General features: G+C 43.4%; 1 protein-coding gene and 2 long non-coding RNA genes across 4 annotated transcripts; 1 reads left to right on the top strand and 2 right to left on the bottom strand.

Moving 5' to 3' along the window:
- Positions 1–6,523: 6,523 nt before the first annotated feature.
- LOC125969623 (general transcription factor II-I repeat domain-containing protein 2-like) lies at positions 6,524–8,888 on the bottom strand. Its single transcript, XM_049721898.2, has one exon. It carries the CDS (start codon positions 8,600–8,602, stop codon positions 6,758–6,760), a length of 1,845 nt encoding a protein of 614 aa, XP_049577855.1. The 5' UTR covers positions 8,603–8,888; the 3' UTR covers positions 6,524–6,757.
- A 21,947-nt stretch (positions 8,889–30,835) lies between these two features.
- LOC125969624 (uncharacterized) lies at positions 30,836–33,714 on the top strand. Its single transcript, XR_011086854.1, has 2 exons — positions 30,836–31,059; positions 31,644–33,714. It is a non-coding gene; the product is annotated as an uncharacterized lncRNA (long non-coding RNA).
- An 8,164-nt stretch (positions 33,715–41,878) lies between these two features.
- On the bottom strand, positions 41,879–52,134 carry LOC125969630 (uncharacterized). 2 transcript variants are annotated; one of them, XR_011086853.1, is made up of 3 exons: positions 51,926–52,093; positions 46,997–51,103; positions 41,879–46,810 (listed from the first exon to the last, which is right to left on the bottom strand). It is a non-coding gene; the product is annotated as an uncharacterized lncRNA (long non-coding RNA). The 2 variants fall into 2 exon arrangements; XR_011086852.1 differs by having other exon boundaries at positions 41,879–51,103; positions 51,926–52,134.
- Positions 52,135–72,089: the final 19,955 nt, after the last annotated feature.

The following is a 72,089-nucleotide window of genomic DNA, read 5'->3' as shown; positions in this document are numbered from 1 at the left end:
GGATGGGACAAGGTAGGTTATTTATTACCGGTTGCATTCCAACATAATCATACAATAAGGATAATCTGAAAAACCCTAACATCTCCCTCCTGTTTTATCATATGATTATGCCACCCCAAACAACAAAGACAAGTAAAAAACATATATACATGTATAATGAAGAAAGAAGAAAAGTAAAAATAAAAACAACAAACAATGATAGCAACACTTTCCAGTGAAGATGAGGCATTACCTCAATACCCCAAGATCAAACTTATTGTGTAAGCGAAAAACCTGCCGGCCAGATGTTATTAGCAGGAAAATTCTTACACGGTCCCTTTGCCTAAGACGACCAGAATGCTATCAATAAAAAACGAAACAAAAACACAGAAACAGTACATCATTGTATCCATCACTTGCGAAGCATTTTCGATGGTCAAATCATCAAGTTTCTGTAAAACATGCTCAACAGAACAGCATCTACGCAATCCATGTTTCATTATCGTCATCACATCCGTCATCTCTAAGAAGTTGTATATGTGCTCGTGTTTTCGTCAGCTGATGATGTTCTAGTCTGTAGGTGTGGTCTGTCACACACACTGGCGCACACACTCGTGTCCAGTTGCCAGGCAGCATCGGACAACTCTTGTGACCATAAAACCATGATCTGTTCTGAACAGACACGTGCACTCATAGGATGCAGGTGAGGCAGTGCTTCCGAACTTCTGGACGAAGTAGGTCCCGTCCGATGGTGCAGCCATGTTGGTAGTAGAGCCCTTACACCTTGAAAACGGCTCTCTCATCCTGGCACACAGCGGCGATGTCCAAAGCTCTCATCCAGTCTCCTCTCTAGCTGGTCTCTCTGTGTAGGCCACTTGCGGTATTGTTCATCCTCTAACAGTCACATTGAGATTTTCCCAGAATAGCTGATCACAGGCACTGTCTGCAAGTCCAGGGCGGTAAGGGTCGGCATCTTTGACTGTGACAGCACGGTGTTGATATCCAACTCCTGGATGCCGTGTCCCTGTAAAACAATGCTCTATCTAGACTTTCTTGCTACGTTTCACACAATAATAATGATGAGTAAATCATCAGATACCTCTCGTGCATACACCCCAACAAACGTTAAGTAGATGTGAGATAACTTGCATGAAGTCTACTTAACTAAACATTGAGTAAATATGGGATAACTTAAAAACTGTCCCGGTCAACAACAATTCATAAATCGAAACTACAAGGTATAATAGATAAAGAACTTCTCTTTAGCTAGACAAAGAACAAAAGTGTTCTGTTCATAAATAGTGAGGGCCTCTCACAGATAAGACAAGGAAGGGAGTATAAGAACTCCCTAAAACCTGGCAGATGTGTTGGCCTTGAGCGAAGGTGTGAGACCTCCGGTTCAGGCCGGCCAGCGCTTCTACAAAACTAATTATCCTGACATTTCCCCACTGTTTATCACATATTTGCTCAAATTCAAACATCACCGTAAACAACCCCTTTTCTCGACTCTCAGTCGTCGGATCACATTCATGAGGACAAATATGTTTACACCAAAGGATAAATGTTGTGATGTCATCATTCAGAATCCCATGGATCTGGGAAAAGTCTGGTAACACAGATGCAGGAATTTTGCCATCAACATCATCATGTTGCCGCTCAGACATTAGGTATATCTGAGCAATCTCGTCCTCCATGGGCGATATTACTGTAGTGGCGAGACAATTAAACAGAGCACGAAGACACGGTATGCAACATCCATACAAGGTGAGCATAGCAGCAATACTGCAACTGATGGTAAAATTGAGGACACAATGGCGTTATACTTCCCAAAAGCATTCATCCACTTGTAGTGCTCTTTCATCCTCGTTTTGAGGGATCGCAGGCCTGCAATCCGTCAGGCTCCCATCAGGGGCGGTGTTGTTGGGGATGAAGGTGCAGCATTGTTCTCCAAACATTGCGCAGACGCCTCCTTTCTCAGACCACAACATATCATGAGCATTGTGGTTCTGGATCGACATTAGGGAAGGCGTGGCTAGCTGTTCATGCCCTGCCTCGAGCCCCGCTTGTGTCCGTTTGCCCAATTTCTGCATGTTGTAATGGATGTAATTTATCCTGTCTACGCTCTTGTTCATCGCTCACCAGTAGCAAATGGAGGACTCCCATCCCGCTGCAATTTGGTCATTTAATTCTTATTAATAAGGAACTCCTCTAGGGACTCCAATTGCATCAATTTCGGTCAGATCATCGTCGCCTCTGAAATTTAAAGATATTTTGGTTTTTACCAGCTTTTTCCCCAGATCTTGGCATGTTGATGTATATACAATTTCGCTTGACTACATTCTCTGAAAGCAATGGCTTCTTTTTTTTCTTTTTTCTCTCAATGGATATTATATAGACTGCTCTGTCACACACTTCACAATCCAGTAGACGTGACAGATTTCACACAATCTTTGGTCAATGGCAACGGTACAACATAAATAATCGGTCGCAAATCCATACATATGACATATTCAATTTTTTTCTGTCTTTGCAGCTTGTTTTGCCATAAGCAATCAATTGTTTCTTTTTTTCAGTTACTCTTATAGTTAGTTACCTGAAACTAATTGTCCACATTCATTCTAGATATTCATCCCATTCTTTAACATCTACAGAGGTTGTTGACAAAGTACACATATAAACATCATACTTTCATGGCAGTCCAGATCCGACACAGCAGATCATCCTGCAAAGGTCAAATTGATCTTTTAAATTGGAGGCATTCAGTGTTTTTGTTTTTGTTGAAACAAGCTCTACAAAAAAAAAATGTTTTGTTTTGAAAATGTTTTGAATATGAATCAAATCCATATGTTGTATAAAGCTGACTGACCTGCCCCACTATTCCTCCTCTTGAGCCATGTGACACGCACCATGGCTCAATATTGCTCACCATTAGCATAGGTTCTTTGGTGGGGTAGGTCATTTATAGATGCCATTCTCTAATCTTGCCCCTCTTTTCGTCCATAATTGAATTTCACTCTATGGACTTTGTCGCTGCACATCTTTAAAAATGTTTCAGTGATCTAATCTGCTTCTTGTGTGTATAAAATTTGAAGTGTCTTTTGCGCTGCAGCTTTGTGGTTCTGTCTGCAAGCTTGTTACCTCTTGACACCTTATCAGTCTCGTGTGTGTGTGTGTACTGCACACGTGCACATAGCTACTTTTCGTGGCAATTGGACTGTTTTGACAACTAGCTTAGCAAGTAAATGGATGCCCTCCCCGAATGGGGAGTGACTCAGCTAGCAAATGATTAGACATTTTCACTTTCTTGTAGTTTCTTTAGTTACTTTTCAATCGTTTTCTCATTGTTTATCACAAGAATCTTAGAAGTTTGATCAAAACATATGTTTTATTTTACTCAATTGTATGATTTAGAGAATCCATATGTAGTAAAGTGTTGTATTACTACATATGATTTCATCATCTTTTAATTTGACTTTCTTTCCAAAACGCTTCTTAATTTCTCAGTTCACACATCTTCCACATGTGTTACTGGTTCTCCAGTTTTTTCTCTAGTTAACTATCAATCCAAAAGCTACGTTTTTCTTTTTAGCATTCAACCTGCTCAAAATCACTCTTTCATCAAAGTCGCTCTACTAATTTTCTATAGCAGTCGCCAACGACTTCAACCATTCAACCTTTCATTCCGGCAATCATTCATCAATTCTTATCATATGCATCTCACACAGTCTCCAAAAAGGAGTCTTCTTATCACATTGGTCCCATTTCATCCAAGATCACCACACACCATTCATATATCATTTTCAACTCAAGTTTCCTGGTAGAACAATCCACCAATCAAAAAAATTAACTAAAACAAACAACTGGCAAATTAATCAGATTTTTTTTTTCTTTGTTTTTAAATTTGAAGAACTCAAACTGTCAGATTTAGCTTGCATTTAGAATTTTGCATAATCTTATAACACAACCAATCAATTATTCCTATTAAATGTAGCATTGCAAAATCTTAAATTCACAATTTAGCTTCTCCCAATTCCTGAAAGCATGTTCTGTTGTTTTGTTTACTCCGAATTTCTCATGAGGGCTTGACACTAACATGCACTAGTGTGGATTAGTTTCTGCTCGCAAACAGATTTCTCTCTTTTTTCTTTCATTTTATCTGTCAAAATTGTTTCTGTTCTGCGGTGTAAATTGAATAGACAACAGTCTAGCAAATTTCTTTATACTAAAAGTTTAGCCAATCTTCATCAACTTAACACATACGCACACACATGCACAGCTCTCGCGTGCGGAAGGTAGGTCTCAGCAACAATGATTCGTCACAGGCTGGCCATTTCCTGTGGTCGATCATGAGCTGGTCCCTCCCATGCACACGAGAACAGCACATTCTAATTTTATTTATCTATCTTCTAGAAGCAAGCTGCATTTCTTTACCACTTGATTTGCATATTTTAACTTTAGTGTAACACAATTAGATCTCTAGTCATTTGTAATTTGCCACCTCAAAAATATTATTATTATTATTATTATTAAACTCCTCTCGCCCCTCGCTTGAGCCGCGGCTTGAGCTGCGGCCTTGCACCTGCTCACAGGGGCCTTATTGTGTCCTGGTCTGACAAACACTTATGACCTCATCAGTTTTCATCTTTCTAGCTTTTATCTCTTGAATTCGTTCTCATCTCTTTGTGAAGATTTCAACCACACTCTAGCACTTCTACCACTTCCTTGTACTCCATACATTTTCTTCCACTTCAGCATATATTGCATACAATTAAGAAATCTACTTGCCACGAACTTCTCATTTCAAAGAAGAGCAGAGCAAGAGATTTACCGTTCTTATTTCCCATCTTAATTTTAGTAGTTTAAGGTTTTACAATTTTTTTTCAATTTTTTTTTCTTTGAGGATCCTCAATGCAGGTTTAAATTGACCTTTCAACAGATTACTAGCCTGTTTTATTGCCGTGGATCAACGCTAGAACTGCTTTTTAGTCACTTTATCCTACTAGTCACACACTCAATCACACACACTCCAGCGCTTTTTTTTTTTTTTTAGGCCTCATAGCTCGGACAAACCAAAGCCGTATCTCCTAGCTTGGACAAACCAAAGCCGTATCTCATAGCTCGGACAAACCAAAGCCGTATCTCATAGCTCGGACAAACCAAAGCCGTATCTCTCGTGCACCTGTGTTTTTTTTTTTACGCGTTTCACAAACAACAACACAATCACACAACTTCAGGCCTTTAACTTACTTGTCTCCTGGTTCGTTGCACTACCGGGTCCCGTCAATCCACCTCTGTCAGACGAAGTCAGACCTAAGATGCTGGCCCAGCGAAGAATTCTCTTCCCAGGACTTTCTTTTCCAGGTCCTCCAAATGGACGCTGGCTTGTCGACAATGCAGCACGTCCTTCTTCGTCAGACAGATAGCGGGTATGAGGGGTCCCGGGTTTCGGCACCAAAATGTTAGACATTTGCTCACTCCAACTTATTTTGCAAGAACCACACGGTAGACAAGCAAGTTCTTTTAGACACCTGCAGGTGGAGAGTTCACTCGTTGAAGGAATGAAGTCTAAAAACTCTCCCTCCTGCAAGGGCATATTTATTAAGAGAAACAGAGTGGGGGTAAAAGTAGGTTGAATAGGAAGCCCTTGTGCTCTAGTCAAAACATATCAGGGGATGTTTTACGACCTTGTGGAGGATGGGACAAGGTAGGTTATTTATTACCGGTTGCATTCCAACATAATCATACGATAAGGATAATCTGAAAAACCCTAACAAAAAGGTTCATGGGAGGTCGGATTATGTGAAATTTCATACATCAACTCAATTTCTGACGTTCCTGAGAAAAAACGGAATTTCTATCTCAAACAGCCGAAGTTTTCTGCTCACAGAGGCGACGTATTCCAAGATGATTCAGAAGTTCGACATATGCTGAAAGTTCGAGGAGGCGTTTACAACGATCATGAGTCATTGGCTTCGGAAATTCAAACTCTATTAACTAAAGTGAGTAAGAAAAAGATTGATGTGCAATTTGATCAACATAAGCAGAGGTTCTTGTTTTCGGGCGAAGAAGGTTTGAGAATTATGTTCAAGAGCCCTCTAGCGTACATTGTTGGATTGAACCCTGAACATTGGCTCTCGCTCAGACCGGAAGGCGTAAACGGACAGCATCCGGCCGACAGACGAGCCGGATCATATTTCATATTCGTCTAGAGCAGGCATGTCAAACTCAGTTTGGCTCTGGGGCCGGATCCAGACTTTCTGTTCTCAGGTGGGCCGGATCAGTAAAAGAATGTCAACTCCAAATGTTTTGCTTTGTTTTTCAGTACTATGTTTTATCATTCAGCCTACATTTGTAGCCTACCCTACATATTACCGGATGACAAGGATTTTTTTCTAAGCACAACACATTTTTTCCACAAACAATGAAAAAAAATGATTTCATGGTTCACTGGTTTATTTTAACAATGAAGTGAACGCAGTTTTACACCTGAACCAACTCACCACACTTAACAAACTCAAGTGGGAGCTATGAAAAAAAAATATTCTCGCCTTAATTGTCGTACTGCTTTGAAATAAATAAAAAAAGAAATACAAAATAAAAGTTATAGCAGTGCATGCTTATACTACATCCGATCAAATTACTAGGCTGGGCCTACTGAAGCTGAGAATATACTGCACAATATTAACTGTCTTTAATATGAAACCAGTTTAATCTTATTTTTAATGATCTGTATTAATGAGTGCAAACTAATTTCGTGTCATCACACTTTTTTTCTCTTTCACTGCACTCCTGCAGTCTCCTTGCTGCTGCTGGCTCCTGAAACTTGGGATCTTTTTGCCTTCACAAGTGTATCAATATTGGGTGTCAAATCCTGAGTAGCAGCACATTTAACAATATCGTTCAAGTGTTTATTTGTTAACCTTGAGCGCTGCTTTGTTTTAGTATTGTTCATTACGGAAAAAACCTGTTCACAAAGATAAGTAGTCCCAAACATGGATAGAACGTTTGCAGCCATGGCTGTTAATTTGGGGTAACCTGGCACGAGATATTGATAAAACGTATCCAATCCCACGGACCCAAATTTATCCTTCATAGCGGAATCGCACTGCAAGTCAATAAGCTCGAGTTGAATGTCAGCTGGCATATCAGAAGGCTTCACTGTAAATGGCGAGCGAAAAAAGCCAAATTTGTTCTCAAGTTCACTGAATACCTGAAACCTCTGCTCAAACTCTCGCAGCAAATCTGTTATGTTGTCTTTATATTTTTTCAAATCATTATCGGGACAGTCCGGTGCTTCCAGACGAACAGCTGTGAGACAAGAGAAATGTGCAGAGTCACCGCTGGATATCTGCGTCTCCCACAGTGACAGTTTCATCTTGAACGCACTTATGCTGTCGTAATATTGAGTGACAACTCTGTTTCGGCCCTGCAATGTAGTGTTAAGTGTGTTCAAGTGTTGTGTAATATCAGTCAGAAACGCAAGATCCTGCACCCATTCCTTGCTTTTAAGTTCCTTTACTGGGCGTCCCTTCTTCTCCATAAACTGTCCAATTTCCCCTCGTAGCTCAAAGAAGCGCTTGAGTACTGCACCTCTGCTTAACCACCGCACGTCAGTGTGGTATGGTAGACCAGCATGAATGTCATGATCACGGAGAAATGTGTCAAACTGACGGTGATTTAGACCGCGCACTCTGATGAAATTGACAGTTTTCACAACCACACTCATAACATGGTCCATTTTCAGTGTTTTGCAACATAACGCCTCCTGATGCAAAATACAGTGAAATGCCCAAAAGTCTTGTCCTCCATTTGCGGTCTGTACTTTGTCACGGAATTTTGTAGCAACGCCTGCCTTTCTCCCGACCATTGATGGCGCACCGTCGGTAGCCAGGCTCACGGCACGCGACCAGTCCGCTCCCGCCCTGTCCAGCGCTCCAACGAGAGCGCTGAAAATGTCGTCTGCTGTTGTGGTGTCATTCATGGGTACCAATTCAAGCAGCTCCTCGGTGATGGTCAAAGTTTCATCAACACCTCTAATAAATATGGCCAGTTGAGCAATATCTGTGACATCGGTACTCTCATCAATTGCAATTGAAAATGCGATAAATGACTTGATTTTCTCTTTCATTTGGCGCGTCAAGTCACTTGAGAGTTCTGTCACCCGATCTGCGACAGTGTTCCTCGTCAGACTAATATTGGCAAAGGCAGGTCGCTTTTCAGGGCACACGACTTCCGCAGCCTTCAACATGCATGTTTTCACAAACTCCCCATCAGAAAATGGCTTGGATGCCTGCACCAGCTCGTTAGCAATAATGTAGCTGGCTCTTACAGCCCCATCAGCGATATTGCGGCTGCGCGTAAAAGTAGACTGCTGTTTCTTCAGACCAGCCACAAATTTGTTTATCTCGTCTTTCCTTATTTGTCCTTTCAAGTGGTCATACTTGTCTTTATGATGAGTCTCATAGTGGCGCCGAATATTAAACTCTTTGAACACTGCAACTTGCTGATTACATACCAAGCACACTGGTTTTGCATTCACTTCTGTGAATAAATAATGCTCAGTCCATTTTTCCTTGAAAACTCTGCACTCCGTGTCCACTTTTCTTCTTTTTGACAGTGCCATTTTGGGAAGGGTGTGTTGACTGATAACTTGTGGTGAATTGTGAAGCAAGATTTACGGTTTAGTTTTAGTACTAACTCGTGTCAATGCCGCTGGACGTGAGCTCTTTTACACATTTACTGCCCTCCCGTGGCCGGAGGGAGCACTTGGTTTGTATTTGTTTTAAAAGATCATAACTTTTGATAGAAATGAGCTAGAGACTCGCTTCTTTTTTTGACATACTCAGAAATTTATGCCGGGCCGGATTAAATGATCCAACGGGCCGGATCCGGCCCGCGGGCCGTATGTTTGACATCCCTGGTCTAGAGTGACGTCATAGCTCATCAGACAGTAGGCGATGCCTACGCTCCGATGCTCCGAACTCTTCCCATTGAGGGGGAATACGCCGCTGTTATAAACAAGACTTTTAATCCTGTTTACTATTTAGACGTGTGCAGAGGCCATATCAAATCCGTTTCGATTTACCTACGAACAGACCGGAACAATCCGTTAGAATTTGAATACGGGAAAGTTATTCCTGTTCTGCATTTTAGATCGAAATTATAAAAAATAATGGTGACGTCAACCACGCATCCCAACCTGTATCGTTTTGTCAATTATTACGAAACACAAGTAGGAGGGGGGGGGGGTGATTTCAGGGGTTCCAAGGAAGCTCCGTTCAATATGGGCGCGGTCTGGGCTCTATTTTTGCAAAACTCTTCCGCTTCGTGCTGCCGATGTTCAAAAACGGGTTTAACTTGGTGAAGCCACACCTTCAAGCCACTGCTAAAAACATAGCAACGGATGTAGCAGGGCGAGTCATAGAGAGGATTCACCGAAAACCGGAAACCACTCAAGAAGGTTCCGGGCTTGCAGCTTTATCACCCACCTTATATTAGGGCTGCACCCTGGTGGGCGGAGAAAAAGGAGCTTTAAAAGGAGCTCGGCCGATCTCAGATCAGTTGTCAAGAAAAGGCGGAGGAGACGCAAGACAGATATTTTCTCTTATAATGGCCCTTCTACATTTTAAAAGTCAAGAATGTGTCTTCTCAAGTTTGGACTTGTTCTCCGTCAACTTGACGCAACTCTCCATCGAAGACAGTTCTTATGTTGAATTTCTCCCTTTATCCACCATTGTGGACCAGGGTCCAATCTAATTTTTTATACCCAGGGACGGCTCAAAATATTTAGATTTATCCCACACGCTACTACACCTGCGTTTAAAGGTCACGCGTAGAGATGGAACAAACTTACCGCCACAAGAACAAGTCGGCATTGTGAATTTCCCGATAAACACAATTTTTAGTCAATTAGAGGTTTCGCTGGACTGAGTTATTGTTAAACTTTTCAAACGATTCTTTGGAGTCACAATTCACAGCAGGAATGTTCGCTAAAGACACAAGGTGGCGTATGGATTCTATCGCTTTCGAAGGGCCATTGGGCAACGAGGGGTTAATCCGCAAGGACACGTGAATTCCACCTAACGGAACCGCTTCATGGAGATATTTTCTTTTCCGAACGCCACTTATTGAATAATGTGGATCTGCGCCTGAAGTTAACTAGAGCTCCTGATGATTTCTGTCTCATGAGCGCTCAAGACAGCGATTCGTGTCTCAAGATACTAGGAGCATCACTGTTTGTGAAAAAAGTAACAGTCTCACCGGCCATCGCAAGAGGCCACGCCACAGCTTTACAGAAAGGTAACGCATTGTATCCATTAACCAGAATCAATATGAAGACATTCTCCGTACCTCAAAACTCGCGGATTTGTCATCAAGACAATCGCTTTCTTGGACATATCCCTAAACAAATTGTATTAGCTATGGTAAATCATAAAAGCTTCATGGGGCGGAGAGATTTAAATCCGTTTAATTTTTTGCATCAAAACAGAGTACTTGACTCTTAGCCATGAAGGTCGACAAATACCTGCCAAAGCTTTTCAGCCCAATTTCGAAGCTGGGATATGTACACATGAATTTCATAATTTCATAACCAGCTCAGTGGCCTAGTAGTAGAGTGTCCGCCCTGAGACTGGAAGGTTGTGGGTTAAAACCCCGGCCGGGTCATACCAAAGACTATAAAAATGGGACCCATTGCCTCCCTGCTTGGCACTCAGCATTAAGGGTTGGAATTGGGGGGTTAGATCACCAAATGATTCCCGAGCGCGGCACCGCTGCTGCTCACTGCTCCCCTCTCCCCCAGGGGATGGATCAAAATCACATGGGGATGGGTTAAATGCAGAGGACAAATTTCACCACACCCAGATGTGTGTGTGACGATGATCATTGGGACTTTAACTTTATACACAGCAACAGGGCGGTTTTTGAAAGATTTACCTCTTTGTATCGATCAACAGGATTTTAGTCAAGGCTACTCACTTTTTGTTTTTAATTTAAGTCAGGTAGATGACTCTGGGGCTTTGCACCCGTAAATAACGGTGTTTTAAGACTAGATTTGCGTTTCCGTACGCCACTACCGCACACAGCCACTCTCATTGTATACGAGGCTTACGATTCCCTTATTGAGATTAATGCCAAGAGGGAAGTATTGATGGACTATTATTAACGCTATGAACGGTCGTAAATCGGACTTGAGTATGACTCGGATGCAAAGAGCGTTGTTTGGAGGTGTTTATGCATCGGACGAGTTAGCTGACGTCAAAAACACACCCCCTAGACACTACATTGTGAACACCCATCCGAGGCATCTTCCGGGTGAACATTGTATTGCTTTAACTTTAGAATCGAATGGTTCGGCCACATTCTTTGACCCTTTTGGTCTGCCACCGGACAGTCCATATTACCCGTCAAGTATATACAGATTTCTGAAGAAGCATTCTAATCGGGTAGAATACCAGAACGGCCAACTGCAACACGAGCTGACAGACACCTGCGGTCAACACTGCGTGTATTATTTAAGCCAACGTGGATGGGGGCTCACCTATCTTGAAGTGATGACTCATTACAATCTTGATCCTCTGAATAACGACGCCATGGTTAGCGAGTTTGTCAAAAAATGTCGAAGGCCAGACCGGATGTGCGGCGGACAAACATCATGTTCATTGCATAAATTAAAAAAAAATGTCATTGTCTGAAACCGTGTTAATGTTTTATAAAAATCCCTTTTATTCAAAAAAAAAAATTATTACCGGCGATGTCTTCTTTCTTTTTCTTTTATTTATCACGCTTACATCTTTTGCATAAGAAACATCCTCATCTTCATCCCTAGCGCATTTAAAACGTTTAAAATCTGCACGAGCCAAGGGGTTGGAGATGCTTGTTTCCGGTAGGTTGAGCTGTGCTAGTGCACGGAGAAATTCGGTCCAACCTACCGGTTGGCCGGTTAGTTTAGTCCAACTCACACATAGATGTCTCAACAAATCACTCATATGTGAGCCTTTGACAGTTTTTCCTCTAAAACTAAATTCACTTAACGGCGTCCAGCTTACACCGTATGCCGATCTTTTCAACACATAGGTGGCGTTGCGGCGGAAACGTGGACCTATGGCGTCCAAAATATCCCCCCATTGTTGACCTGCCACCTCATCTGTCGTCTTTCTTTCACCCCCCTCATTGGCTTCGTTGCGAATCGCAATAGGAATTTGCTCGGAGCCTTTTTGTTTGACCAACCCTATGTAACGTTACATCAGGGCTTGATAAATTTTTATCTTTTCATATTGATTTAAATTTTTATTATCCAAAATCTGCTTCATCTCTTCATCCAAAGAATACTCGGCTGTATCGCAAATGGTCGGGGCAGGTCGATTTAGTGTCTCGAGCTGATAAGGGGAGATCTGGTACATTTTATGCGCCGTTTTCAAACTAATTTTATTATCTGTTCATAAAACCACTAACGACGCTTCCCAGAACAGGTGCGAATGCGGCTAGTAAAGGCAATATAAAACCACCTTTCTGAACTAACACAGCTCTTTTCTTCGTCAAAGTATTTTTCTTATCAGCCAAAAAGTGGATATTTTTCTTTTGCTTTTTAAGTTTCTTGAAGAGTTTTGATTTTAGGGGCACATGTCCTTTAAGAAGATTTAGAGCAATCTCACACAATGCTTTCACTAAACTAGTATGACCTCTGAGGAGTAAATGCTTACGTTTGGCCGGTTTGGATGTAAACAAAGACTTGAGTAACGGAGCATTTGTTTTTAAAACGATTTGTTCATTGTTTTATTGTTTGGGGATATAAACTACAGGCCACTGGTTATGCAGGACACCTGTACGTAGTCTATATTATTCTGGGCACGTAGGTGTCAAATCTATCACTAAATACCCATGCGGCTCCCTTGTAGCATCCTCAAAACACTCCTGGTAAAACTTCCGGTTGTTGGGAGAAATTTGATTCGCCAAAACATTCACTTGCAATTTATTGGGGGTTTTTGAACAAAATCAAATAATTACTGTTTAAACTAATAGTACGGCTGAATTTACCCTGATGGAATACATTCTGTGTTAGCATTAAATTTTTATGATGTCTATATCAAAGTCAAAGTCAGCTTTATTGTCAATTTCTCCACATGCCAAAGACACACAAAGAAACCGAAATTTCGTTCCCCCCTATCCCACGGTGACAAGACATGGCTCACAACAGACAAACAAGTATAACAAAAGCGTGCTGAATAAATAATGAATAAATAACACAACAATAAATAAATAAATAAGAGGAGCAGAAAAAAAAAAGGAGCAAGTGCGCGTACAGCAGACATTCCCGAAAATAGCGCAACAGTGCCGCACGCTACGCAGAAGGGGGTAGCGAGTTCAGGGCCCTAACAGCCTGGAGAAAGAAGCTATTGGCGAGTCTGGTGGTGCGGGAGCGCAGGCTCCTGTATCTCTTCCCAGAGGCCAGAAGGTCAAACAAAGAGTGAGCCGGGTGACTCACATCTCTGGCAATCGAGGTTGCCTTGCGGGCGAGATGGGAGGTGTAAATGTCCTTCAGGGAGGGGAGCGAAGCACCAATAATCTTACCAGATATTGGAATTGGGTGGATATTCGAACCACTTCCGGATTATCCGAAGCTTGGAAGATGATGTCATCCAGAATCAATAGATGCTGTTGCGGTGGCGGGAACAACTTCTCGTCATCAAAATATTCAGGCAGTCCCTTGATAAAAATGATGTCTTCATTCAGCTTTTTGAGCTCATCGTACATTGGTTGATATGAAGTATAAACCTAGACAATATTATCAGGTTTTTTTCTCATAACATGTTCAGGATTTTCCAATATTTTTTTTACAAAGAAAGCCTTGCCACAACCTGAAGGCCCTGCTACTAAAGATGAAAAAGGAAGTTCTAATCTAGGGTCGAATTCAATCTGGTAAAAATCAATTTCCACACACGCACGCACGCAGGGATAGAGAAATGTCAATAGCCAAACGATTCAGTCTTGCCTCGTCCCAACAGCTTTCTTTTGTCATACACCACACGAAGCCGCTTGGAAAATGACGTGTTTCTGAGATGAAACCCTCTCTTACCGCGAACAATGTTATGTTGAGGGGCATACAGCACATCTGAGGTTGCACCTGATGTGTCGATGCACCCTTGAACCAAATTGAGCATGCTATCGAGATTGATGCTCTGACCGCTTTTGTGGGTCTGTGTGATTCCCTTCACCTTCATGACTGTGCGACCTGTCTCCCGCGTCCTGTAGGCGTATGTTATTGGCCCTGCTGAGACAAATTCTAAAATGCTGTCATTCGAAAGCTCATCTGTCAAATCACCCAGATAATCCCCTAGAGGGAGAACACTTTCGCCCGGTTTCACCGTGTACACAAGGCTGTCTGTATCGGTGTAAAGTACTCGCCTCTGTAAAATTTCTAAATAGCTGTACATTTTTAGACTTGCATAGGCTGTTGTGAAACACACTGCAGCCACGTTTGATGTTTTTGACGCGGGTATCTCGTTGTTTATGTTGAAACAATACTGTACAATCGAAAGCTTTTCGCTGATAAAGTGGAATAATTTCACATCGTACAGACCTGAAAAGAGAAGTTCAAAAAAATTCCTCAGATTTTGTCACAATTTTTGTGTTTGTCATGTTCTCACGCTGCGCGAGTTTCCCCCACAGATTGTTAAGACAGAGTTTTGAAACCTGTCTTTTTCCCTGGTTTACAGCAATTTTGGAAGGGTCTAGTTGGATACCCTGATGAATTGCGTACCCTTCTATGTATCTTTCTCTATCAGCCTGATTGACCACGTGAGCCGGATAACCTGAAGATTCCTGTTTACCTTTTAGAAATGTTCGCATGTAATCATGGAAAATTGTGTCACTCGCCCTTGTGTAATGCCATACTTCTGTAATATCTGCAACCGTGTAGCCGAGATCAAGTGCCTTAACAAATTCAGGGGTTGTCCAAACACCTGTTAACGATCTTTGCTCATCATTATGTGTACACGTCGTCTGCTGGTTGTTACGCTCAGCGCATGTACGACACAGAGTGAAGACGAGTTTACCTTTAGCTGTTTTGAAGGGTAAAACAGGAAAATACAAACCACGGAGTGGGTTGACTGTGGCGCTGATGAAACCGAAATACGACCTGGGGTCTTTAAAATCACCGTGGATAATCGATGGATGACCGATGGGGTAAGTGCCTGTACTATTGATGAAAGGGTATAATGACGTCACATCAACATACAACACACGCTCGTTAGGTTCTGCCGTGTATCTTAAAACAAATGTGTTTGTTCGACCCCCAAAAAGGGCCTGCCTCGGCTTGAGCGGTGTAGGAAATTTGGCTTTTTTCAGGAATTCCTTCACCTCTGTGTTCAACTTTTTCATTTGCAACCATTCGTGCTCCCACATAATTACAAGGTGCACATCCTGTTTAAGTTGTAGTTCCTGAATTTTCTTTTGGGATTTATCAAACCTCTCCTGAAAGGGGCTTTTTGTTGTCGGACATATTTTAGAGAGGTCGTAGCATTCTGCGCAGCCGTGGTGATAACAACCAAAATACTCAAACACTATTTTTACGCCCCCAATTTCAGAATATCCGTCTACCATGTAGTTATCTTAACCTCAGCCCCGTTCAATGCATGCCTAATGTGAATATTTTGGCTCTGCATGATCCATTGCATGTACTGAATAGAGTCATGCGAAAAAGCTTTGTACTGACGCATATAGTTGTCTGAAGGTGTAATGGCTAGTGTTTGAGGGGTTAGAAAATTGGTGCGAAAAACTTTCATGCATGCAGAGGCTATTGTCACAGCATTGAATGGGTCTGTTCCAGTGGCCTCAAAAAACTCACTCCTGAATTTCTCACACCCCTGCATTAACAGGTCAACGTCATTCTCGCAGTAGGCTATCGCCTGTTTAGCAAAATCAAACACATTGCTAGATTCTTTGGCATACCATTCATCAAACTTGGCTCGTTGAGGGGGTGACATTCGCTCAATATCGTAGTACGTAGGGTCAGGGTGACACCCTACGTAGTTTAGATGCTCTAAAGAGCTGAATTTGTGTGGGAAATAACCCTTTGATTTGTCTTCAAAGCCCAGGGCCTCAGGCATCGCACTTAGAGGCATTGTCAGGAATGAGAGCGAGTCTATGAATCGAGATTTTGTGTCTAAATCGACAAAAGACAGAACTTTACTCCCCTGCATCAGAATGTAAAGTTTGAGACCTAATTCAAGCATTCTCCTTATCAAGATGTATGAATCAAAACCTCTCGCATTATGTGCAACAAATGTAGTAAAAATCTGAGAAATTCGTCAACACAATTTGTGCCAAACCATTGTTTCGCCAGTCTATTTGATTTACAACAGATGAGAAAAGGTTTGTGTAAACCATCTGTATCTACATAGGTTTCGAGGTCGTAGCAGACTACATTTTTGCAAGGTGGTTGAGGCTTGATGGGCTGAATGTAGCACATGTGGGGGTTCAGCAAGGCATCATCTTGATTTAAGATCTCATCACACACTGTGCATTTTTTAACAGGGCAACGATGTTTAGCACCGGTACCATCAGCTTTCACATAATACTGGAGACCACACTGCAAGCATTTTTTGTATGAAATGCAGTTGCTCACACGATTCATTGCTCGAAACTCTTTTATGTTTGGCAAAGCATTCCTCATTACGACAAGTTTTGTTACAATCGGGGCAGATAACACGTTTAATCCGCCGTTGTTTACAACACGGATCGAGACAAACGCTACAGTGTCCTTCACACTGGTGCTGTTGCCAATTCTCGTGCCCCTTGTAGCAAAGTCTGCAAAAGAAAGCGTGACCAACGAATGCCTATATAGCTTTCACGCCGTAGTAATGACCCTCGAGGTGTAAGACAAATAGTGTCGTTGTCTGTTTTGGGATAATGTGTGTCAAAAAAAGTCATGGGGCGGCAGTCCTCTTTTCGGTACATTACAGTTATTTTCCGTTTGAGGACTTTCTCAAATGTATGGACATCACCCAGACTCACAGGTGTTTGACAATTCAACCCCACACTCTCGCGTAAGAGCCGTGCCGGTCTTGTTGCCTGTTTTGTTGTGAGTGTGTCATTTAGCACAGTGTTTCCCAACCTTTTTTGAACGAATCGTTCACTCACGAGCCAACACTAACAGCAACACACACATAAATTGAGTATGTGCCGATGCCACAACATGAAATCTCAAAATTCTCCGATTTGCCACGCATGCACGATTAGCCTTGCGGAAACTGACCTGTGGTTTGGTAATCCTGTTACAATTCGCTCGGTATTTAATGTTGGACAATTTCCCACGGAACATCTCTCACGTGACACCGGTGTGCCGCGGCACACTGGTTGGGAAACACTGATTTAGCAGATAGGTTAGTGAGAGAGCAAAGCATAGATTGTTGTCTTTATTACGAGGTATGTGTAAGTGTCGTTTTTTCAACCTCAAAATTTCTTTGTTGGTACTGTTCAGCAACCTACGACGCATTCGACCGCGCAGTGGAGTGTACATTAAGCTCTAAGCTCTCATCAGCCAAAAGCTCTGCATTTGATTGGGCTAAACGCTCAAGCATGTCTGATACACCATCTCTGATAGAGTTTGTCACTTGTTTGCTGGTAGATGTGAGCTCTATCATTACCACCCACTAATTCAGCTTGAATCACATCACCTGGTTGTGCTCGGCTGACCACCTCTTGCAAAACATCATCTATTTTATCTTCAATCTGGAGGTAAAAGGTTGCAAAATCATTGATGTTCGCTTGCGATGGTATATTTAACTGTCGCCTTACCTCGACATTATTGAAATGCGGTCTATTGACTACAACAGAACCGCCGCGCTGATCAGTTATTACAGAACCGCTGTTAGATTGGTGGGGCATGTGTTGAAATGCAGGTGTGCTGTCATCAATAACATCTATTTCGTGATCAATTATAACAGAGCAGTTGTTAGGTGAAATGCCGGTGGATCATGTTTAGCAATTGAACAGGAATATCAGGACTGATACGCCCGTTGCTATCATTAGCTTGGTTGTTTAATTCTGCTATCATGTTTAGCAATTGTGACGGGATCTGTGTAGGACTGTGTCTATCTTCATTCAGAGTTTGATTGTTCAGTTCATTTATGACAACTTGTAAATGGGTAAGAATAGCAGGACTGACGGGGCTTTCTCCCTCCAACAAAGCAGTGTTCACATTGTTGAGCAAATCTGCTATTTGGCTCGTAGACGTATTGTTTGATAGCAAATCATTGTTAACGCTTGACAAATCTAGCTCAGGTGTGTCACTTCTTTGGTTTGTTTCGCTAAATGGTTGAAAATCTATTTCATCAATGTTTGTTAAGAAATCTGACTCTGCTGATGTGAGGTTTGAATGATCCATTATATTTCCTTTTTTACAAAACACATCAGAAACAACACAGGGTAGTAAAAAAACCCAAACCTATCTTTATTCAGCCAAATCTGTCAGGATACGTATTATCCTAAAACTTTCTTGTAACCGACTTTTGTAGATACAGTTACCACTGCACTTTACAGGATGTCTTCTATTCGTGTGGTGATGGCTCTCGCGTGCCGGCTTAGGCCCCCTGGTGGCTGAGTGGTTTGTGCTGTAGAAGGATGACCCCCCTCCTCCTCCTCCTCCTTCGTCTTTGAATCCCTCGTCCTGTGTCACAACGCTTAACTGGAAGTGGATATAAAAAAACAGTTAAACCGTTATAATACCAAAAATACCAAGTCGAATGATAACATAGAAATAGAAGAAAATACCTCCAACTTTGTTTGTCGACTCGAGAGGATGGTTCAAGCCTTCGTATGCAGAAAGAGCCTCCGCTAATTCTGTGTCCGTGGATGCTTCCTGTCGGTCGTTGTGGGGCGTAAGTGGATTGGTTTCAATGGTAGCACGTGACTCTGATGCGGTTGGTCTCGCTGGCTCTGATGCGATTGACTCTGCCGTTTCCGATTCTTCAAAATGGCGTCCAGAGACACCCACTAGAGTCTGTGTTTCAGAATCAGCTTGTGTCGGCTGCTTATTTTGCCTAGTGGCCGCGGCCACGAGATCTGTTACACACATAAAATAAATCACCAACTAATAGCATTTATATTAACTACCTTAGATGAACTGTTGACTCACCGTAGTCTGATTGTGTTAGATAAACCCCGCAAAAGTCGTCGTCCAAGGATGCGTGGACATCGGCAAAAACTGTGATGTCTACAAACATTACATAAACATTACATTGTGTTTTACAAATAACCCGTGTATTATTATTATTATTATTATTATTATTATTATTATTATTATTTATTATTATGCCGACAAAATAGTAACATGACTTACCTTTAACCATCTCGAAACAATTTACGACGCACTCCGACTCCGTTGATCAGAGCTCATGCGCTGGCTTGTCTTCTTAAAATGAGCACTGGTCATCCGTCCCAAACTAACTTCAAATTCGGCGGAGAAAAGACCACGCCTATGGGGTGACGTGCCGCGAGAACACTCTGCTACCGCTAATGATTTGTGACGTCGTTTTAATGACTCGACCTCAGCTCAAACTATTGTTTGTTAAACCTTCTCCTTCAGATGTCTTTTTCAACAAAGTTACATGCAGACAACTCGGAGCCAATAATGTTAAAGTTAAAGTCCCAATGATTGTCACACACACAACTGGGTGCGGTGAAATTTGTCTCTGCATTTAATCCATCCCCGAAGGGAGCAGTGGGCAGCAGCGGTGCCGCGCCCGGGAATCATTTGGTGATCTAACCCCCCAATTCCAACCCTTAATGCTGAGTGCCAAGCAGGGAGGCAATGGGTCCCATTTTTATTCTCATGACTCAACGAGCAGTGGCCCCACAAGCTATTGTATGTCAAATTAGATGCCTTTTTCAACAAAGTTACACAGACAACTCGGAGGCCCCACAAGCTATTGTATGTCAAATTAGATGCAAAAGACACCTTGACTATCTCCTTCAGATGCCTTTTTTTCAACAAAACTCCCCCTTTGACCCCCCTTTTTTCAACAAAACTCTCCCCTTGACCCTAGGCGCACTGGTTGATAGCAAATCTAGCTCAGGTGTATCACTTCTCTGGTTTGTTTCATAAAAATACAGGGTCTATACATGCCCATACATGTCCCCATCCAAAAATGGCGCCAGCAAACCAAAATGGCGACAGCCAAAGATGGCGCCGTCTCGACTGGCGCTATCTTGGCGCCTGCCAGACTGGCACACATGCCCCCCCTCCCAATCCAAAATGGTGTTGATTTATGGTGCCATAAAAGGCCATAAAATTTTATGACCCCTACCTCATTTACATACAATAGACATCAATGTTTTATACATTATTCATTTGGTCTCCCTTTTTTGCTAGTGCATCATAGTCAGGAGTAAAATTTGTTGTGGCAATTCATAGGCTAGAGCCGAGGTGTTGGTCCGTTAACCTAGATCTGTAACGGGCTTTGTTGATGTTCATGTGGCTGAACGTCTGCTCACACACATGGGTCGAGCCAAATTGTCCACTCTTTAAGAGTGCCACCTTTCTTTACCTTTGGCCACTCATTTTAATGGAAGGATTCAAGGGGAAGGTTTGTGGGTGGCTTTGGCGTAAAACTGTACCTGAAAGCTCAGCGTGTGAATTACGAGAATGCTAACGTCACTGCCCACACTCGAAATTTGGCACTGATATAAATAGAGCGTGGAGTGCCCGTACTACTGAGTGCGTACATGCACTTGTGAGTGTGCATCGAGCTTTCTGACACGGCTTCCGGGAGTAAATGCACGGACGGGCGCTCCCCTATCTACTGGGGAAAAATAGTCATTGCAGGGACAATGACCAAAAAAATGTTTAATAATACAATTTATTCATGTTTGGCAGGCAGGATTAAACGGCCCCGTGGGCCGGGTGTGGCCCGCGGGCCGTAGTTTGCCCATGTCTGGGTTAAGCCGATGGCCAGTGAGCTATTCTTTATTACCGTATTTGCCGGTGTACAGGTCGACTCGGTGTATAAGTCGACCCCCTAAAATTCGACGGAAATTTACGATTTTATGATATATCCTTTGTATAAGTCGAGCTCAATTGTTGCATTATATTAAACTTCAAAATTCAATATGCAAAATTTATTGACGAAATGTGTTCAAATTCCGGGAGGCCGTGCGCATGCGGCTGTTTATAAGCACCGCGGAGGAGATCGCGGCCGGCGAGCTCGCGCACGCCGCCCGGCACCAACGGGAGGCCGGAAATAGCTCCAAGCCGAGCGGATCGGCACTTTATAAGCACCGCGCAGGAGATCGCGGCCGGCGAGCTCGCGCACGCCGCCCGGCACCAACGGGAGGTCGGAAATAGCTCCAAGCCGAGCGGATCGGCACTTTATAAGCACCGCGCAGGAGATCGCGGCCGGCGAGCTCGCGCACGCCGCCCGCCACCAACGGGAGGTCGGAAATAGCTCCAAGCCGAGCGGATCGGCACTTTATAAGCACCGCGCAGGAGATCGCGGCCGGCGAGCTCGCGCACGCCGCCCGGCACCAACGGGAGGTCGGAAATAGCTCCAAGCCGAGCGGATCGGCACTTTATAAGCACCGCGCAGGAGATCGCGGCCGGCGAGCTCGCGCACGCCGCCCGGCACCAACGGGAGGTCGGAAATAGCTCCAAGCCGAGCGGATCGGCACTTTATAAGCACCGCGCAGGAGATCGCGGCCGGCGAGCTCGCGCACGCCGCCCGGCACCAACGGGAGGTCGGAAATAGCTCCAAGCCGAGCGGATCGGCACTTTATAAGCACCGCGCAGGAGATCGCGGCCGGCGAGCTCGCGCACGCCGCCCGGCACCAACGGGAGGTCGGAAATAGCTCCAAGCCGAGCGGATCGGCACTTTATAAGCACCGCGCAGGAGATCGCGGCCGGCGAGCTCGCGCACGCCGCCCGGCACCAACGGGAGGTCGGAAATAGCTCCAAGCCGAGCGGATCGGCACTTTATAAGCACCGCGCAGGAGATCGCAGCGCCTCATTGGACTTCCAGCGGGCCGCGCACTCGCGCACGCCGCCCGGTTCAAATGCACAATGAGATGCATGAGAAACGGCCTTGGTTACCATCACATTTGAAGCGATGAATACGAAGTTAAATTTTATGACTCGGTGTATAAGTCGAGGTCGATTTTTTTCGGTCGATTTTGGATCGAAAAAGGGCGACCAATACACCGGCAAATACGGTACTTTGCATCACTGGTTCAAATCCCGCTTATGTCTGTTCAATTTTTTTTTTTTTTTTTTTAGTGTTTGCTATTTCTTGCAGGCAGGCGGAAATTTAAACGAGATGTTTCGTTCAACGTATTTATTGAGAAGTGACTGATCCGGAACGGCGACGTGACTGATCCGGAACAGTGACGAGACTGCGTACAGACCGTGGAGATGACAATGGACTTCAGGTGATGTTCTTCGCCACTTCCACCCCTCACCATCCTCAGTAATGCTATTCCCACCACAGACACCTTCAAGTTCCTGGGATCCACAATCTCCCGGGACCTGAAATGGACCGGCCACACAGACTCTGCCCGGAAGAAGGCCCGGCAGAGGTTGTACGTTCTGAGACAGCTCAGGAAGTTCAACCTGCCACAGGAGCTTCTGAAGACCTTCTACACTGCCATCATCCAGTCTATCCTCTGCACCTCCATCACTGTCTGCTTTAGATTGGCCACCAAACAGGACAACCACAGACTGCAACGGACAAGCACAGACTGCAACGGACAATCAGGACTGCGTAAAAGATAATCGGGTCCAACCTCCCATCTATCCAAGACATGTACCTGTCCAGGACCAGGAAACGTGCAAGTAACATCTCTACAGACCCTTCTCAACCTGGTTACAGTCTGTTCGAACCACTTGCTTCTGGACGGCGTTACAGAGCGCTGTACGCCAAAAACAGCAGACACAGACACAGCTTTTTGCCCCAGGCTGTCGCTCTGATGATCTCACACCACTCATAGAGTCTCAGAGACATCACTGGGCAATAACATCCTGCTCTTGCCACTTAAATGTTGTTAGTCACCTGAATGTTATTAGTCATTTAAATGTTACACAGAGGCTGAGATCAACCGGAGTCAAATTCCTTGTTTGGCATGCATAAACTTGGCCAATAAAGCTGAATCTGATTCTGATTCTGTTGTTCCCGAAAGCAGTTCATCGCTACATCTGGAAGAATGTACAGCTGGCCGGTGTCTTACAAATCAACTCTAGCAAACACAAAAGTGCGGCCTGGAGGATACATTGCAACTTCATTAGGAAGTGTCAACTCCATGTAACATATGTGTAATAACGCTAATGTTGTGATGGTTTGTTGACACGGATGTCGATACACGCCGTCTTCTATTTCCAGTGTATTTGGTCAATCTCCCCATGTCAAAGTAATTTGTCCTGATCGCAATTGTGATGCATGAACACGCAAGTCCGAATCAGACCAATATTTTGTGTTCATGAAAACAGTGCATCGAGTAAAACGCAAAAACAGCAAACCCTGGGTGTCCTCCGAGATAAAGGCTCTGCTTAATGAGAAGAAGAGAGTCTTTAGTTCGGGGGACGTCGAGGAGCTTTGTAGAGTCCAGAAGGAACTCCGGCTGAAAATCAGGAAGGGGAAGGCGAACTACAGGAGGAGGCTGGAGAAGCAAATGGAGCTTAACAACGCCAGAACCATCTGGAAAGGTCTGCAATCCATCTCAGGCCATGGTAAAGGGGTTGATAGGAAACCAATTTGTGAGGACAAGGACTGGGCGGATGAACTCAATCTGTTCTTCAATAGATTTGATTCTGCCTCCCCCCACCCCTTTACCCACCCTGCTCCCACTCTTCACCTTCCCCCCCACCACCCCAGCTCATCAACCCCCTCTCACCCCCCAAAGACACTCGTCACTCTTCACTCCCCCACCCCAGTTTTCCCACACACCCCTCTCCTTTACAGATCTTCAGGTCAAGTCAGGAAGATCAAGGAAGGGAAGGCCCCGGGCCCAGACGGCATCTGTCCGAGACTGCTCAGGGACTGTGCGAATCAGCTAAGTGGCGTGCTCACGTACCTGATCAACCTGAACCTGAATAAAGTTCCAGCCCTGTGGAAGACCTCCTGCGTGGTCCCGATACCGAAGGTGCCGCGCCCCAAGGAGCCTAACCACTTCAGGCCTATTGCCTTGACTTCCAACCTGATGAAGTCTATGGAGAGGATCATCCTGGGTCACTTGCGTTCACTGGTGGGAGCACAGCTGGACCACCTGCAGTTTGCTTATCGGCCTGGTGTTGGGGTGGACGATGCAGTAATTTATATACTGCACAGATCACTGCTTCACCTGGAGGACATCGGGAGCACTGGGAGAATCATTTTCTTTGATTTTCCCAGCGCTTTTAACACCATCCAGCCGTCACTGCTCAGGGTGAAGATGGAGAAGGCAGGAGTGAACCAACGCCTGGCTGCATTGACTACAGACTTCCTCACCAACAGGCCGCAGTACGTAAGGTTACATTGCTGTGAGTCTGACGTGGTGCTCTGCAGCACAGATGTCCCCCAGAGTCCGGTGCTCTCTCCTTTCCTTTTAACCCTGTACACTTCGGACTTCACCCATGACACCACACGCTGCCACATCCAGATGTTCTCCGACGACACAGCCATTGTTGAATATGTTTCTGAGGGGAACGATCTGGAATACAGGACGGTTATCAAGGACTTTTTCAGCTGGTGTGAGGTTAACCAGCTTCAGCTGAACACCAGCAAGACGAAGGAGATGATTGTGAACTTCGGGAGGTCAGCACCCCACTTCACTCCGGTGAACATCCAAGGATCGGACATTGAGGTAGTGGAGAACTACAAATTCCTGGGCGTTCACCTTAACAACAAACTGGACTGGACTGATCACACCCACGCCCTGTACAAGAAGGGCCCTAGTGCCGCCACGTGCTGAGGAGACTGAGGTCCTTCGGTGTGTGCAGGGCTCTCCTCAGGACCTTCTATGACTGTGGTGGCCTCAGCCGTCCTCCACGCTGTGGTCTGCTGGAGAGGGGGCAGTACGGACCGGGACAGAGGGAGACTGAATAAAATGGTCAGGAGAGCGAGCTCTGTCCTGGGCTGTGCCCTGGACTCCATAGAGCTGGACCTTTTGACTGGCGGGCCGAATTTGGTTCTAAATTTAGCCTGGGGGGCCGAACCAGGAGCAGATGGATGTAGTGTTTGTGTGAAGTAATAGAAATGATATGTAAAGGTCATTGCCTAAAAGGTTTGTACTTTTAGTAGGTCGTAAAGCATGGATATTCAAAAAAAGCTTTTTTGGAAACAAATGCATTAATTAACAGCATTAAAACATATTTCACCAAAAAACTATCAGTGATTCTCATTATATACGGCCCTGTTATTATGAATAATAGTTTCCATCACTTCAGCGCCTGCAGGTCAGATTTATGAAATATTATAAACGACATGTAACGGTCATTGCATAAAAGGTTTTGGCCTTTAGTAGGTAGTAAAGCATGGATATTCAAAAAAAAGCTTTTTGAAAACAAATGAATTTATTAACAGCATTAAAAAATATTTCACCAAAAAACTACAATCAGTGATTCTCATTATTTACGACACTGTTATTATGAATAATAGTTTCCATCACTTCAGTGCCTGCAGGTCATATTTATGAAATATGTTTATCTAATGAGGCGAAATCACATCAAACGGCAAACATTCTGACCAAATACATTATCTTGAAGAATCAGTGAAAGAATACATCTAAATGAAGTAATAAAGAAATCAATAGTATTTGGTCTCTCTTTTTTGCAAGTGCATCATGGTCTGGAGTAAAATGTGTTGTGGTAATTCTTAGGATAGAGCCGAGGTGTCGGTCCGTTAACCTAGATCTGTGACCGGCTTTGTTGACGTTCATGTGGCTGAACGTCTGCTCAGACACGTAAGTCGAGCCAAATTGTCCGCTCTTTTTTAAACACTCGGCACTCAGTGTCCACCTTTCTTTTCCTCGGGCCACTCATTTTAATGGAAGGATTCCAGGGGAAGGTTTGTGGGTGGCATTAGCGTAAAAGTGTATCTGAAAGCTCAGCGCACGAATTACGAGAATGCTGACGTCACAGCCCACACTCGAAATTCGGCACTGATGGAACTAGAGCGCGGAGTGCGCCGGGTCCGTACTACTTAGTACGTACACGCACTTGTGAGTGTGCACTGAGCTTTCTTACACGGTTTCCGGGAGTAAATGCGCGGGCGGGCGCTTCCCCATTTATTGGGGAAACATAGTAATTGCAGGGAAAATGACCCCAAAAAAGTTTGATAATACAATTTATTCAGGTTTGGCGGGCCGGATTAAACGGCCCCGTGAGCCGGATGTGGCCCGCGGGCCGTAGTTTGCCTATGTCTGCCATAGAGGTTTTGGATGAGAGGAGGATGTTAGTTAAGCTGAACTCCGTCATGGACACCTCTGACCCCCTCTATGACATTGTTCGGTCCTGAGCAGCTCCTTCAGCGGCAGACTATTACACCCACGGTGTAGGAAGGAGAGGTTCCGCAGGTCCTTCATTCTCACTGCTGTCAGACTCTACAACACGTGCGGCACCTGATCATGTGTTGGTTTCCTTCCGTTTCGTCTCTACCGCTTCTAGTGGCACTTGTCTTTGTCCTTGTTTGTCTGTTATTTATCCATTTTTACATTTGGCACTTGTTTCTTGTATTCTTGCACACTTGTACGCTACTGTGACAAGAAAATGTCCCCAATGTGGGATGAATAAAGTTCAATCAATCAATCGATCAATCAATCAATCAATCAATCAATCAATCAATCAATCAATCAATCAAATAACACTAACATTTAAAGTAGAAATAAACAGAGGGATGGTTTGTTGACACGGACATTGCTACACACATTATTCTACTACTATTCCCGGTATAGTTGGTGATTTGCATGTCAAAGAGATTTTTCCCAATCGAAAGTGTGATGGATGAACATGCAAGTCAGATCAATACTTTTAGCGTTCATAAAAACAGTCCATCCGATCATATTTATAATCTCGAAGAAGAAATTGTGTCCATGTAAACGTAGCCGCTGGATTTTCTGCCTGCTTTAACTTTGGAAGGTCCTTCTGATTTCAATCACTGTACTCTGTAGATGACAATCTAAATCAGAGTGCAAAGGTGCCAGGTGAGGCCAGGAAAGCGAGGAAAAATGTGATTTTGCAGTGACTTACACTGTTGGAAATAATATACTTTTTATCATTGGATTCTATGTAACTACTTTTGTGTGCAAGATTCTCCGCAGTATGTGACCAATCTGGCCTCGTGAAAATGACTTGGGGGCATATGGCAGTCATTAGCCGCGCTATACAATAAGCCCCACAGTTAGCTAGACATGTGCAGACCATGAGATTGTCATGGGACGGCTGAAGCGGACAAAGGTCATGAGTACGGCACAGCAATGTATTCCCAGAGGCACTAAAGACTACATCTTTGTTGAGCTAATGGTCATGAGACGTCCATACTGCCCACTCCATAAAGAGTACCCCCTGTGTTCTGTGGTAATGGGATATAACTATGGAATGTTGTTCTTCCTGTCTGGAAACCTATTCGACCATGTACACTTGCCCCTTTGTTTCTCTCTCAATAAAAGCACGGCAAAACTCAAAACAGGGTGCGAATCTCAGCCACACTTGCTGTGTCTGGGGTGCGTCCTTCTGCGCAGAAGAAAACGCTAAGCCAAAAAGACCTACCGCCTCTGAGATTGATTTCTGGTAAATGTTGTCAACCCAACATTTTTGGGGGCTCGCCCGGGATTTCCTGAAAATCTGCTCGCTGATCCGAAGAGTGTTGAAGACGCCGAATCCGTGCACGGCAGAAGTCACAGGACGCCTGAAGGAAAGCCCTGGGGAACAATGTTCATCCACCAGGCCGGCGTCCGGTTCAGCACCTCTCGGCAGCGATGATTGACGGAAACTTCAAAAGAAATCTCTCAGAGACTCGGTGAGACCTCTTTGTTGGCTGCGTGGTTGGGGTATTTTAGTCCCCAGAAAAAGGGTACCCGGGTAAGGACGGCGGAGTCCTTGTTGTGAATTCCAAGTGATAGGAATTCAGTCTACAGATGGAACTTGTAGACGGAAATACACCTCGTTGTGTTAAGAAAATTCCGCGGTGTGAATGTGTGTGAATGGTAGCACGTATGACTCGCTATTGTGCTGCATGTAACGTGGTGGGAAGAAATGGCAAATTTCTGTGGAATTCCTCACCAGAAAACTGGTCAAAGCAGGAATTACCACAGAAAGTTGTTATTGCACTAAAGAAACATTCCATCTTTAGAAATCCCTATGATTTAAATGTTGAACTAAATTGATTACAATGGGGGGCCGTCAAAGTGTTACTGACAATGTATCAGGGGATGAGTAGTATACGTTAAATAAGTTACCAAACTTGAGGCTGCAAGTATGATTGTCAGACAATGAAGCTATAGTGCGTAGGCGCACTGTTAGGCGTGGCTCAAGAAGAGGAGCCTGAGGCAGAAGCTCCTTCTGCTCCTATGCAAAACATGCATCTAATTTAAAAGACCTGAACCCCCCCCCCCCCCCCCCCCCCCCCATATGATAGCAAAATATATTATGGTCAGTCAATAAGAACTCCTGTGCAAACAAGAAGCATGACCAAGGCTGTTAAATTTCCCCAAATTATAAATGACGCTGATGTATGCGAATGATACAGTTGTCAAACCTTATTGGAAGGCCACTAATGTGAGAAAAAATAAATAAAAATAGTAAAACCAAAACATCAAATAGAGGAAGACGTTTGCGCAGCATTGTTTGTTGATGTTGTTTGTGCACTGTGTTTTGTTGTGGGCCTTTGTGTTGTCCTTGTGTTCTCTGTGTGTTTATGTGTGTCTATGTGTTAAAATTTTGAAATTGGCTAAAATAGTGTGCAAGGAAAGTTACTAGACTGGGGTCTATTCGATTTGCACTGCAAGAAAAAATAAAATAAAAAAGGAGACATTAAAACTGGAAAATGCAATTTTTGGAGAAATTGGGGTAAATACTAAATAAATATGAATATTCATAATAAAAAAGATGAATAAATACTTAGGAGATACAACAGAATGATGTTCGAGCAGAACTGAATCAGTTGAAATGTGTAGAACTTAGAGGTGAAATATGAATTTTGTAAAATTTTGCAGAAATTGTAATCAATCTTTTATTGGCCAAGTTTGAGCATGCCATACAAAGAAGTAATAATTTAACATGAAAATATGAATTTTTTAATTTTGCAATTTCGGGAATGTTTAAAAACGTTCCCAGTGTGATTTAAATGGGCTGAATGATGTGAATTTCAAACTGGGACAATGTAAAGGTGAAATGTAGAATTTGCCTTTAAGAATGAGTGGAAGGAAAATTGCCCTAAATTTGCAAATTTTGTGGAAATGAAAAGCTTATGGAATTAATTGAATGCAAGCATCTCTTGAGTGAATTTTTGGAATATGTCCAAATCGGAATGAGTGGGTTGTTTTATCAAGAACCTTGAGATAGGACAGATTCAAATGAGGACTGTGAATTAAAAATGATGTAGTATGACTGTGTGGACAGCTTGAAGAGAGCTTGAGGAGAGTGAGAACAGTGCATGCGTGCGTGCCTGTGTGTGTGCGCGTGTGTGAGATGCAAATGAGCAGGAATGAATGACAAGATTTGACTTAAAAAGAAAAAAAATGATACAGCTTGACTGGTTGACGTTGTTGGAGACTACTATGTGAAAAGTAGTAGAACAACTTTGAAGGAAGAGTGATTTTGAACATATTTAATGCTAAGAAAAGAAAATAGGGCTTATTTCACAGTGGTTGACTGATTATCATGGATTGAATGGCTCGTTTTACAGTCTCAAAGGGCTTCAAGTAGACAAAAATTCAAGTTTTCGTCTACAATGATGATAATTGCTTTTGAAACAAAGAAAGTGTAAGGATGAGATTCCTTTCTCCTCATGCAGCATTTAGGCCAGAGAGGAAGTGAAGTCAAGTAACAGAAGTTAGGATGGGTAAAAACCAGAAGCAAACTATCTTGGTTTACTCTCAGCGAAAGGGAGAGCAGGGAACAGGTTATATTAGACACACCACGACCTGTCACGAAGAACAACTGATGTTTTTTTTGTCATTACTGCAGAGCTGGGGCTCCATGCTATGCTGAAATTGCTAACCCACTAACAGGAGTGGCACATGGACAGCCGTTAGCATTAAAAGATACATTCGCGTGGACACCAAAAGTAGAAGAAGGATTGACAAGATTGAAAATGATATTAGTTCAAACAACAAAGGGTGTGATAATAGATAAGGTGTTATTGACGATGTCAATAACAAAACTGTTTTGCCAAAATGACTTTTAAGGCAACGCCTGTTGTGTCACTTATGTGACAAAGGGGGGAAGATGAGTTATTAGTTACCTATTTACGGAAGAGGATTAGGGCCAGTGAAGAAAAAAAAAACAAGGGGTGACTGGATTCTGACTTTTTTTCTCAGAATTCTGACTTTATTCTCAGAATTCTGACTTTATTCTCAGAATTCCGACTTTAAAGTCAGAATTCTGAGAATAAAGTCAGAATTCTGACTTTAAAGTCAGAATTCCCAATTTCTTACTTTAAAGTCAGAATTCTGACTTTATTCTCAGAATTCTGACTTTAAAGTCGGAATTCTGACTTTATTCTCAGAATTCTGACTTTAAAGTCAGAATTCCGACTTTAAAGTCAGAATTCTGAGAATAAAGTCAGAATTCTGACTTTAAAGTCAGAATTCCCTATTTCTGACTTTAAAGTCGGAATTCTGACTTTATTCTCAGAATTCTGACTTTAAAGTCGGAATTCTGACTTTAAAGTCAGAATTCTGACTTTATTCTCAGAATTCCGACTTTAAAGTCAGAATTCCGACTTTAAAGTCAGAATTCTGAGAATAAAGTCAGAATTCTGACTGTATGGCGTGGGGTGGCGGAGGGAAAGTCAGCGTGGTGTGGTTTTGACCAGCGAGGACATTATGTCGTCAACGAGTGACTTTTTGCGTGCCAGAGGATTGCCGGAGGACGTCATTTCACTCTTGGAGGAGCAGGGGGTGAGTAAATAAAGCATTGAGTTCATTTTGGTGACTGTTGCGTATATAACTGGCTCCGTGTAGCATGTAGCTCCGTTGCTAATTGATAGCTCTTGACGGGATGCGCCGCATTTACACGTAAAGAAGCATTATGCGTATTTGTGTACATTCAGTAGTCAGTTTTATTAAACCGATGACGTAATGTACGATTTTATATATATATATATATAAATATATATATATATATATATACATACACATCACGGCAACGTCACAAAGCGTCGGTAAAACATCGCGACTCGCGTCATCAAACCACTTATATGCCTTGCTGACTCCATACCATAATCCGTGGCTAGCTCATTTTAAGTATGTACACACATTAAGTCAACTGATGATTGAAATAGTGCATAAAATGAAATAGTGCATAAAATGAAATAAAAAACACATAGACTTCAGGTATAAATGTGGTTTAATAAATTCTTAAAGATTAAACAGTTGCAACATGTTTGTCGAGTGTGGATTTGATTTACCATAAGTATTATATTTGTGCTTCATTCTTTCAAATTGATTCTGTGTGACGGATATTTTTTTCAATCATCGTGCAGATTGACAGTGATGTCATCACACTGATGGACGATGCCACTCTTGCCAATTACATCCCTCGCTATGGAGACCGCATTGCACTCTTTAATTTTTGCAAGACGAAACAGCCTACATCCAAAAGAAAAAACGGACTTTTAGAAAAACTACGTGAAAAAATGAAACTCAGGAAAGATAGTGACAAAGAGGACACCACCTCAAAGACACAACCACAAGAGACAAAGAAGCAGAAAACAACAAGAAATATTGCGATCGGATGGATACACAGTGATGGAAAGATGACCAAACAGGTGAGGGAGAAGCAGGGAGGGGGTACCAGAAAACTTCAAATGTCCACAGAAGCTGGGTTGAACGACATTCTCAAGGAAGGAAAAAAACTATTTTTCCCAGATGGAATTTCTCCCAAAGGATCACAATTGGACTTTGAGTTCGAGGTTTGGGATTTCAAACAAAACTGCCTCACTGATGACACCTGCCATTCCATCGGCTATATGTACGAGGCTGCAAAGCTAACATTGCTGCGTTTTTACATTGCAACAAGACCAAAAGACAACCAAGATGATGTCCACACACACAAGGAAGTTATGTCAGACAATGGCAGTGAATACAATGCCGCGGAAAGTGACAAGGTCTCTGTTTATTCAAATGAAGTCTACCAGCCATTCAACATTTCTGTTGATTCCGAAATTACCTTTGGTCCCACATATGACACAGAGGAAGATACAGAAGTCACAATGATCTACAATGGTCCTGCTATGCCCCTCAATCTACCTGATCCACAGGATGTGTTGACTATAACTGTCCACTCCACTGACACATTGAATGATATGATAAGAGCATTCTGTACAGAGGAAATATTGAACAAAACACTCAGTGTGAAACGCATACTCCCAGATGATAGAGAAGAAGCAGGTGTTGGGTCTGGAGTACTGAGAGATGTTCTCACCTGTTTCTGGCAGGAATTCTATGACCGATGCACCCTTGGTACATCAATTAAAGTGCCATTTATCCATCATGATTTTTCTGCAGCAAAGTGGAAAGCAGTTGGGAGAATACTTATAAAAGGTTACCAAGATTGTTGCTATTTCCCAAACAAACTTGCATTTCCTTTCCTCGAGCAAGTGCTTTTCAACTGTGTCTACAGTGATCCAAGGGCCCACTTTCTGCAGTTTGTGAGCAGCCAGGAGCGTGACGTTTTGATGGACGCAATGAAGGACTTTTCAGAAGTGGACCAAGATGATCTTGTGGAAGTTCTTGACAGCTATGGGTGTAGAAAGAGAATCACACCTGAAACCTTTCCCACAATACTGCAGGAAATAGCGCACAAAGAGCTTGTCCAAAAGCCCATGTTTGTTATTGACTGCTGGAGGGAGGTTACTTTTCACCATGACTTCATAAGTCCTGACACACTTAACAAGTTGTGCTCTGACTTGCAACCTACTTCCAAAAAGGTCTGCCAACTGCTGACATTTCCAAATGATTTAACCTCAAAGCAGAAGGAAGTGGTAAATCATCTGAAAAGGTTCATCAGGGAGTTGGATGAACTCAAGCTTCAGAAATTTCTCCGGTTTTGCACAGGATCTGATCTTATTGTCACCGACACCATCCTTGTAGAGTTTCAACAAATGACAGTTTAGTAGAAGACCAGTGGGGCACACATGTGGAAAGGTTTTGTACATTGCTGACAGCTATGAAAATTTCCCAGACTTCCGATCAGAATTCAATGCCGTTCTCGAAAGCAATATCTGGGTCATGGATATTGTTTAATTCTGTCAATAACATAATTATCCGTTGTAAGTTGCATCAACACAACATATTTTGTTCACTGTTCTTATTGGTCAAATAGAAACAAACTTTGTATTCGTTCCTTCACTGTTTTTAGAATTTTATAAAAACAGCTTGCATTTGGTATTATGTTTATTATATAAAAATTCTAGGGTTTTATTAAAATGACCCAAGATGTTATGCATAACCGTTGGATGGTTGTTTTCAGCAGCTACATAGTATTAAGTGAATGCTTCTGTAAAAAACAGTAGTAATATTCTATTGCATTCAATAAACTCACTCTTCATCCACTATGTATTTCCTGACTGCACCTGAATGTTGGTATTTAAAAATAAAGTATTATGTTGTACAGATGACTTCCAATGAAAAGACAATTTTTAATATACAAGTAATACATTAATACATATTTAAGCAGTCAATTTCAGGACATTTCAAGCAAAATGTAACGTCTTTGTTTTTGTTAGTCACAAATGGAAAAAAATAACCATAGATCAGGTAAGCATAGTTAAAAAAAAATAATTTTGCAATGAATTATTCTGGAAAATTTGGGTCATTAAGGAATATTCAAAGGTCAAGAAGGCATTGTAAGACTAAAAAAACATAGTAACTGAGTATATAGGCTACTGATTAAAAAAAATCTGAAAAATTATTTTCTGAGTTTATATGTTCATTACATCAATACGCTTGTCAAACAATCTTCAGTAATTCCTCTCTCAACGTAAGATACAAGTCACTTGCATGCAATGGATCTGATGGAGCGTGCCATTCATTTTCCTCCATTAGCAGACAACACAGTTCAAATACAGTTTCATCGCAAGGAAACTGGCATTTTGGAGTGCACTCTTCCATACATGCAGTGATATCTTGCATTCCAGTGGGTTTCAGTCTATCCTCGGCACTGTGCATGGCAGGGAATGAATACATGACGACTGGCCGGCCTGAAGCTGTATCACCGTTCGACCTTGGTCTTATTTTGTGTGAGTTCCATGTGTTCACAACTTCATCCAGCTCATCCTACACAAGAGCAGCATAGTTAAGTATTTAAGTACATTATTTTTTACTACTCATTTATTCATTTCAAATTCAAAAACATGATGGGGAGTGTTAGGTTACGGATTCTAGTTATTGATCTGACTCCAAATTGCGATCAACACTTAACACATAAATTGCTATGTCCTAATCCACACACTGGCGCACCTAACAATTTTGCGAGTTCGTTCTGTCAAAGAGAAGACCAGTAGATCAATCAGACCAAATTTACCAATTATTTATTCCTGACAAAGCGCACTAATACAGGCCTGGGTCCCGGGTCCCTCACACTAAAACTCGTGCGTTTTTGTGACCACCAAAAGACGACACATTCTTCCGGGTTGCCCAGTTTTAAAGAAACACAATATGAATATTAAAGCATGCAAAATATTGTGAGATGATTGGTCGATGGCCATCTCCTCCCCGGTCCAGGTGTCGCTGAGGTCAGACAGTTGGGTTTTTCCCTCGAAGGCCGGTCTCATAGACGTGCTGTTGTTCTTGTTCCTAACCGACCTTGAGATGGTCTCCTCCGGTACTCCCTATCCGGGCCTATTCCACAACACTTTGAAGAAAACAAGTTCATGCAGTTTGTCTGCACATTCCTCGCCCCCCACCAATCCACACGTGCACTCTAATACTAGATATTATATTAATATGATTATAAGTTTAACACGAACTTAAAAAATATGTTTGCAAACTCCCAAAAGCACATTTCCCTTTATTCCCTCTCATGACCTCATTTATGAGGTCATCACCCGTTACCCTAGCAAACAGCTACCAGCGCGCTGTCGATCCTTCCTTCCCCCCGCTGCTCATGTTGAGTCACCAGGGCATATTGGCCCATCGGTGGCAACGGGCCAACGGTTTTCTCGATCAACCGGACAGTGAGTGACCTAATACATGGAATACAACAACAATCGCATAAAATCATAATTGTAATAAAAATAGCTACAGCAACAAGCACAGACATGATGAGGCCTTTCCAGCTTCCGAACGTTTTCATCCAATCAGACCAAATATCGGTGTGTACGCCTGAATGATCTTTCATCTTTTTGTTCAGTGTCCTCAGTCCTTCCAACGCCCTGGTCAGTCGGCCTCCTGGTGCCGTGTTGTTTGGGATGAAAGTACAACATGCATCACCAAACATTCCACACACACCATGTTCCTTAGCTAATAGCATGTCCAACGCAATTCTATTTTGGAACGCCATTAACGACGTTGCAGCCAATTGTTCATGAACTGCGGCGAATGATTCAGCTGTATAATTACCCAGCCGTTGGACATTGTAATGAGCGTAATTAATACGGTCTACATTTTTATTGGGGGTGATCCATAGGAAGATACTTTCGAATCCCGAGGACACTTGATTAACGAGTTTATACTTATCTGGCACACCCCGGGGCACTCCTATAGTGTCAGTATATGTTGGATGGTCGTCGCTCAACCACGGGGGCAAAATGTCTCTTTTGGCTTGCTTCAGGAGCCCCGCCAGTGGGGACTCCAGGTTCCAATTGAGATTCTGTATTTCAATGGGGACAACCACCACAGGCATTATCAACGACACGAGGGCACAGATACCTGATGCATTCTTCGGCAAGCGATCCTATAATTTGTCATCTCCACACCACAACGAGATGTCACTGGTCTTCCTCTGCTCCTTCCATCACTGCTGGGTGAATTCTGGCATGTCCTGTTAAAGCTTGAAAGCAAGTGAATTTGGAAAAAAAAATTGTATATCACAATTACAAATTGAAACCTACTCACCCATTTCTATTTTACCACTCTCCCCCTTTGACACATTCACCCAATGTGTCATTACGTATCAAAAGGAACCTGCAAAGCGTCCCCTCTCATCACCACACTCATTGTAGCCAGGCCCGCGGAACCTCTAGTTACCATCTGGGCCCCGGGACCATCACCCCAAGTCCTTGAAACTTGACTGTCCACCACACACACTCGGCAACACAAACAAAAATCATCGCACTCCTGTCAGTGAGCTTATAGCCCGGCTGACAGCGGACATTTGTACACACAAAAACAGACATCAAGTATCAAAATTAAAACAGTCATAAAATGAATCGGACACTTCCAACACCCCTGCGTCCCAGAGGCCACACAGAGTGTCTTCCATGCCTTGGTCCGCCTCTTTCGGCCAACGATATTGAGGCCGTTTGATAGGCTGCGTCTCATCCATTTGGAGATCAATAGGGGCCACCTAATGACAAAACCCGACATCAAATGGACTCTGGGACCACAGTGTGTCGGGCAAGGCCGCCAGCATTACTTCAGCGTCCTCATGATCAGTTAACTCCCTACCGTGTGTGCGGGACACCAACATCATCTCCAGCAATCCTGTGTCTGCCATGGGTTGTTTAATTTGGTATGCATTCTGAGACTCAGACCAGTACAAATTAGGAATGTGAGTTTTCCGCCAATCGGTCTGTTGCAACAACTGCTTGGCCATTGAGCCCAATTGTCTGGCCTCGTGTCCTGGGGCAAGAGCCAGCGAAATGTGTGGCACCCCTTTCTCTGTCATTTTGAACCACTGCATTTGTTCATATGTCAATTCAGTTGCCGCTGCGACTCCCTCTTTACCAATCAAAATGCACGATGAAGTTAAATCCCACATGTGCCCTTCAATTTCTTCAAACAAATCCCGATATACATCATCACTTTTTCGGTCATAAAATAGAGTGCAATGCAAAGGATCAACAGGTGGGTGGTATGGCGCCAGTGAGCAGATCCAGGCTTCCACAGTAGGTAGGTCGAGAACACACCGCCACCAGCAGGGGTCTCTGGCTCCAGCCTGGCCCAGTAGATGGTTGCAGTTTCTGCTTCTGCCGGTAGGGGCGCCATCAGCCACTGACCATGTTGTTGTAGCTGCTGTGAGCACTGGATGCTGATGCCATCTGGAAATTGAATAATCACTCCCTCTGGCCCACACAGAATTCTGGCTTGAACGGCTGACAGCAAGTCCCTTCCCATCAAATTGATCGGAGTGTCTGTGGAATGGATGTATTTGTACCACAGTCTACACCCTGTCCGGGTGATCACAGTTTCAAGTGGTTTGGTAAAAGGCAGAGTACGTGGTTGTCCCGAGAAGCCGACTAAAGTTGTTGTTTTCTTTGACAGTGAGGATACAGGAAGGGCAGTGTTTATTGATGAATAAGTTGCTCCTGTGTCCACCAGCATCTTCACAGGTTTTTCTTTCCACTGTCACATGAAGCATTGGCTCCGCCGGGCCACTGCTTTCCTGGCTCCCTGGGCAGCCCTATTCAAATTGTCCACACCAGAGATCATCATGTTGGTAGTACTGACCTCCGTGCGTTTGTGGGCGGGTGGCTCCGCGCGGTCGATACTGTGGGCATTCTTTTGCCCAGTGGTCGGTTTCGCCGCAGATGAAACATGCGTTGGGCGAATGGGGTTTGTATGCTGCCCTCCCCGGGTAAGCAGGTGCACTCCCTCTGTATCCGCCCCGAAACTGGCCCCTTCCGCGCCCCACCACCTGAAGAGCCTGTGACATTTGCATTTCCTTTTTCTGTGATTTAGACTGTTTAGCTTCACCATGCATTTTTGCCAACTGTAATTTCAACAACTGTTTAGATAATGCGTCTGTCTCGTTTTCAACTTTAGCTTGTGACTCAGTGAACATTCTGCAGTGATGCAAAAGATGACGTTTAAATCGTTCTTCGGCACAAACCAGAATGTCAGGATCTGACATTAGCTGCTTCTTCACATCTGGCGGAAGTCCATCCAGCAGCGCCGTTCGGAAGAGCACCTCTGCCTCGTGCGTGAGAGCCGGATGTCGACCTGTGGTTTCAATCCAACTCTCCACACATGTTACATAATGTTGTGCAGGTGACATTTTCACATCATAAGGAAACATAGTGGGGGCCAGATCGGTGGGTTGTGGGAAAGTCAATTTAATGTTTTCAAACAGGGGCGCTGCTACTTGTGGCAAGGGCACCTCCCTCCCCAGTCTCGCTGTGCCTGCTGCTTCCTCAGTTGCCTGCAGTTGCACCAGGGAGCATGCTCCTGCCAACATCTAGCGCATGTCACTGAGTGTACAGCTCTGCCCTTTATTACATTTTGTGAATGTTATCTTGTAAATATGTGTTTTATACTGAAGGAATAGGGTCAAAAAACAAAAAAACACCTGCCTAGCTACGATAACAGATACGCTCACACCTCTTTGGATAAAGTATATAAGCAGACAAGTATATTCACATATTCAATCAATAAGAAAGACATAACGAGACATTTTTTGATATAAGGTAATAACAGAGGTTGCTGCAACTTCATGATTCAATATGTATTTCTGTGCACTGCGAAATAACAAATGTCTTTTGATATATTGCTTAAATAGCTTAATAACCCTTAAGGAACTGTGTAATGCATGCCTGATGTTTTTTCTAAATCATGGACACGGCCAGAGTCGTCTAGCATGTTCAGTACTTGATTATCTTATGTTTTGATTAAACGTCATATGTTGCCTAATGCTAGACGCCAGCTTTTCGATTACTACTGAACGTTCTGCACAGAGGGAAATATTTTGCTTCACAAAGAAAATATATGGTTGGGAGCATGATTAAACTAAGAATATAATGACGTAAGCAAAGACATGGAGTATCAAAAGAACAAACAAACAAAAACATGGTAAGTGGTGAGAACAAACTTTGCATTGTCAGGGAACATTAATAAATTGATGATGCCACAGCCAAAAGCTCACATAATTCCGTACAAAATGACAAAATTGAAAGAATGCATGAGGTGCGACAGTGTATGTACAAGAATGGAGGAGAATGTTTACAGGAAGGTCACTTGGAGATAAAACTAGCAGGTGCCAGAGGGAGACAGTCAAGAAACCGGCCAAAGATGATCGTCAAGGCTGAAAGACGGAAAGGAGAACAACAGCCCCTACACACATCGAATCGCCCATAATCAGCACCCAACCCCACGGAACCAGCTCTCACCGAACCAGCACCCACTCCCATGGAATCAAAATCTCCTGCGAACTTGGCACACCCCCTGACTCATCACCCATCAAACTCGGCCCACACTGGCATGTGCAACTGAATATAAGATGACCAAAGAACCTTGAACGTTGCCTTTTCTCGGAACGGAGACTTTCTGCTCTTAAGCATTGTCGCCAAAAATGTCCAGCGCTGTACTGTACTTTCCTGAAAACAGAGCTTTCTGAACAAGAATTATGATTGAACTCAACCAACCTGTGTAAGTCTAATTTCTGCTTCAGTGTCTTAGCATTTTCCTAAATCTGAAGAAATCAAACGAGCACGCAGTGAGTAAATTGGATAACAGGTGATTGGCAATGGCTTTTGCCGTGAGGCGCAGATAGCGCGCTGCCTAAATTATGGACGAAATCCAACAATACGATTCTATGTCTGTTTATAATTTGACGGAGACGAATGAATAATAAACGTCTGCTGTAACATGAACATAGAGTCTATCTGGAGGGAGTGATAGATACAATCGCCCTTTAAAACCCATGCCAAGCAGCGACGGTACTTGATGGCTATTGTAAAAGTTTCCTTTCACAATTGACGAGGAAAAATAATGATAAAAAAGCTTTCAGCACCTGGTATTCCCTGACAGTCTCCCATCCATGTAACAACCAGGTCCGAAATGTAGTAGTGGTTGGGACTACTATTCCCATAACATTACCCCTGCGAGCATTTTGACGTCTAAACGTCTATATGCTACCCAGACGTCTCGGCTAAAACAAGTCTAAAAAGGTCTAAAAGAGACGTCTATAGCATAGACGTCTAATAGACATATATTAGACGTCTATACTGTAGATGTCTACGGGATAGACATCTATTAGACGTCTATACGGGATAGACGTCTATTAGACGTCTATTAAACGTCTATATGTGAAAGTTTTTTAGACGCATATGGGATAGACGTCACCAGCTCAGTGGCCTAGTAGTAGAGTGTCCGCCCTGAGACTGGAAGGTTGTGGGTTCAAACCCCGGCCAGGTCATACCAAAGCCTATAAAAATGGGACCCATTGCCTCCCTGCTTGGCTCTCAGCATTAAGGGTTGGACTTTTTTAAAGTCCCAATGATCATCATCACACACACATCTGGGTGTGGTGAAATTTGTCCTCTGCAAACTGGCATTTCATTTTAGCTTTATTCTTAGTAATCGGTGTCCATTTTTAATTTCCAATGCGGCAAATGTGTTCACTTTATACATTCTATCAAATTCCGTTCTAATTGAAAAAAAAAAAAAAAGGATGTCTCTAGGCCTTTAATCCATCCCCATGTGATTTTGATCCATCCCCTGAGGGAGAGGGGAGCAGTGAGCAGCAATTCCAATTCGAACCCTTAATGCTGAGTGCCAAGCAGGGAGGCAATGGGTCCCACTTTGATAGTCTTTGGTATGACCCAGCCGGGGTTTGAACCCACAACCTTCCAGTCTCAGGGCGGACAATCTACTACTAGGCCACTGAGCTGGTTAGATGTCTATTAGACGTCTATATCCATCCATCCATCCATTTTCTGAACCGCTTAGTCCCCACGGGGGTCGCGGGCGTGCTGGAGCCTATCCCAGCCGTCATCGGGCAGTAGGCGGGGGACACCCTGAATTGGTTGCCAGCCAATCGCAGGGCACACAGAGACAGACAACCAATCGCACTCACACTCACACCTAGGGACAATTTGGAGTCTCCAATCGGCCTACCAAGCATGTTTTTGGAATGTGGGAGGAAACCGGAGTGCCCGGAGAAAACCCACGCGGGCCCGGGGAGAACATGCAAACTCCACACAGGGAGGGCCGGAGGTGGAATCGAACCCGCACCCTCCTAACTGTGAGGCGGACGTGCTACCCAGTGCACCACCGAGCCGCCACTAGACGTCTATATGTGAAAGTTTTTTTAGACGTTTATTGAGTAGACGTTCGAATGATGGCTAATAGCTATTAGCGCAATAAGCGCTAATCGTGCTAATAGCTAGTGATCATTTGAACATCTATACGTCTATTCAACATTGAGGTTCTCTTCAATACATTTAACCTGTGATCCTTACCTTTGTGTAGTTCCAGGATGTTGTGAAAATGCATTTGATTAGTGATGGTCCAGGGTGTGAAAATTTATATTTTTTAATATAAAAATAGGTTTCAGTAACAGTCATACTTATGTTAGCTGCAGATATAAATACACCTTTTGATGTTAAAATTAACCAAAACGATAATTGAACCTAAATAAAAACATAAATTCAAACATTATCCAACCATCACAAATGTGTGTGCAAAGTGTGTGTTAGGTTACGGATTCTAGTTATTGATCTGACTCCAAATTGCGATCAACACTTAACACATAAATTGCTATGTCCTAATCCACACACTGGCGCACCTAACAATTTTGCGAGTTCATTCTGTCAAAGAGAAGACCAGTAGATCAATCAGACCAAATTTACCAATTGTTTATTCCTGACAAAGCGCACTAATACAGGCCTGGGTCCCGGGTCCCTCACACTAAAACTCGTGCGTTTTTGTGACCGCCAAAAGACGACACATTCTTCCGGGTTGCCCAGTTTTAAAGAAACACAATATGAATATTAAAGCATGCAAAATATTGTGAGATGATTGGTCGATGGCCATCTCCTCCCCGTGTCGGTGTTATCGCTGAGGTCAGGTGATTGGATTTCCCGGCGAAGCCGGGCCACATAGACGTGCTGTTGTTCTCGTTCCTCAACGACCTTGAGATGTTCTCGTCCGGTACTCCCTGTCTGGGCCTATACACAACACTTCAACGAAAACAAGTTAATGCAGTTTGCCTGCACATTCTTCGCCCCCCAGCAATCCACACGAGCACTCCAATACTAGATATTAATATGATTATAAGTTTAACACAACCTTAAAAAATATGTTTGCAAACTCCCGAAAGCACATTTCCCTTTATTCCCTCTCATGACCTCATTTATGAGGTCATCACCCGTTACTTTAGCAAACAGCTACCAGCGCGCTGTCGGTCCTTCCTTCCCCCCGCTGCTCATGTTGAGTCACCAGGGCATATTGGCCCATCGGTGGCAACGGGCCAACGGTTTTCTCGATCGACCGGACAGTGAGTGACCTAATACATGGAATACAACAACAATCGCATAAAATCATAATTGTAGTAAAAATAGCTACAGCAACAAGCACAGACATGATGAGGCCTTTCTAGCTTCCAAACGTTTTCATCCAATCAGACCAATTATCGGTGTGTACGCCTGAATGATCTTTCATCTTTTTGTTCAGTGTCCTTAGTCCTTCCAACGCCCTGGTCAGTCGGCCTCCTGGTGCCGTGTTGTTTGGGATGAAAGTACAACATGCTTCACCAAACATTCCACACACACTATGTTCCTTAGCCAATAGCATGTCCAACGCAATTCTATTTTGGAGCGCCATTAACGACGTTGCAGCCAATTGTTCATGAACTGCGGCAAATGATTCAGCTGTATAATTACCCAGTCGTTGGACATTGTAATGAACGTAATTAATACGGTCTACATTTTTATTGGGGGTGATCCATAGGAAGATACTTTCGAATCCCGAGGACACTTGATTAACGAGTTTATACTTATCTGGCACACCCCGAGGCACGCCTATAGTGTCAATATATGTTGGATCGTCGTCGCTCCACCACGGGGCAAAACGTCTCTTTTTGCTTGCTTCAGGAGCCCCGCCAGTGGGGACTCCAGGTTCCAATTGAGATTCTGTATTTCAATGGGGACAACCACCACAGGCATTATCAACGACACGAGGGCACAGATACCTGATGCATTCTTCGGCAAGCGATCCTATAATTTGTCATCTCCACACCACAACCAGATGTCACTGGTCTTCCTCTGCTCCTTCCATCACTGCTGGGTGAATTCTGGCATGTCCTGTTAAAGCTTGAAAGCAAGTGAATTTGGAAAAAAACTTTGTATATCACAATTACAAATTGAAACCTACTCACCCATTTCTATTTTACCACTCTCCCCCTTTGACACATTCACCCAATGTGTCATTACGTATCAAAAGGAACCTGCAAAGCGTCCCCTCTCATCACCACACTCATTGTAGCCAGGCCCGCGGAACCTCTAGTTACCATCTGGGCCCCGGGACCATCACCCCAAGTCCTTGAAACTTGACTGTCCACCACACACACTCAGCAACACAAACAAAAATCATCACACTCCTGTCAGTGAGCTTATAGCCCGGCTGACAGCGGACATTTGTACACACAAAAACAGACATCAAGTATCAAAATTAAAACAGTCATAAAATGAATCCTGGCGCCCGCGGATCATGTCCTGAAAACCACGTCATCAACAAGTTCATCATAAAAACCAAAAGGGCAAGGGTTAACATATTCTTGTAAATCCAACACAAACTTTCCACGAATGCAATCGACAACCTGCAAGAATGAAAACAAGTTACACAAGCAACGCGCAATCCGCTCCTTGGCTGGTGGCTGATGCTGCAAAAAAAAAAAAATCAAGTCACACAGAAAAACAAAGCAGAGCGTGCTATTGTCGCAAACACGTTCAAGCGTCAAACAATTGGTCACTGTCCACCTAGTCCGTCACCCCGTCGGGTGAGCTCAAAGTCGTCACACTCAAATCGTCCCAAGTCTTGCTCTTCGATACTAGTTCTGTCTTGTCTGACCATATCACTGAAATGGGCCTTCTCCATCACACCGTTTTGTTGTCGATGGTGCCCCTGATTGATCATTGAGCCATTGTTCCGGTCAGAACTCATCACTTACCAGTTCCAGACCCTCCAGTCTGTACCACCCCTTCAGGTGAGAGGAATTTTATCCTCAATTGCAAACACATCACCCCAACTTCAGACCTCTCTGGTCAATCATACTGCGCACACACAGTCATAGATGATCACATGCGCACGCACCCATCCACACACTCGCAGACACACACATCCATCTCTATCACTCAGCTCTCCTCCCACACTAAGCAAAGTTAGTATGTTAGTGTGCAGGCAAACATTGACTCCTAATAGTAACTCTTCACATTTGGACATACTTGTCAACATGACCTATTGTAAAATCTCCAATTCAATTTTCCGTAAACTCGCCCATCAGATTCATCGCAAATTGTCCTATATGTCTATTTGGGGGGGGACGACTGTGGGACACGCGTGTCAGGGGAGCCTCCATAACCTCAGATTGCTCCTACAAACTCGATCTCTATTAATTATCCTAATTAAATTCAATAAAAATGGGTCCGACTATTCCCTCTGGATTTTTACATCATCATTTGGCTCTCCCCCTTTTTCCTGTTGTCTAGCTCAAATATGTTTCTCAGTCTGCTTCTCTTTATTGCCCGTCTTGGCGAGTCTCACTCCCCCCTTTTTTCTCTTCCTAAAAATCCTGCCTGTCACACCATCCAGCACCTCTCCCTGCTTCCTTAAATCGTCACCTATTTCCACTCCTTTCATCCACTCCCTAGCGCAGTCTGCCCCCCTCTGCAAACCTGCAGCTCCACACAGGGAGCGCCAAGCCCTCTCCCTAGAATGGGCAGTTTTTAATGTAATTTACGTCATTGCTGTCCAGATCTTCTATCCTCAATCTCCCTTGCTGTCAATCCCTGTTAAAATGCCAAAATGCCCCTGTTCCTCTTGACCGAATCCACTTTAGTCCAAATGTCCTATTCTAAAATGTATCTAACTCGACTTCTACTTCTTAAGCCTGACGAGCCAAAATATCAGATCTCGCTCTTGTTTCTTACCGTTTTAGCCTATTTGTTTTATCCAAATCTGTTCAATCTCTGACTATGATGCTTTTCTCTGTAGCTCTACGCATTATTCAATTTTTTATCAAATCTCCTCAGTTCTGTCAAACTCAGTGCACAATGAAGCTCCTGTCCACCTTGACCCAAGCTCCACTCAGTTTGGTAACGCCACAGCAAGGAGTGCGATTTGGCCGTCGGACACTTCCAACACCCCTGCGTCCCAGAGGCCACACAGAGTGTCTTCCATGCCTTGGTCCGCCTCTTTCGGCCAACGATATTGATAGGCTGCGTCTCATCCATTTGGAGATCAATAGGGGCCACCGAATGACAAAACCCGACATCAAATGGACCCTGGGACCACAGTGTGTCGGGCAAGGCCGCCAGCATTACTTCAGCGTCCTCATGATCAGTTAACTCCCTACCGTGTGTGCGGGACACCAACATCATCTCCAGCAATCCTGTGTCTGCCATGGGTTGTTTAATTTGGTATGCATTCTGAGACTCAGACCAGTACAAATTAGGAATGTGAGTTTTCCGCCAATCGGTCTGTTGCAACAACTGCTTGACCATTGAGCCCAATTGTCTGGCCTCGTGTCCTGGGGCAAGAGCCAGCGAAATGTGTGGCACCCCTTTTTCTGTCATTTTGAACCACTGCATTTGTTCATATGTCAATTCAGTCGCCGCTGCAACTCCCTCTTTACCAATCAAAATGCATGATGAAGTTAAATCCCACATGTGACCTTCAGTTTCTTCAAACAAATCCCGATATACATCATCACTTTTTCGGTCATAATATAGAGTGCAATGCAAAGGATCAACAGGTGGGTGGTATGGCGCCAGATCCAGGGCTTCCACAGAAGGTAGGTCGAGAACACACCGCCACCAGCAGGGGTCTCTGGCTCCAGCCTGACCCAGTAGATGGTTGCAGTTTCTGCTTCTGCCGGTAGGGGCGCCATCAGCCACTGACCATGTTGTTGTAGCTGCTGTGAGCACTGGATGCTGACGCCATCTGGAAATTGAATAATCACTCCCTCTGGCCCACACAGAATTCTGGCTTGAACGGCTGACAGCAAGTCCCTTCCCATCAAATTGATCGGAGTGTCTGTGGAATGGATGTATTTGTACCACAGTCTACACCCTGTCCGGGTGATCACAGTTTCAAGTGGTTTGGTAAAAGGCAGAGTACGTGGTTGTCCCGAGAAGCCGACTAAAGTTGTTGTTTTCTTTGACAGTGAGGATACAGGAAGGGCAGTGTTTATTGATGAATAAGTTGCTCCTGTGTCCACCAGCATCTTCACAGGTTTTCCTTCCACTGTCACATGAAACATTGGCTCCGCCGGGCCACTGCTTTCCTGGCTCCCCGGGCAGCCCTATTCAAATTGTCCACACCAGAGATCATCATGTTGGTAGTACTGACCTCCGTGCTTTTGTGGGCGGGTGGCTCCGCGCGGTCGATACTGTGGGCATTCTTTTGCCCAGTGGTCGGTTTCGCCGCAGATGAAACATGCGTTGGGCGAATGGGGTTTGTATGCTGCCCTCCCCGGGTAAGCAGGTGCACTCCCTCCCCAGCCTCTGTATCCGCCCCGGAACTGGCCCCTTCCGCGCCCCACCACCTGAAGAGCCTGTGACATTTGCATTTCCTTTTTCTGTGATTTAGACTGTTGAGCTTCACCATGCATTTTTGCCAACTGTAATTTCAACAACTGTTTAGATAATGCGTCTGTCTCGTTTTCAACTTTAGCTTGTGACTCAGTGAACATTCTGCAGTGATGCAAAAGATGACGTTTAAATCTTTCTTCGGCACAAACCAGAATGTCAGGATCTGACATTAGCTGCTTCTTCACATCTGGCGGAAGTCCATCCAGCAGCGCCGTTCGGAAGAGCACCTCTGCCTCGTGCGTGAGAGCCGGATGGCGACCTGTGGTTTCAATCCAACTCTCCACACATGTTACATAATGTTGTGCAGGTGACATTTTCACATCATAAGGAAACATAGTGGGGGCCAGATCGGTGGGTTGTGGGAAAGTCAATTTAATGTTTTCAAACAGGGGCGCTGCTACTTGTGGCAAGGGCACCTCCCTCCCCAGTCTCGCTGTGCCTGCTGCTTCCTCAATTGCCTGCAATTGCACTAGGGAGCATGCTCCTGCCAACATCTGGCCCATGTCACCGAGTGTACAGCTCTGCCCACTCATCAGAGCCAAAAATTTGTTCAGCCACACCTTGCCTCCTCTGTGAAGTGGGGGGCATCTTTTCCATCATCGCGGTCACATCACGGAGCACCATGGGCTCGTAGTGCTGACCGCCCGATGTGGTCACCAGCGGACACATCAATTCATTTTTCTGCACCTCGGCCTGTGTCATCTGTCCCTGACCACTCCGCAAATTATATTTTCTCCGTGTCTCTCTCTCTCTCTCTCTCTGTTGCCCATTTTAACATCTGCGCTTCCTGTCTACGCTGCTCATCGGCTTGATCAATTTTCTTTTTTAGCTCCTCATTCTCGGCAGTAAGTCTATGCCAGCTTTCTCCTTTTGTCACATTGGACGGTTGAGGGCTCGGACCGGGGGTGGAGGTGTCCACGCGGGATGTGTCCACGCGGGATGTGTCCCCCTCCCGGGCCCGTCGCCTCTCTTTATTTACTGCTTGTTCAATCAACTGTACAATACTCTGGTCCGCCCTTTCGCCTTCGCCCTCGACATCCACTACCATCCTACCACCCAACGTCACCACCGGATCCATTACTCCGGGGTCGCCGTACGGCGGCGGTCCAACATAGCTCACTCCGAGTTTCGGGGCACTCGGGTGTGTCACATCATGCAAAGATGGATAAATGCCCTTGTATTCATTTCTTTCCTTGTCTATTTTCACCGCTTTCTCTACCCTTCTTTCTCATGCTCTTGTTAGCCTGCTATTGTCCAAATCAAAAATGTTTTTTTCTTTTAACTGTCTTTCTTTTGAACCTCTAAATCGCTCGTGTTGCTAACCTAACCTAACCTAACCTTAAAGAAAGGACAAACAGATTACTCCCAATAGCTCCTCATTATTTACGAGTTAGCCCCCCTTTCTTGAACATTCTCTGATCCATGCCGTCTTCCTCCTCACACTGTGTGGATGCAGCACACAGGGTGTGCACATAAACGCACACACCGAGCGCGCACACAACCGCACGTACACACACACACACACACACACACACACACACGCATACGCACGCACGCACAATCCATCTCTCATGTAGCTTCTTTGCCACTTTCTATCGGTCAATACCACTCACAATTTGCGCTTCCACATCAGCATATACATTCCTTCAATCTCACTGCTTCAAACATTCACTGAGAAACTCACACTGTCCCTGCCCCGCCCGGGCTATAGCACCCCCCGTGCGAGAGGGTCGCGGCATCAATGTTGACTGGTTACAGGCTGGCCATTTCCTGCAACAATCATGATGCCGGCCCACCGCCCGCGCGAGCATAGCACAGGCCCACGCGTACAGCCCAGACCCGCGACTACGCGCGAGTGCAGGCTCGCCCATCAGTCTCAACCTCTCAAAGGGCAGGCCAACTTTGCTGTTGCGCCCTTCATCATGTTCACATTCGACATCTTTCAATGTCTTCTACACAACATTTGTTGTCTCTTATTCTCATCCTATCAAGCCACCGTTCTAGTAACTTTCTGTCACACACCTTATTTTCTCTACTGCCACACCTTGCTCATCTTAGTTTCTCTAACCAACTTAACTTAAACACACCATTCTTCCATAGAACACACATCACTCACACACACTCATATACACACCCACTCATGAGGATCCTCTGCGCGCACACACACTCTCCCCCCAATTTGGTTCATTTTGGATGTTTTAGCGGTCTGATCTCTCACAGGAGGAACTGTTACCACCGGATATTTTTTGAGGAGGCCTCACTTCCCCTCGGGGATCTCTTTATTAACCCCAGCTATTTGAATACGATCGTCACCGCACCCTTGTCCGCCACGACGAAGCACCAGGTCCCTGACCTATCCTTAGTACGCGTAAGTCCCTGACTTTACCGTACACGTTACACACGTAAGTTCCAAACTTATTCACCGTATGTATCTTAACTTCATGCACACCTTATTTGATCTGAACGACAGTCTCCTCTTAAATTTCCTCTTTCAATTTGCAGCATTTCGACTTATAGTAACAGGTATTCTGCTTACCTTATCGGTGATGAGCTCAGGGTTTAGGAGACGTCGTACCAGCTCAACGTTGTGCGCTTATTCCAAACGGTTCGCCGACCGGGAGACAGTGTCCCTGACACTGTCCGGTGTCTTGGCTAAAGACCACGAGTTGTCAATTACCCTTCTCTTGACATCACGTCCGCGGTCACCAAGAAATTGTTAGGTTACGGATTCTAGTTATTGATCTGACTCCAAATTGCGATCAACACTTAACACATAAATTGCTATGTCCTAATCCACACACTGGCGCACCTAACAATTTTGCGAGTTCGTTCTGTCAAAGAGAAGACCAGTAGATCAATCAGACCAAATTTACCAATTATTCATTCCTGACAAAGCGCACTAATACAGGCCTGGGTCCCGGGTCCCTCACACTAAAACTCGTGCGTTTTTGTGACCACCAAAAGACGACACATTCTTCCGGGTTGCCCAGTTTTAAAGAAACACAATATGAATATTAAAGCATGCAAAATATTGTGAGATGATTGGTCGATGGCCATCTCCTCCCCGGTCCAGGTGTCGCTGAGGTCAGACAGTTGGGTTTTTCCCTCGAAGGCCGGTCTCATAGACGTGCTGTTGTTCTTGTTCCTAACCGACCTTGAGATGGTCTCCTCCGGTACTCCCTATCCGGGCCTATTCCACAACACTTTGAAGAAAACAAGTTCATGCAGTTTGTCTGCACATTCCTCGCCCCCCACCAATCCACACGTGCACTCTAATACTAGATATTATATTAATATGATTATAAGTTTAACACAAACTTAAAAAATATGTTTGCAAACTCCCAAAAGCACATTTCCCTTTAGGAGATAAAATATTTTACCTGCACAAGATTAAGAAAGCAGAACTGGATAAGACTTTTATCCAGAAAATCTCCTGTGTAGTGACCATGCTCCTGAAAAGTTTGAAATAAATTAATCCAGAACTGTGCGCTCTGTTTGCGAAGGATGGACCACCACCCTTCAATGCGCTGATTGGCAGTACTTCTCCCATAAAGAAAACTTTTCTCCCCAGCAAAATTGTCAGAGTGGTTTTGTCGCAAAAACACTTGCATCTGTTCAACACAGCCATTTTCTGTGCCTCTGTCTGCACGGATCCTCTCTGGACATCCACCAATGCGCGAAACTGTTTTGATGAAATAACTTGCAATCACCTTGGGATCATTGTTCGTGGTATAGGCCTCTGCCCATAACACATACCGGCTAAACCCATCAATACAACCATTGATGCAAATCCCATAGGGTTTTAATTTATCATATCCATCCATGTGCCAAAGAGCATTTGGGCCTCGACAGCTGTACTGACGTCTTCTAAGGCGTCGTGCTCTTCTTAATTCTACGCCGACTGGGTCAACCAATTTTATAATTTGTCTTATTGTATCTTGTGAGACAACAAATCCTTTTTGAATCGCACGTAGATGAAGCCAGCGATAACCTTGCATCTGGCCACAAGTCAGGATTTCATGCTGGACAAAAGCCAACACATCTCCCAGGTCCGACTGATTCTTTCTTCGGAACAGACCAAGTCTTTTACAAGTTCTCTTCAGAGTCCGAATACTTATAATAGTCTGAGCATTATGTGCTAAAACTGCAAGTATTTCCTTGTTGCTGAATGCAAGTCTAAAGCATAGCTTGATTAAGTCATCCAAATCCGGCTTTTCAGGCACTGGTTGAGTTGCACCCTCCATCAGTCACTTTATCTGCACAACAAAGTAAAAACAATTACAATTTGTCATACAACAGTGGGCATTTTGAAAACATGACTTTATGACAGTATGCTTATTGTAGAAAGTTGTTTTTAATAATAATGTTCTCACCCCTGGTACAATGTCAGGTGTAACTTCACTTAACAAGTCTCATCCAGTGAGTAAATAAAGACGTGCGTGTGTGCATGAATATACTTCAAATGATGTAACCTTGAATTGTGGCACGTAGAATCTCTACTCTTAAACAACAGCGTGATCAGTGTATTGAGTTAAATTTAAGGTTCAATGATAGTGCAGCCGGCCACAATCAGCAAGGCATCGTTTATGCCGCGAGTCGCTGTGCTTTACCGACGCTTTGTGACGTGTGTGTGTGTGTGTGTGTGTGTGTGTGTGTGTGTGTGTGTGTGTGTGTGTGTGTGTATGTGTATGTATGTATATATATATAAAATCGTATATTACGTCATCGGTTTTATGAAACTGACTACTGAAAGTACAAAAATAAGCATAATGCTTCTTTACATGTAAATGCGGCGCATTCCGTCAAGAGCTATCAATTAGCAACGGAGCTACATGCTACACGGAGCCAGTTATATACGCAACAGTCACCAATATGAACACAATGCTTTATTTACTCACCCCCTGCTCGGTTTAATAAAACTGACTACTGAATGTACAAAAATACGCATAATGCTTCTTTACGTGTAATTGAGGCGCATCCCGTCAAGAGCTATCAATTAGCAACGGAGCTACATGCTACACGGAGACAGTTATATACGCAACAGTCACCAAAATGAACTCAATGCTTTATTTACTCACCCCCTGCTCCTCCAAGAGTGAAATGACGTCCTCCGGCAATCCTCTGGCACGCAAAAAGTCACTCGTTGACGACGTAATGTCCTCGCTGGTCAAAACCACACCACGCTGACTTTCCCTCCGCCACCCCACGCCATAAAGTCGGAATTCTGACTTTAAAGTCGGAATTCTGAGAATAAAGTCAGAATTCTGAGAAAAAAAGTCAGAATCCAGTCACCATTCTTGAAAAAAAAAAAATTTTTTTAAGCATGTCCTGTTTGTGTGAAACATGATCCAAACAGGAACCTAAAAGAAACTCTATATGAAAATTCGAAGATTCGAATAGTGGAGCCTAACAGGAACATGGATTAAGCATGGTTAGAAAATGCGTGCCAGTAATGTGGAATGGGCGACGGGCTTCCCTGCAGAAGTTATCATGCCACGGTTGCTCCACTGCTGAGCAAACACGTGTACTGTAGCAAAAGCATACTGACTATCTCCTCACTAAACTGATTATCTCCTCACTAAAGTCCCAGCCTGTTAACCTATCTGCATCAAGAAGACATTTGCAATGCAGGGGATAAGAGAATAACAAGGGACACCTTAACAATAAACAAAATAACCCCAAACCACAAACAAAACCAAATAAACTAGGCCCATGACCTATGTAGACCAACAACGTGCAGAGAGGGGGCCAGTACTCCAAATATTTCCCCATTAAAATTTAAACCTTTTTGAGTAGAGCACCATTGATTTCTAATCATTGACCTAATTTTATCCTTAATTCAATCCCAATCACGAATGCCCACTACTTAATACTTTACTTGGTGTTCTTTTGATAAAAAGCGCCCCCCTTGCAATGTTGTTTTTAACTCTAAGTGATTCAAATCTTTGACTTGTCCTTACATGTGTCCTTGTATAGTTTTATGTCATAACGAATCAATAATTTAATTTTATCCAATACTACAATGTATGTTCTCTCCTACTCTCACATTTTTATGAGGGCTGGGCACTCTCCTCGTTGGACGAGTTTCTGACCACAACCCTCAGATTATTTTATCATTTCTAATTTTTACATTTAACAATGCAAATCTGATAAACCATTGTCTAGCACACCGCTTTTGTGCACCAATTTAACGCAATTCCAACCTTTATAACAAACTGATACACAAAGACAAACATACACAGAAACACACACACGGGCCCACAACATAGACATGACAATCTTCCCAGCTGATAACAAGGGTGGGGGGAGCAACTGAAGTGCGGAGAGCTTCGCCACCGCCACGTCGCATAATGCAAACCCCCTCTGTCCAAAATATGCATTTGTCAAGATATTTTACGTTTTCGGGGTCAACTTCTTCCATCAATTTCCAATCTTTGCATTTTAATTCATGTCGGGGCAGCGGCTTTTGCTTGCTATTTGCTGTCCCCATGGTTTATTTGTTTAGTTTACGGAGTTGGCAATTTGAATGGCACCTACAGTGTCCTAAAGCCAACTTAATTCACAGGACAGTGGTAAAATATTCAATGAGTGGTAAGTCTCCTTTCCTCTGCTTTTACACAAAACCACTGTTTACATAAAGGAGAGCTCAAATGAGATCACTCTCAGTCAAACCATATACACACACACACACACACACACACAATGCGCATCCTTATCGTCTCACAGGCAAGCAGGGGAGTCCGCCCTCCCGTGGATCTTCACAAAATCTAAACTCTTTAACCTTCCTATTGTGTAAGAAAAACCCTATTTTTGCTTTTCCCCTAAAGCCCATATAAAACCTATCTTTTCATGGATAAAGAAGCCAAACCAGCTAAACAAGAGTTAAGAAAACACCACAGATGGCAGCAGAAAGCTAGGAAGGTTAACTAGGAGGCCCACGACACCTCAGCGGAATTTAACTGCTCCAAATTACCTGTACTTCTCTAGAAAACAGATGGGTCCGCTTTCCCATGGAATTTAACTGACTCATCAGTCAGGGGACTCCAACATCCCAGCAGAATTTACTGTTTCTAATTGCACTTGATAGGGTCTAGAATTGTCAAGGTTTTAAGTGACCTCTTGTCACTGCACTTTCATTACTTCAACAGAATCAAGATTCGTACTCACAGTCTGCTGGGCCTTCTCCTCGGATGATCTCGTCAACCACTCCGGTGTCCAACCGACTGATCGAGACAGCCCCGTGAAAAGGGTTTCTATATGCCTTGGCCAAGGACTTGTCCTGCGTCGAAAAGTCGGCCGGAACCAGAAATAGTCCTATTGAGATCCCGGAACGAGCCCCCAAAAATCTGTTAGGTTCAGATTCAGCACAAGGATCAGCAGACAAAACCAGTGAGACATAATGTTGATCTTTTCTCGCGAGGAGTGCATCCAGACTTACAGCAATCCAAATTACACTAAAGGTCATGTTTACACTCTTCTCTTTTTATTAAGGAAATGCCCTACCTACAATGTGAGACTAGCCCCTGATAGGTGGGGGGGAAAGCGTGGGCTAATCTCAAGAGTGAAGAAACGAGATTCTATGTGAAACTAGAAGTCGCGGACAGGATCCCATGAGAACCGAAAAGTGAATGTTATGGGAAACAAAGTAGTCATGAGAAAAGAGTGCATAGACAAAATGACATGTGCAGACATCAACAACTTTCTTGGATTCCCAGATGTGTAGAAGGTCAGGAAGCTCCAGACAGCATCGTTTGACTTGCTGTGGACTGGGTGATGTCTGCAAGAAGAAACAGCAAGCATTCTTCGCAATAACTTTATTAATAAGTACTCATTAGGGAACGCATGATAACATATATATACAATTTATCTAACAGTGACCAGCTGAGAAATGGCCTTCGATGTACTGGCAGTGAATTATAAATTCAGGACAGTTCAGTAATATCTGTAAAGTGAGCATAACACCATTAATACTGAGGTCAAAATAGAGATGATACTAGGCAAAATTTGGAAACTAGATCAGAAATTGAAGGCTCAAATCAGGAAAGGTGGAAAGGTAATAGAGAGAATGGCATAAAATCAAAGTTAGGAAAACAAAAGATAGATAGTAGCCTGAAAATAGGAGGAGTTTCTGGAAATTACAGTATAATTGAGAGAAATAACAGTTAAGACTTGCAATTTAAGTTTAGGGTAATCTGTCAATTTAAAATGGTTCAAATGAGGTCCATCACAATACATCCGAGCGATCATGAAGGAAAGGCGCTGTCCTCCTCAGGTAGATTAGATTATTAATAATAGTAGAATTTGAAGTTTGATTAACAGAAGGCACTATGGAATTTATGTCAAATTGGAAGATGATAATTAAGTTTGGTATCCCAGTCTGTTTTTTCAGTATCCATCAGTGACTCTGAAACTCGATCCCGAGACTCCACCGACAGCTGAGAACATCAAGAAAAATGGTGCATGGCTCTAAGGCACCTTTGACCTTTGCAAGAGCAAAGAAAGACTAAATTTGTGCTTGGGGGGGGAGCACAACGCTTCTGGAGGAGAACGACATCCTCGGCGGCGGAGTACAAAGAGTGAAGGAACTCACAAGATGAGAATGGACTCAGTTGAAAATGGACTCATCCAAGAGTGAGGGATGAGTTGACTCTGAGACTACAACCAAAGATAACAACCTGACAATGAGGTGCGGCGAAAGACACACAAGACCTGAAAGATGCATCAAGACGTTATCAAACTTGGTGGAGCTTGGGTCAGAGTGGATGGAAGCTTGCTTGGGCACTGAGTTTGACACAACTGAGGAGTCTTGCTAAAAGATAAACAAATAAGGAACAAATTGTGTAGTGTTACGAAGAAAGAAGAAGTATCATAGTCAGAGGATAAATTTGGATGAAACAGATAGGCTAAAATTGTAAGAAATAAGAGTAGAATCACATTTAGCCCATCCAGCTTAACAATTAGACATTTAGTCATTAACAGTTCGGAGAAGGAAAAATAGGGCATTAGGATCTACTAGGATGCAGTCAAAAGGTGATTAGATTATTCAATGGAGGTAATTAATAAAGTAGAAGTTAATCACACCTCATAGGGAAATTCTGGTGTCAAAACAAAAAGTTTGATAAGATCAAGGAATAACAGCCATGAAAACTTTTGACAGTTAAGAATAACACTGCATGAGACTCACACCAAGTAACAGTGAACGCGATGACAAAAGTGATAGGACTCGGAAAACAAATGCCTTAACATGGCAAAGTGAAAATAATGTAGTGGAGTAGACTGTTGGAAGAAGACTTTTGAGTATCTTTACCCAGGTGCTCGATCAGAACGATGGATTAGGACAAGATTATTTAAGGACCTGCTGAGGCTGCTTCTTTCCCCATGCTCACCCATGAACATGCTCAGCAGTACAAATGACTGAATTTTTAGGCATTTAATTGGCAATTTTACAGTAAAGGTCCGGTACGAATGTACGAAATATTCACTTGGGAAGGACATCCAGAAATGAAGGGTTTACCGTTAATATTCGCTGATTGCCTGTTCACTTACACATACTTAATTTGTTTGTTGTTGTATGAGTGATAGATGCAAATGGATTGGCGCTTGTGTGGTTACGAATATGTGTGTGTGTGTGTGTGTGTGTTGAGGGCAGTATGAAAGGCCAAAGTATTTTGTAGTTGGTATGAAAGGGTCACAGTTGAGGGTAAGATTCCTCTCACCTGAGACGGTAACACCCAAGCGTGATGACTAACAGCCGATGGTTAATCAAAGGCACCATGAACAACAAAAATAGTTCATGGAGAAGGCCGAATTCAGCAACACGGATGGACAAGACAGGACTGATATCGAACACTAGGACGATGGACATATGACATGACGAACCTGAACTCACCCGACAAGGTGACAGACTATGTAGATGACAACCATACATATGGAACTTAAGCTTGCTTGTGGCAAGTGCGAGCTTGGCTTTGTTTCTGTGTGTCACTTGACTTATTGCAGCGTCAACCGACAGCCAAGGAGCAGATTGCTGGTTGTTTTATAACTTGTATTACTTTTGCAGGTTGTCGATTGCAGTCTTGGAAAGTTTATGTTGAATTCACGTGAAAATGTTAACCCTAACCCTTTTGATTTTTATGATGATTGATGATTTTCAGGACGGAATCCCCGTGCGCCATGATTCATTGTGTGTCTATTTTCATTTAGTAGATACTCGATGCCTGTGTAGTTTTGTGAGCACAAGTATCCGTTGTTGGTATTGCCGAGTGTGAGGTGCACAGTCAATTTTCAGGAACTTGGGGATGACGATCCTGGATGACTGCAAGGTTCGACAGGACTGGCTGCAAGACGTGATGATGTGGTAAGACGTTTGCCGGTTCCTTTTTAAATGCCTAATGACACATTGGGCGAATGTGTCAAAGGGGGGTGGAGTTACGTTTGAGTGCGTAAGTAGATACATATAAAATTTAATTGTGACATTCAATGCTTTTTTGGATTCACTTGTTTTGGAGGCTTTAACAGGACGTGCCAGAATTCAACAGGCAGCAGTCACAGGAGAAATCGTGCGAGACTGACAGCACGATGAGAAATAAGGAAGATAATTCATAACTCCTGGGGGGAGTGTTGTTGTTTGTTTGTTTGTTTTAGGTTCACGCGGGCCTCTGGATCGTAGGAGTAGATGCAGGGACGCTTGGAGGTTCTATTGAACACTCCGATGAGACAACGACCACCAATCATCCCCGTGCCCCGAACAACCACAAAGGAAAAGAATTGTTTGCTGACGACTGGTTATGGAGATGTCGATTACTAGGGAACTCCTGGACGCTGACCGGGGCCTGGGAAGAGACTCTGAGGACAGTGAAGTGGACATAAAGATCTTGTATGGACAACAGGCCCTGGGCAGTGATCCCAGAGCAATTCACTACAGACACATACATATGCAAGGGGGGCAAAACTAAGAGCATTTCAACTTTGCAGTATGCTGTGATATTGTGTCAATATTATGTCCTTCATTACTTTATCAAATGACCACATGCGGCATTATTTTAATTTGTCACATGACTAAAAGGTTGACATCAGCGTCTGCTGTCCAGAATATCATGTTGGCCCAGCGTGAACAAGATGAGTGGGACCGCGTTGCGTAAATCGCTGTCTATTTTTTCCTTGACGATCCAGAACAAAATACATTCCATTATGACGAACATAGCCAAAGCCGGATAAAGGGCTGTACTTCTGCTAAACTCTGGAATGTAAACTTTCATGCTTTTTGATGGTACTATACTATATTGTGTAAGCATATACTCATTTATACACATATGTAGTTATTAGTTGATGTTTTGTTTTCCCATGAATTCCAATGTTAAAAACAGGAGGGAATGTTGGAAATAATATACTTTTTATCATTGGATTCTATGTAGCTACTTTTGTGTGCAAGATTCTCCGCAGTATGTGACCAATCTGGCCTCGTGAAAATGACTTGGGGGCATATGGCAGTCATTAGCCGCGCTATACAATAAGCCCCACAGTTAGCTAGACATGTGCAGATCATGAGATTGTCATGGGACGGCTGAAGCGGACAAAGGTCATGAGTACGGCACAGCAATGTATTCCCAGAGGCACTAAAGACTACATCTTTGTTGAGCTAATGGTCATGAGACGTCCATACTGCCCACTCCATAAAGAGTACCCCCTATGTTCTGTGGTAATGGGATATAACTATGGAATGTTGTTCTTCCTGTCTGGAAACCTATTCGACCATGTACACTTGCCCCTTTGTTTCTCTCTCAATAAAAGCACGGCAAAACTCAGAGCAGGGTGCGAATCTCAGCCACACTTGCTGTGTCTGGGGTGCGTCCTTCTGCGCAGAAGAAAACGCTAAGCCAAAAAGACCTACCGCCTCTGAGATTGATTTCTGGTAAATGTTGTCAACCCAACATACACAAATAGAATACTTCAAGTAGAGACATGTGTCAGGTCTAAGTACCATCAGACATTAATTCACACTGAAAACAAAGAGGAGAAGACAACCAATATTCGTTTTACTCGCGAGGAGAATGACAGAGAGAGCTCTTCATCCATTCTGAGCTCTTAGTCTGCTGTCTCCTCTTTTTAATGTTTTAGGTCCAACTCGTAAAATATTAGAACCTTGGTCAGGCTTCACCATCCAATTATTCCAACAACATGGAATTATGTTTGCAATATAACTACATATAATTAATGTCTGAAGAGTAAGCTACACTTCACTTATGGACTGTCTGTGCCACACAATTTGATTGTTTGCAGTTTTCTGAAGTAGTGTTTCCCAGTCGAGAGTACATATACCCCTCTGGGTATGTGAGCACACTGCAAGGGGTCCGTGTAAACATTTAATAATCAAATTCCCAGATTAATAACCTGTGGCACAGCCGTGGCAAATTTAGGCCCAGCCGTGTGTCAACTCAAGTGTCCCATTAAAGCTCAGACGACTGATGGAAAGAAAGTAAAACTGCTTGAGTTGGTCTGAATATTTGTTATTATGAATGTTATTCAATACATTTAAATTCCTGTTCAAAGGGGACTTATTCAAAAGAGCTACATTTTTGTGGTAAATGTTATTAGATATACATAACAGGCAGGTTTATTATTATTTTGATTGTTTTTTTACATTGCTTTTCTTCAAGGTAACTTTTAATTTTGTGTTTAAATTTAGTTCAGGTAATTTGAATAAAATAAACAATGCCGGCGAATTAAGCGATCAATTTAAGGAGATAGAATATATATTTATATATTTTTTAAAACAATTAGTTATGTTAAGTTCAACCTTTGGAGAATTACATAAGAGCAGACAAGAGCAAGCTGTGTGTAGTTTGCATGTGCTCCCTGTGTCTGTGTGGGTTTCTTTTGGGTACTGCAGTTTCCTCGCACGTTCCAAAAACATGCAATCTAGGCCAATTGACGACTCCAAATTGCCCGTAAGTGTGAGTGTGAATGGTTGTTTGTTGATGTGGGCCCTGTGATTGGCTGGCAACCTGTTCAGGGTGTACCATGCCTACCACCCAAAAGAATGCTGAGATGGGGTCCAGCGCGCCTGCGACCCTCGTGAGGATAGGCAGTTCGGATGATGAATGAATTAGTGTCTAGGCCTTCGTGATGTTGAAACAAAATGTTCAAGAATTTTTGCAGAACACTGTTGCTGTGGCAACACAGTTCCCCAAGAAAACAACGCTAAGGTTCAGTGTCTAAATGTAAACAAAAATTAAAAAATCAATATAATATCAAGTGTGTAATTGTTTACGATTTTATCATATGCTAAAACATGTACGAACATTGCGCTATATATTAAGGTGCACTCGTGCTTGTGCATGCGTGCACGTGCGTGCATGTGTGTGTGCATGTTAACTTCCATCCCTAGAAGCATAACCCTATAACAATAGAATACTGTATTGGCCCGAATATGAGACGACCCTGATTTTAACACGACCCCCTCTTTTTTCAAGACTCAAGTTTGAAAAAAGACTTTTTGAGCACCAAATTTTATTTTTTTGCAGAATATAATTACAGTACATCTGAAACAAATTATTATAACGATATATTCGAGAGAAAAAGCATGTTATTTTGCCTCATTCAAATCATGCAAAAACTGTCCATCACATCTTAATATCTGAACATTTAAATATGTAAACGAAAGTGCAATCACATTTGTAAATGAATAGCTTCTGGTTTTTGAAATGTAAATAAACCAATCTACTGTGATAAAACAACAAAATTGCAATAACTGCATTAACCATCAAAGTGAAGTCTAACTAACTGTAGTCTTGAAACAAATCTGAATAAGGAAAAACATTGCAATAAAATAATGCAAACTGCTACCGCTATTGTTGGGGAGCCTGAGGACTGCATAGGGGGTTGGCTCGGATGGTTATGCTCTTTTCACCCCTGGGTGTCGGTCAGAACACAGGAGGGAAGACGTGGTTCAGTTTTGATTGCTTTACTTAATTATTGGCAAAAAAGTAACAAGCACTGTGGCTCATAGGGGCATACAGGCAAACTGGCAAAAGGGTATAGGCACATGTTTGGTTGTAAGGATGAGAGAGCAAGTGTGTGTAGTGTACATGGGTGAGTCTTTGGGTGTGTGAATGTGATTCTTGTGTGTGTGATTATTCTATGAAGTGTGTGAAGGGTGTGGGGTGTGTGTGTGTGGGGTGTTGTGTGTGGTTCTGCAACAGACAGAAATACAGCACGTAAGTCAACGCTCAACTTCTGACGTCACACAACACTAATAGATGGCACACATTACATAACTAACTGCGCGTAACGGTTCCGCTATACTAAATAACCATAAATGAAATGCTCTCGGTAACACACCAAACATAAGTCATCAAGACAACAAAATACATTTGTTGGCAACCGTTAGTTGCCGTGCTGCTGCGTAACGGCTACTCATACGGTGCGAGGAAAATTTAAAGGACCGCGCCGAAGCTATCACTCAAACGGTGCACACACGAAACAAACCGCAATCAGACAAACGGCACAACAGTAGACAGTAGTAAAAATGAAATATATATACTCACTTTGTGTGAAAGACGCACACGATCACAGCAACACACTCAGTCGATACCATCTACTTTTAACTTACAGCTGCGCACAAGCTCCAACAACTGCTGAGGTAACTTACGCGAGACTTAAGGCGGGGTGATGTAACTGTCCAGAAATGTATAATGTCTAGACCCCGAATGTAAGACGACACCCACTTTTTCAGTCCTATTTCAATGCAAAAAACACCATCTTATATTCGGGCCAATACGGTACATAACATGTTCAGGATTCCAATACATGGCACAGACTTTTTTTTTTTTTTTTTTTTTTACCAAACCCAATGATAACAGGCAATGCCAAAAATGTTTTGAAGTCATTCACTGAGTGGGGATTCTCTTCAGTTGTCAGTCTGCATGATACCAGCCGGAATAATTCCGACATTTTCCTCATTTTATATTTTAGCATAGTTTTTATTTTGTAAATCACACTTAATCTCATATTTATTCATCAACAATTAGGCATTACAGATTTCATTACCATTATCGTTATGTGACCACCATTTTCATTGCTTCTTGTCTCATCACGAGAAAAAGTCTCTTTGGTGATGATATTTTGTCCTTATTTTTGTTGATGACAGCAACATAATCACCACAATGTAGATCTACACACATATACCTAAATTTTATTTCGTTATTCAAACACATCCTTGTATTCATTTCAGTTATAAATAATAGAAATGTCACGATCGGGTGGAGCATGGAGCAGGACGACCAAGTGCAGCTTGGACCAGGGTTTATTGGTGAACTCCAAAAGGCAAACTAACAGACTCGGCAACTGACATGACCTAACAAAACCTAACAACAAGACTGACCGAAAAAGACGTGAAACAAAATGACAGGGTGACATTACCAATGACAGCAACTGGAACCAAAAAGACATCATGACGTTAACAATGATCCGACAGGGAGTGAGGGGCAGACAGGACTTATATACATGACAGGTAACGAGAGGCAGGTGGGAATAATCACACTGATCATGGGCACACAGGAGGGGAGGGGCGAGCACACAGACAGAAACCAAGACAACAGACACATAGTGGAGCAGTTGGGGACGAGACGTGACAGAAATACAATTCAGCAAAAACTAAATTTTGTTTAGGATTGTTTGAGATGCCATTATGACCGGCTTCATTCTTTCTTCCATTTTCTATACCACTAATCTTTATTAGGGTTGTGGGTGACCCTATCCTAGCTGACTTTAGTGGTATACAGCTGAAGTGGTCACCAGCCAATTTTAGCATGGACAGGTCTTCACAGATATTTAATACACTCTTATCGCCTTAAGGAATTACAGTTGTTTCCCTGGTGCTCAGATACATATATTTTAGATTAACATTGTGTGTGTGTGTGTGTGTGTGTGTGTGTGTGTGTGTGTGTGTGTGTGTGTGTGTGTGTGCATGTGTGTACTTTCATTGTGAGTCATTGGGAAGATGCTGCATCTTAAAGCCAAAGGCCATTTGGTTTAACACCTTGAATTCCCTTTCCATTAGCAGTCTCATTACTTTAAATTAGCAGAAACTGGACAATTGCAGGCAGTGTGGGTGCCTCTAATTAAAATGAATGCAAAATAAATTAAAATACACACACATAGAGAAGTAATTACTCCAAGTGTTAAAGGCTTGGTCTCCTGCCACTTTTCTTATCGTTTTATTGCTCTTATCCAAGAAAATACAGTGAAGGAGTAAATGGAAGGCCAAATAGGTATGCTGCTGTTCATTACTAACTGCAGCTGATTATTAGGAACGAGAAGTTTTCAGTAAGGGCTGAGTAATTCTCAGATTTTTTTTTAATTGACATGGATTTGCTTTGATTGAAATTAAATATAAATGGCTTCTTAAGTAGCTTATCACAGCCTTGTGACTAGCTAGGCCAAAACGTTTTTGGTTACAAATAACAAAGTGCTCATGCATGAACAAAGAATTTATCAAGCATTATGTCTGGTACAATTAGACGTTCTCACGCCTCCATCCTAACATTTAACCTATTGGGACATAAGGAAAAAAAAAAATCTGTGATGAGCATTAGCTTTCTCAGGCAGTTAAGATGGAACCCGTTTAGTTTTCTGGCATGTCTCTAATGCACAGTCATGCCTCTGAATCATGTAGCAGTGTTGTGAGAACAACCTTATACACTAGCACTATATTTTTACCTTTTGAGCACAGGAAGTGATTCGAATATTTTTAATTCATTTTCATAATTATTCCACAAATCACCGCATTTTAGAGACACACACGTTTGCTCTATGTTGGTTCTTATTTTAGTTTTTTAATTCACTAGTGGCCCTTAAGTTATAACAGCCACCTTCTTTAATTTCGAACATCTTCCGAATACCATGTCAAAGTTGGTTAATGTAAGGCTTATAGTTGTTCTGTTTTAAATTTAACTAAGTGATGAAATGTATGAGTGTTTAACCTGATAAGTCATGCATTGGTTGGAACAGTTGATAATTTATATAGTTTTTTTTTATATACTATATATCTTATAGACTGAGTTTTTTTTTTTTTCATGTATTACCCCACATCTCCACACAATAGGTCAGGTACAGTATGGCAGTAATCAAGAACAGTATAAGTGTAGTATGTAGAATGATTCCATTTTTAGGACATCCTTGTTTTTATGATGGATGCCTATAATTTTGGATATTTTACTTTTAAAAATGTCTATTCATGATTCCCAGCATCCCCTCCGTGAGTCGTCACCTTATCGTGGTGGAGGGGTTTGCGCGCCCCAATGATCCTAGGAGCCATGTTGTCTGGGGCTTCATGGCTCTGGTAGGGTCACCCATGGCAAAAGGGTCCTAAGTGAGGGGCCAGACAAGCCCCTTGAAGAAAAACATAAATGGACATCGTTTTCCCTTCCTCGGACGCGGGTCACCGGGGCCCCCTCTGGAGCCAGGCCTGGAGGTGGGGCTCATAGGTGAGCGTCTGTTGGCCGGGCCTTCGCCCATGGGGCCCGGCCGGGCACAGCCCGAAAAGGAAACGTGGGTTCCCCTTCCCATGGGCTCACCACCTGTGGGAGGGGCCAAAGGGGTCGGGTGTTGTGTAAGCTGGGCGGTGGCCAAAGGGAGGGACCTTGGCGGTTCGATGCCCGGCTGCAGAAGCTGGCTCTTGGGACATGGAATGTCACCTCTCTTGCTAGAAAGGAGCCCGAGCTGGTGTGCGAGGCAGAAAAATTCCGACTAGACATAGTTTGTCTAGTCGGTTTGGGTTCCGAGAGGGGCTGGACTCTCTTCCACTCTGGAGTTGCCCACGGTGAGAGGCGTTGGGCAGGTGTGGGTATACTTATTGCACCCCGGCTGGGCGCCTGCACATTGGGGTTCAACCCGGTGAATGAGAGGATAAGCTCCCTCCGCCTTCGAGTGGGGGGACGGGTCCTGACTGTTGTTTGTGTCTATGCACCAAACAGCAGCTCAGAGTACCCACCCTTCTTGGGGTCCCTGGAGGAAGTGCTGGAGAGCGCTCCTTCTGGGGACTCCATTGTTCTACTGGGTGACTTCAATGCTCACGTGGGCAATGACAGTGAGACCTGGAAGGGCGTGATTGGGAGGAACGGCTCCCCCGATCTGAACCCGAGCGGTGTTCTATTATTGGACTTCTGTGCTCGACACGGATTGTCAATAATGAACACCATGTTCAAACATAAGGGTGTCCATGTGTGCACTTGGCACCAGGACACCCTAGGCCGCAGTTTGATGATTGACTTTGTAGTCTTGTCATCGGATTTGCGGTCACATGTTTTGGACACTCGGGTGAAGAGAGGGGCGGAGCTGTCAACTGATCACTACCTGGTGGTGGGTTGGCTCTGATGGTGGGGGAAGATGCCGGTCCGACCTGGCAGGCCCAAACGTATTGTGAGGGTCTGCTGGGAACGTCTGGAAGAATCCCCTGTCAGGAAGACCTTCAACTCCCACCTCCGGCAGAGCTTTTCGTACGTTCCGGAGGAGGCGGGGGACATTGAGTATGAGTGGACCATGTTCCGTGCCCTCATTGTTGAGGCAGCCGACCGGAGCTGTGGCCGTAAGGTGGTTGGTGCCTGTCGTGGCGGCAATCCCCGAACCCGCTGCTGGACACCGGCGGTAAGGGATGCCGTCAAACTGACGAAGGTGTCCTATCGGGCTATTTTGGCCAGCGGGACTCCGGAGGCAGCTGACAGGTACCGGATGGCCAAGCTGAACGCGGCTTTGGCGGTTGCTGAGGCAAAAACCCGGACGTGGGAGGAGTTCTGCGAGGCCATGGAAACGACTTCCGGACGGCTTCGAGGAAATTCTGGTCCACCATCCGCCGTCACAGAAGAGGGAAGCAGTGCACCGTCAACACTGTTTACAGTGGAGATGGCGTGCTGCTGACCTCGACTCGGGTCGTCGTGAGTCGATGGGGAGAGTACTTCGAAGACCTCCTCAATTCCACCGACACGCCTTCCATTGTGGAAGCAGGGCCTGGAGACTCTGAGGCGGACTCTCCAATCTCTGGGGTAGAAGTCATTGAGGTAGTTAAAAAACTCCTTGGGGGCAAGGCCCCAGGAGTGGATAAGATCCGCCTAGAGTTTTTAAAGGCTCTAGATGTTGTGGGGCTGTCATGGCTGACACGTCTCTACAGCATTGCGTGGACATCGGGGACGGTGCCTCTGGATTGGCAGACTGGGGTGGTGGTTCCCCACTTTAAGAAGGGGGACCGGAGGGTGTGTTCCAACTATAGGGGAATCACACTCCTCAGCCTCCCTGGTAAGGTCTATTCACGGGTGCTGGAGAGGAGGGTCCGTCAGGAGGTCGAACCTCGGATTCAGGAGTAGCAGCATGGCTTTCGTCCTGGCTATTCAACAGTGGACCAGCTCTACACTCTCGGCAGGATCCTCGAGGGGGCATGGGGGTTCGCTCAACAAGTCCACATGTGTTTTGTGGACTTGGAGAAGGGTTTGACCGTGTCCTTCGGGAAGTTCTGTGGAGGGTGCTTCGGGGTGCCGAGCCAACTGATAAGGGCAGTTCGGTCCCTGTATCACCGATGCCAGAGTTTGGTCCGCATTTCCGGCAATAATTCGGATTCGTTCTCAGTGAGGGATGGACTCCGCCAAGGCTGCCCTTTGTCACCGTTTCTGTTCATAACCTTTATGGACAGAATTTCTAGGCGCAGCCGAGGTGTTGAGGGTGTTCGGTTTGGGGACCTCAGCATTGCGTCTCTGCTTTTTGCAGACGATGTGGTGCTGTTGGCTTTGTCAAGCCGTGATCTCCAGCTCTCACTGGGGCGCTTTGCAGCCAAGTGTGAAGCGGTCGGGATGAGGCTCAGCACCTCCATCGTCCTCGGTCGGAAAAGGGTGGCATGCCCTCTCCAGATCGGGGATGAGATCCTGCCCCAAGTGGAGGAGTTCAAGTATCTTGGAGTCTTGTTCACAAGTGAGGGCAGGATGGAGTGCGAGATCAACAGGCGGATTGGTGCAGTGTCGGCAGTAATGCAGACTCTGTACCGGTCCGTCGTGGTGAAGAGAGAGCTGAGACAAAAGGCAAAGCTCTCAATTTACCAGTCGATCTACGCTCCTACCCTCACCTATGGTCACGAGCTATGGGTCGTGACCGAAAGAACGAGATCCCGGATACAAGCGGCCGAAATGAGTTTCTTCCGCAGGGTGTCCGGGCTCTCCCTTAGAGATAAGGCGAGAAGCTCGGTCATCCAGGAGAGACTCGGAGTAGAGCTGCTGCTCCTCCACGTTGAGAGGAGCCAGATGAGGTGGCTCGGGCATCTCATCAGGATGCGTCCTGGACGCCTCCCTGGGGAGATGTTCCGGGCATGTCCCACCGGTAGGAGACCTCACGGATGACCCAGGACGCGTTGGAGAGACTATGTCTCTCGACTGGCCTGGGAACGCCTTGGGATCCCCCGGGATGAGCTGGATGAAATGGGTGGGGAGAGGGAAGTCTGGGAGTCCCTCCTAAAGCTGCTGCCCCCGCGACCCGACCCCGGAGAAGCGGAAGAGGATAGATGGATGGATGGATGGATGGATGGATGGATGGATGGATGGATGGATGGATGGATGGATTCCCAGCATAGTTTTGCATCAATTACAATACCTACAATTGAAAGCTCAAAGTTAAATAATCATTTGTTAAAATTAATGGTATCACTTACAACATTCAAAGCATGTTGTTAGTAGTGCTGTCAGGTGATTAAAATTAGATTAATTAATTACATGATTTGTAATTAATTCATCGCATTTTAATCTCTTATCTGATAAATGTCCCCAAATAAAGATTTTGGAAACTAGGACATTACAAATTTGTGATGCATGATTAATCAGTTGAATACATCAAGATGAGAAGATTTGAAATCTGCATTTTTATTATTGAGGTGTGCTTGATGAATGAAATTCAAAAGAAAAAAGGTCAAGCACATCAGCAAACACATAATGTCAGGTGCATTATTCAAGAATGCCAATACAAAAAAACTTACATAAAATGTAACGCTGACTCAATACAGCAATTAAAAATTCAGAGATCTCGTTCATTAGTTGTACCTCTGCTTCACACAGCCTGTTGCCACTCCAAATGTTTCTTTGAAATTGATCTTTTTTCTCTCTTTTTTTTTCCAAGTAGAAAACACTATTTACTACAAACGTCTCTTAATAATAATAATAATTCATTAAATTTGTATAGCGCTTTTCAAAAACCCAAAGACGCTTAAGACGTCAACGTGACTCCCACCGGACGACTGGTTGGAGATTAATTCTCCCATAATGTAAACAATTATTTCATGGTCCAAAATGAAAAACTTTTAGTTGTGTGCATGTCAGTTGCTAAAAAGGTGTGTTTCACTTATTTTAATAATCTTATTATGTTTGTTAGAAACAAATTGTTGCGTAAAATTTGCACCTCAGACCAAATAGGTGTGTTGATTGATGACTTGTTGGCTCATGTTAGGTTCAATGATGCCTTCCTCCTACTACCACGGTGCAAAACATAATTAGGCCTTCCCCTTCACACTTTTGTTATTTTACACCATTCACTATATTAGTGTGAAGGTGAAGGCCTTCACACTTATGTTATTCTACACCATTCACTTTATTATTAGTGTGTTTATTGTTAGTATGTTATTCTACACATTTACTTTCTTCTTCATCTTCTTCTTCTTCTTCTATTTTATTCTCCTCACTTTTTGTCCTGCTACTACTTCCACATAATTCAACCGATTCACTCCATTCCACTTTTGACGTATTCCACATATTCACGACATGAGCGCTTGCATTTTTCTCATTTCAAAGATTTTTCGTTTTCGCAAAATTTGCAAATTTACGACAAATTTTTCCACATTCATTCTTAATGGCACATTCAACATTTCACATTTACGTAGTTCCAGTTTGAAATTCACATCATTCAGCACATTCAAATCACATTCAGAAAGATTCTCGACCTTCCCAAAATTGCCAAATTAAAAAAATTCACATTTCACATTTAAAATTTCCGCAAAATTGCACAAAATTTCGTTTTTCACCTCTAATTTCCACATTTTTCAACTGATTCAACCTATTCCAACTTTCAACTGTTCATCTTTTGCCTACCTATTCCACAACTTCCCACTTCTCAAAACTTCCAAATTTTTAAATTTGAAATTCACACCAAATTCTCCAAAATTTCGTTTTTCCCTTCTAATTTTTACATTTTTCCACCGATTCAACCCGTTCCAACTTTCAACTGTTCACCTTTTTCCTACCTATTCCACAACATTCAGCACATTCAAATCACATTCGGAAACATTCTCGACATTCCCAAAATTCAAACAATCCATTCAAACTTTCAACTGTTCATCTTTTGCCTACCTATTCCACAACTTCCCACTTACCAAAAATTATAAATTTTCAAATTAGAAATTCCTGCCAAATTTTCCAAGATTTGGTTTTTCCCCGCAATTTTCTACATTTTTCAACCGATTCAACCCATTCCAACTTTATTCACTTTGTTCACCTTATGCTTACCATATTCACCACTTTCACCCCCACTTCCGCTATGCTTACCCAATTCACCCCTTCACCCCTACTTCCACAGTGTGGCAGCCATCTTGGATTGACCCAGAAGTGCCCCAAAATGAACACAAAGTGAACAGGAAGTGCCCCAAAACAAACAGGAAGGCCCCCAAAACAAACAGGAAGTGACCCAATATGAACAGGAAGTGAACCAGAAGTGCCCCAATTTTAACAGGAAGCGAACCGGAAGTACCCCAAATCAAACCGGAAGTGCCCCAAATCAAACCAGGAGTGACCTAAATCAAACCGGAAGTGACCCAACTAAACCGGATGTGACCTAAATTAAACCAGAAGTGTCCCAAATAAACAGGAAGTGACCTCAGCTAAACAAGTGGCCCCAAATAAACCGGAAGTGCCCCAAATAAACCGGAAGTGACCTTATTTCAACCAGAAGTGCCCTAAATAAAACCAGAAGTGACGTAAATCAAACATTTGCTCTGACTTTCACAATTGTTGTCCGATTCAACTTTAGAATTCCAAAGTGAACTTCTTAAACCCGTAGCTTTCGTTTAGTTCCAAGTTTCAAAAAATGTTGGCACAATTTTTTAAAAAAAATGTAATTCATTCTTTATGGGGCATTCAACATTTGCTCTAACTTTTACAATTTTTTGTCCGATTCAACCCGTTTCAACTTTAGAATTCGAAAGTGAACCTCTTAAACCCGTAGTTTTCGTTTCGTTGCAAATTTAAAAAATGTTGGCGCATTTTTTTTTAAAATTCCCATTCATTCTCTTTGCGGAATTCAACATTTGCTCTAACTTTTACAATTTTTGTCCGATTCAACCTGTTTCAGCTTTAGAATTCCAGAGTGAACCTTTTAAACTCATAGTTTTCATTTCATTCCAAATTTAAATTCCCATTCATTCTTTATGAGGCATTCAACATTTGCTCTAACTTCTAAATTTTTCAACCGATTCAACCCATTTCAACTTTCAACTGTTCATCCTATGCCTACCTGTTCCACAATTTCCCACTTACACAAAAATTCCACATTTTAAATTTTGAAATTCATGCCAATTTTCCCCAAATTTTGTTTTTCCCTTCTAATTTCTAAATTTTTTGACCGATTCAACCCGTCTCAACTTTCAAATGTTCATCTTTTGCCTACCTATTCCACAACTTCCCACTCAACAAAAATTCAAAATATTCACTTTTGAAATTCACGCCAAATTCTCCAAAATTTCGTTTTTCCCTTCTTATTTCTACATTTTTCAACTAATTCAACCCGTTCCAACTTTAAACATAGCTGGCCCCAAATATTTATTCAACCTCTTCGCCTACACACGCAATTTCTCCAGAGATTACATTTTCTAGTGTTTAATTATGATTACATACACATTCTTGGCTCGGCATTATCAAAAACCCTGGGCTGACAGCCAGAGCGTGCACACTTGAGGTAAGTGTTGCAAATCTAAACATGAGAGACTCAGGGAGGAGCTGGGCAACGCAGCACAACAAGGAAGTGTTGAGCCACCGCAGCCTTCAGGTAGCTAAATAGGCGAAATTTTTTAAGTGTACGCATTAACTTGACAATTAACACTCACAATTAATTGTGTTAATTTGTATAGTGAGTTAATTTACAACATAATTAATTAGCCCCAAAGCATAATTGATCCACCCCCATGCTTAACAGCTGGACAGAGGTTCTTTTTATTCAATTATGTGCCCTTTCTTTTCCAATCGTACTATTGCTTACTCTGGCCAAAAAGGTCTGTTTTCACTTCATTCGTCCACAGAACTTGTTTACAAAGTGCATCAGACTTGTCTATATGTAAATTTGCAAACTTCAAATGCGGATTTTGTGGTGAGGACGAAGAAGCGGTTTTATTCCAATGACTCTTCCATGAAGACCATATTTATACAAGTATCTCTTTAAAGTCGAATAGTGTACATAACTACAGTCTGTCAGATCTTTCTGGAGGGATCGTGCAGTCAAATGTGGGTTTTAAATTACTGTTCTCACAATCCCACGAACTGTTCTGTCTGATATTTTTCTTGGGCTTCTTTACAATGTGTCGAGCAGGGTTATATTTTGAAGTCTGAGAAAATGTGACACTCTTGAATGAAAATGAACTGCCCTACAACAAACGTTCTTTGGCCCCAGAGTGAGCCTGTTCACAAAAAACATTCATGAAGCAAAAATGTGCTATGTTCAGTTCACGTTCGTCCTAAATATGAATGAGTTCACGAACTTTCGTTCATTGAACGCATTCAGGTACAACATTGGATTTATGGAAAAATGATTGATTGTTATGAGTTAAATGTGCAAAACATTTTAATCCACTAGGTGGTATGAGTGTATCATGTTGAGTGTTTATTACGCAGAGTCAGTCATTTATTATTGCAAAATCAAAAGTTCAAATTCAACAACACAATTTGGGCGGAAATCCTGCCTATTTTGTACATTGAAACTCACAACTGGTGCCCAGTCCTCACAAATATTTTCAATATCATTATTGCAACATTGACAATTTTGCTCAAAGTTGTGCACCTTTATTGTGTTAATCCAGTATTGGTGCACACTGAGTCTTGACGCAGGTTTTAGCATTAGAGCCAGAAAACAATGTAATAAATATATGGAGCTACTATATCCTGAAATTGCTGAAAACAATAAGACTCGCAACTAAAGAACAGCAAGTCTGCTTTAAGAAAAATAAATGAATAAATA

The sequence above is a fragment of the Syngnathus scovelli genome, chromosome 5 (genome assembly GCF_024217435.2).
Source record: "Syngnathus scovelli strain Florida chromosome 5, RoL_Ssco_1.2, whole genome shotgun sequence".
NCBI lineage: Eukaryota > Metazoa > Chordata > Actinopteri > Syngnathiformes > Syngnathidae > Syngnathus > Syngnathus scovelli.
Note: the sequence above shows the minus strand (reverse complement) of the source record. Positions and strands in the feature narration are given on the sequence as shown.

Coding starts and splice junctions, on each gene's coding strand:
- LOC125969623 (XM_049721898.2), bottom strand. CDS start 8,602: ATGGCACTGTCAAAAAGAAGAAAAGTGGACACGGAGTGCAGAGTTTTC.